At 34.3% G+C, this 72,089-nt stretch overlaps 2 protein-coding genes across 12 annotated transcripts; both read left to right on the plus strand.

Moving 5' to 3' along the window:
- Window positions 1–15,440: 15,440 nt before the first annotated feature.
- Window positions 15,441–23,119, plus strand: LOC25480548 (COP9 signalosome complex subunit 4). Its single transcript, XM_039833613.1, has 15 exons — window positions 15,441–15,601; window positions 15,779–15,910; window positions 16,289–16,440; window positions 17,756–17,859; window positions 17,971–18,031; window positions 18,272–18,364; window positions 18,470–18,570; window positions 20,928–21,036; window positions 21,121–21,165; window positions 21,261–21,329; window positions 21,406–21,497; window positions 21,607–21,649; window positions 22,019–22,078; window positions 22,229–22,288; window positions 22,753–23,119. The coding sequence occupies exons 2-15, from the start codon at window positions 15,781–15,783 to the stop codon at window positions 22,825–22,827; spliced, it is 1,194 nt and encodes a 397-aa protein (XP_039689547.1). The 5' UTR covers window positions 15,441–15,601; window positions 15,779–15,780; the 3' UTR covers window positions 22,828–23,119.
- A 6,292-nt stretch (window positions 23,120–29,411) lies between these two features.
- LOC112418186 (COP9 signalosome complex subunit 4) lies at window positions 29,412–58,485 on the plus strand. 11 transcript variants are annotated; one of them, XR_005645813.1, is made up of 17 exons: window positions 29,412–29,537; window positions 29,714–29,845; window positions 30,255–30,406; window positions 31,718–31,821; window positions 31,933–31,993; window positions 32,234–32,326; window positions 32,428–32,528; window positions 33,116–33,227; window positions 33,307–33,395; window positions 50,686–50,797; window positions 50,876–50,964; window positions 53,136–53,247; window positions 53,326–53,414; window positions 55,586–55,697; window positions 55,776–55,864; window positions 58,046–58,157; window positions 58,237–58,485. XR_005645813.1 is itself a non-coding variant. In XM_039833358.1 (9 exons), the coding sequence occupies exons 2-8, from the start codon at window positions 29,716–29,718 to the stop codon at window positions 33,210–33,212; spliced, it is 738 nt and encodes a 245-aa protein (XP_039689292.1). In that variant the 5' UTR covers window positions 29,412–29,537; window positions 29,714–29,715; the 3' UTR covers window positions 33,213–33,227; window positions 33,307–33,555. The 11 variants fall into 11 exon arrangements, 1 of the variants encoding a protein (XP_039689292.1); XR_005645812.1 differs by lacking the exons at window positions 53,136–53,247; window positions 53,326–53,414; window positions 55,586–55,697; ... (1 more) ...; window positions 58,046–58,157; window positions 58,237–58,485 and adding exons at window positions 33,940–34,088; window positions 36,918–37,029; window positions 37,109–37,197; window positions 37,739–37,887 and having other exon boundaries at window positions 50,876–51,103; XR_005645815.1 differs by lacking the exons at window positions 50,686–50,797; window positions 50,876–50,964; window positions 53,136–53,247; ... (3 more) ...; window positions 58,046–58,157; window positions 58,237–58,485 and adding exons at window positions 32,629–32,967; window positions 33,940–34,088; window positions 36,918–37,029; window positions 37,109–37,197; window positions 37,739–37,818.
- The last annotated feature ends 13,604 nt before the right edge of the window (window positions 58,486–72,089 follow it).

The raw sequence follows: 72,089 nt of genomic DNA on the forward strand, positions 1-72,089 counted from the left end.
CGCCCACTTTCGTTTAATCGTTTATTTAATCGAGTTTAGGTGATTATATTATAATTATATAATATATGCATGATTTTGGTATGTTTTGATGATTTGATTGATGACGTGATAAGTTATGAGTTTTGGAGGATTTGATTATGATATGAGATTTATTTTATTGATAAATAGAATAAAGATTTGAAAATAATATAAAATATTTAGTTGAGGGCTGTTTTGATATTTTAGATAGTTTTGGGGGAGAAAGTGAGATAAGATAAGTTATTAGAAAGAGGTATAAATAGGAGAAGACCTAATATTTTAGAAACTCATTGTACGTGAAAACTTTTGGAAAAGGGAGAAAAAGCTTAGAAGGGAGAAGAGCATAGAGAGTGCTGCGATTTTCTTCATACAAGGTAAGGGTGAGACTAATAATTCAATAATGTTATTTACTGTAATTATGATGATTAGTTGACAAAGTTAGGATTGATTTAGAGAAGTTTTGGAATTAGGTCAAAACCCTAAAAATTGATGATCAAACGGTAAAACTTGTTTAGATTGATGTAGAAACCGTCCTTTAACCTTAGAACATGTTTAGGATGGATTATGGAATCAAAATTAGGCTTTGAACCATGTTGTGTGATGGATTTTTGAGAAAAACCCTAGTCTGCCCGTGCTTCTGTTCATCGCTCGCCACGGCGAGGGATGATCCTCGCCTCGCGAGTGATGAACTTCATCGCTCGCAACGCGAGCCCCTTCCCTTCGCCTCGCGAGTTGTTTGGTGCAACTCGCCATGGCGAGCAACCTTTCCTCGCCTCGCGAGCTTAGGCAGAGTGCATGTCATATTTCGTGTTTCGACCTTTTTAGTTGAATCTTGTATGCCTTTGAGTACCTGAACATACCTAGTATTGATTAGGAATGAATGTAGGATCAGAGGGAACCCAGAACAACCTTAGTTTGGGAGTTGAGTGGTACTCGCCATGGCGAGTAAGTACTCTCGCCTCGCGAGTACAACCAGGATGAACTTGTTTATGTGTTTATGCGATCTGTGTCGCACTTGTTGATCAAGAGTGAACCCCTAACTGGTAATGAGACCTAGTGATGTCGTTTAATGCAGACTGTAGAGTTGTTTAAGTTATATTAATATTAATTGAATATGAACTATTGTATTGTATATTCATGCAAGATAAGAAGATGTGATAATGATACAAATTATGTGCTTTGATATAATGATATCATCTTGTTATGTGACCTGTTTATGCTGCTTCCGTTATTTAACTAAGTGCATAATTATATGATGAAGTTTAGCTCCAAATTATTGGATGCATGTTGATAAGTTGATTACGATGTTTTGTTCATATGTGTCCATGCATAGCATATCATTGAGCTTAGTCCTCACCACGAATATTAGGAGCTTTGTCCTCCGCACGTTTTATAGGAGCTTTGTCCTCCGCACGATTAAAGTATATTAATACTTATGATGACGATTGGTACCACATGCATATAAGGAGTCTAGGAGCATTGTCACATTGTCATGATTAAGATGCCTTGTTGATAATGAATGAATATGTGATTATGTGATAAGTGTTTATTGATTATGTTACGTTGTTCATAATGAATTGGATATATGATTACGTGATAACTGTTTAGCATTTATGCAAAGTTAATAATGGAATGATTATGATGTTAATTTATGATTCGCAATTACATTGATTAATGTTATTTTATTATGAAATCTCACCCCTTCTGCTTGAAAATGTTGCCCTTCGTATGGGTAACTTGTAGGTGATCGTGCTTAGTGTGCAGTTGCCGTCGTGAGTGGCCTTGCCTTCATTGTGTCGTCTAGGTCGCTCTGATACGTAACGGGATGGGGTTTTATGGTATAACATGCTTCATTCTCTTACGTGAACTGCCATGAATATTTACTGTTTTGATTAACTCTTTTGAGATACTTGTTGGGCCTGCGTGCCAAAACGTTTCATGACTTATGGTTAAGATTTTCCGCTGCAAATGTTTAAGATATTGGTTAAATCATTATTTAACTGTTGGATTACGTTATATGTGATATCCCGTTGTTTGATGTTTACTCTGATAAATGTTATGTTTTTAAAGAAATTTTAAATATTGGGAAAACGGGGTGTTACAGAAAGACCTAGGTTTTTAGAAACACTTTGTACGTACGACTGTTTTTGGAGAAAAGAGAGAAAAAGCCAAGAGAAGAGCAAGAGAGACCTAGGGCTGCGATTTTCTACAAACAAGGTAAGGGTGAGACTAACTCTCCAATTTTATTAATCATGTAATCCATCTGGTTGTATTTGTAACACCCGTTTTCCCAACATAAAAATTTCAAACATATAATCAGAGTAATCATCAAATAACGGGATATCACATTCTTAAAAATCTTAAAAACATAGATAAATAATAATTTATCCTTCATCGACAAAACTGCAGCGGAATTAAATTCAAATCATCATAAAGTCTTGGCACGCAGGCCTCTTTAAAACATCTCATAAAATTTCAGTTAATCTTCAATAAATGAACACGTAAAAGAATGGAGCATGCAAAACATAAACATCATCCCGTTACGTATCAGAGCACCTAAGACACTTGAGCCACCACTCTTACTAATCTTTAATACCTACAAGTTTCTCATACGAAGAGCAACATTTCCAAGTAGAAGGGGTGAGATTTCACAAAACAATAATATCAAGCATATAATTCAATAATTATATTTAACAACATAAATAACTTCATCCATTAGTAATAATAATTCTTCATGTAATAATTCTTAATAGCTCAACCAACTTCTAATTATCATTTACTTCATATTCTTCACATTATAAACATCATCATATAACACATAATAACCAAATCATAACCAACATAGATCATCACATCATAATCATAGTTCATATACAACATAGCCATATCTTAATTCTAATTCATATACAACATAACAACATCATTATTTCTAATCCATATACAACATAACAACATCATTAATTCTAATTCATGTACAACATAACAACATCATTAATTCTAATCCATATACAACATAACAACATCATTAATTCATAATAATGATTATTCATCAAACATCTCATTATCAATTCTTGAATAAAAGACAACTTATCAACTTAACATAATCATCATCAAGTACATTTAACAACTCATAGATAACATCATGTAATCATCATCACTAATAACTTAAACAACACAATATAATCATCACTTAATAATAATAATCATATATAATACAACATAATCATCACTTAATAATAATAATTATATACATCACAATATAAACATCATCTTATAAAAACATATTCATCATCTTATAATAATATAACAACATATTCATCATCTTATAATAATATAAACAACACATAATAACATTATAATCAACATCACAAACAACATCATAATCAACATCATAATTATCATCATAAACAACATCATAATCAATATCATAAACAACATAATAACATCATAATCAATATCATAAATCTTCAACATAAACATCTCATATCATCATAGCATCATAACATCATTGATAATAAAATATCAAGTAATCACTTCATTCAATCATCATAATTAACATAACCTCTTTCATCAATTGACTCGACAATGCGACTATGCAACCAAAACCTCTTATATGCATGTGATACCAATTCAGGACATGAGCCCCCAACATCATAGTATTAATATACTTTTAAGGCATCGTGGTGAGGACTAAGATCAATCGTGGTGAGGACAAAGCTCTAGGGCATGAGCCCCCAACATCATAGTATTAATATACTTTTAAGGCATCGTGGTGAGGACAAAGCTCAATCGTGGTAAGGACAAAGCTCCAGGGCATGAGCCCCCAGCAAATGTATGCTAATGCATGGACTCTATCATCTAAAACATCTTAATCATCATCTCATATACATCCAATAATTTGGAGTTCAACATCATCTTAATCATTTTGTATAGACTCATGCAACTTAGTTAAATAACAATAACAGCATAATCATATCACATCAACAGTATAACTTCATAATATCAATTCATTTTCAAACAACAACTTGATCATTCAATAATATTTCAAGTAATGCATTTAATCATTAATTCACAGTATATAATATTCTCTCATTAATCATATCATCATCATCCACAATATATAATATTCTCTCATTAATCATCAAAGTAAATCATATTCATCACAACAACAAAACAGCATCATTCAATAATAATAATCATCATATATAACAATTACAAATGTACGTCATCAACATCTCAATCATCACACATAATTCATGCAATATATATCTAATTATATAACATTATAAATATCACCAAATCATCATATAATAACTTCACAGATCATCATTAATATCATATATATTCCTCATTACTATCCCAAGGTTCAACTCATAACAACTCGTGCGACAAAGATCGCATTTATCCTAAACAAGGCATTCTGTAATACTACTGCTCGCGAGGCGAGAGCCTCTGCTCGCCATGGTGAGTTCGGTCAGATTCTCCAAAGTTTCATTCTAAGTCTTTCCAGGTTCAATCTCATCCTACATTCTTTCCTAATCAATATTAGACATGTTCAGGCACTCAAAGGCATCTAAGGTTCAACTCAAAAGTTAAAATCACGAAATCTTGCATGCTCTCTGGTCAAGCTCGCGAGGCGAGTTCAACTGCTCGCTATGGCGAGCTGCAACGTGCAACTCGCGAGGCGAGGAAAGGTTGCTCGCGTGGCGAGCAATGAAGTTCATCACTCGCTGTGGCGAGGATCATAGCTCGGGAGGCGAGCGATGAATGTTGCTACGGGCAGAATGCAGTTTTCACCTAAAAAATCATCAACTCTCATGGTTTTAAGCCTAATCTCGATTCCAGAATTCATCATAATCATTATCTAAGGTCTAAGGACAGTTTCTACATCTTTTTAACAAGTTTTCACCGTTTAATCATCAATTCTCTCAATTTGACCTAATTTCCGATTCTTCTTAAACTCGTCCTAATTCATGTTAAATTTAACCGTTGATTCATAGACCTAATAAAATTGCAAAGTTAGTCTCGCCCTTACCTTAAAGAATGAAAATCACAGCCTCTAGGTCTTCTCCCTCTTCTCTTGGCTTTTTCTCCATTTTCTCCAAAAACAGTCGTACGTTATGTTTTTCTAAACTAGGTCTTTCCTATTTATAAAAATTCTTAACCTACTTATTTTTCTCTTATATCCCAATCTTAATATTCTATTCTAATATATTTCTATAACAAATAACAAATATATCTCTAAAACAAATCATATATATTTATACAACAAATCATGTGTATTTCTACAACAAATAACATATATTTCTACAACAAATCATGTGCATTTCTACAACAAATCATGTGTATTTCTACAACAAATAACATATATTTCTACAACAAATCATGTGTATTTCTACAACAAATTATATATTTCTAAATCAAATAACATATATATTTCTAAATCAAATAACATATATATATATATATATATATATATATTTCTAAATCAAATAACATATATATATTTCTAAATCAAATAACATATCTATATTTCTAAATCAAATACCATATATATTTCTAAATCAAATAACATATATATATTTCTAAATCAAATAGCATATATATTATACTAATAAATACCAACATATAACATAACAAAATATCACTCATCAAAATAAATCATATAAATCACACAAATCATATAAGTATATTCTAAACTCATTAAAATAATCAAATAATTAAAGAGGGCGTTACAATATTTAGCAAGAAATAGGATTGAATTGGAGAAGTCGAGAACTGGGTCAAATTGTTAGAATTGATGATTAAATGGTGAAAATTGGTTAGGTTGATGTAGAAACTGTCCTTTGACCTTAGAATATGATTAGGATGAATTCTGGAAATGAAATTAGGCTTAAAACCATGTGAGATGATGGATTTTCGTAAAAACTGCACTTCTGCCCGAGCCTATATTCATCGCTCGCCCTCGCGAACGATGATCCTCGCCTCGCGAGTGATGAAGTTCATCGCTCGCCACGCGAGCCAATTACCCTCGCCTCGCGAGTTGCACGTCGCAGCTCGCCACAACGAACAATGTTACTCGCCATAGCGAGCATGACCAGAGAGCATGTAGAATTCCGTACTTTTGACTTTTGAGTTGAACCTTAAGATGTTTTTGAGTGCCTAAAGATGTTTATTAACGATTAAATGATAACTTAGAATGAGATTGAACCTGGTTTAGCTTAGAACAACATTAGTTGGGAATCTGGCCTGTACTCGCCATGGCGAGCAGATGCTCTCGCCTCGCGAGCACTTCAGAACTGAGTGCAAGTGAGGATGTTGCGATCTGTGTCGCATAATTTGATTAGAGATGGACCCTTGGGTAGTAACGTGACCTATTTAAGAAGTTAACTGCAATTTGTGAAGCTGTTATGAAATGTTAATGTTGATTATAATGTGATTTAATGATTAATTGCATTACTTGAATTATGAATGAATGATTGAGATGTTGCTGCTTTTATTGATATCGTTATGTGATGTCATACTGTTGTTGCAATCTGCCTATGCTGCTATTGTTATTTAACTATGTTGCATGAATTGATATAAGATGATCAAGACGATGTTGAACCTCCAAATTATTGGATACATAAGAGATGATGATTAAGATGTTTTAAGAGATCGAGTCCATGCATTAGCATACATATGTTGGGGGCTCATGCTCTGGAGCTTAGTACTCAACACGATGGAGCATTAGCTCAAACTAACGATGGGGGCTTATGCCCTGGAAGTATATTAATACTCAAATAACGATGGGAGTTACATCACGTGTACACATATCGCAGGACCGCTCCTGGTATGGCACTATGATCGTACTCCGTCCTATCTTACGTTTCACTCAAGCCCGGGTGTAGGACTTATCTCACCACTCACGTAACAACGTATGTAAGCAAATATTTGCAAAGCATAAACAAATAGTACAGCACAAAATAAATAAAGTAAGGTGGGTTTAACCCGCATAGAATTTAAATCCCCAGTGAAGTCGCCATTTCTGTGCTCGTGATTTTCGGATATCAAACCATTAATTGATTTGAATCGTCAATCTTTGAACTCTCGATTTTTATTCGTGGGAAGGGAAAAAATGAGTAAAAACCCTTATCGAGACTTTGGATTCGGGGGTTGGTTACGCGAAGGGAAGGTGCTAGCACCCTAAGCGTCTATGGTATTCCATAGGAACCTCTTACCTAATTTATCTTGTGCTAAATTCATTGCTTATTTGAAAATTATTACCTAAAAACTCTAAGGGAAAGAATGGAGGGAGAAGAAGTATGTTTTTGGTTATTTTTATTTGATTTGGAAGGATAAAAATCCTATGCCTACATACCCTTAAAGAAAAGGGATCAAAACCAATGTAGTTCACCTAAAAAGTTTCTTTCTTTTTGGTGGGTTGGTTGATTTTAAATTTTAGAAAATGGTTTTAAGAAGAGATAAGAGGCCTCAAGGCATGAGAGAAAATAAAGTGAGGTTGGTCAAATTTTAATTACAAGAAAATCAAGTCTATTATGAATATTAATTCAATTAAGCATTTGATTAAGAAAATAAAAGGAAAAACACTTGGGTTACAAACCAAGGTTTATTAAGAAAATATTTTTTGAAGTTTTGCATATTTGATTTTTTTTGATGAGATTTTTCTAAGTTAAGCGTCATCTAAAAATAAATTAAACGCAATGATGTACTATAACAAAATGCGGAAAATGAAATGCATGTGTTACATTCAATCCCTATTATACACACTAAGCAATTTAATGATAATAAAATAATTGACAAGAATTAAAGGATGCATGAGATAATATTAGTAATGATGCAAAAAAACATAAGATAATACCACATACTAAAAATAAACTACCGAATAAGAAAATGCACAAAATAAAAATTTTAAATCACTCAACAAAACTAAAAAAAAAAGAATAATACGACAATTAAAGCATTAAAAATACATGAAATATAGTTAACAATAAGATGTATGAGTTTTAAAAGAGTTACTAAAATATATACAGGGAGGGTGCAGTAGCATGAACAGGGATATAACAGCTAGTAAGAAAATCAGTTCAGCAAATAGACATACGGGTCAAAGTAGGACAGATTGGGGTTGGATACGGATCAGTAAACCGGTTTAGGGAGGAAGAGTTGGATCGGTTCGGAAACCGGTTCGGTTCAACCGAACTGATCCAACAGAGAGCATATAAAAGAGTATATTTCCATTTTTAAGTCATTTTGCTCATGACCTTCTCTCTCTATCAAACCGGTTACTCTCTTCTCTCTCTACTCTCTAAAATCAGAACCCTCACTTCTCTCTCTACTCAAAAACAACACCGCCCCCAAACTCCTTCTCCGACGAGATTTCAAATCCCGGCACGGTGGCCGGTGGTGTACCACCGTGCCGGAGTTTTCAAAACACTCCTTTTTCAAAAAAAACAATTACATATTATTATATCCTTTTTCGTATAGATGATAGATCCGGACTTAGATTTCAAAGAAAAGCAACAACACGTTCTAGATCTACAATCAAACAACACGAAAATAAAATACTACCTTCTTTACCTCGGATTCCGATATGCTCTAAGAAGGAGGAGCCAATTCGGTTTGTGCTTCAGCGTTGTAAGGCCGGTTCGGTTTCTTCTTCTTCTTTCACGCTCCGATCCGATTTATTGTTGGTGAGTTTAATCTCGTCGTCGGAAACGTGTTGGATTAGTAGAGAGGAAACAAGTTATTGTTGTGGTTTGTTGAGATTTATGATTGATTCTAAAAGGAAGGTGAAAAGAGATCACGATGGACATTCATAGGTTGTTCATGACTTTTGATGATTTTTGTTTGTTTTGATTCCAGAAAGGAAGAAAATTAGGGTTTGTTGATTTAATTGGTGCGGCTGCCAATGATTGGTGTGTCCGTGTGTGAACAGTGCAGCCTCTTTTTTCTTTTTCTCTTTTTTTTTTTTTTTGCAGGTTTTATTTTATAGCATTAGGGTTGAAGGGAAAAAGGAAACAACATACTGGATTTGGAAACAAAAGTTTGACAATCTGCCTGAATATGAGGCGTGTGAAAAAATATTTTTTGGACCCCTGCTGGAATTTTTCGGACTCATTGACATTATAGCACAAAAACAGAAAATAAACTATTAAATATATAAAAAGAGTAACTAATTTTAAAATCAAAATTAAAATTAAAACTAATAAAAGACGGAAATTAAATACTAAAATAAAAAGAAAATAAAGAGAGAAGAGGGCCCGACTCGGAATCAAAAATGAGGTATTTCAAAGTAACCTTTCTGCCGAAATTTCGTCTGAAACGACGAAAATTCCCAGCTTTAAAAATACGAATAAAATGGGTAAGAATAGAGAAAGCTGGTCAAAATTTGGGGTATGACAGGGGCTCATGCCCTGAATTGGTACCACATGCATATAAGAGGTCTAAGTTGCATAGTCGCATAGTCGAGTCAATGATGAATGATATTAAGATGCTATGAGATTTATGATGCTTTAATGAAGTGATTACATGATATGTTATTACCTATGATGTTATGATGTTTAAGTTGTTTATGTCGAAGATTTATGTTGTTAATTACGATTGTTGAATTATATTGATTAATATTATTGTTTTGTGAAATCTCACCCCTTCTGCTTGGAAATGTTGCTCTTCGTATGAGTAACTTGCAGGTGATCGAGCTTAGAGTGGCGTGTTGCTGTCGTGAGTGATGAGTTCCTCACTGAGTCGTTTAGGTTGCTCTGATACGTAACGGGATAGGGTTTTTGAATGCATGCTTCATTTCCTTTACGTATTTGACTATGATATTTATGCTTAAGTTGTTTAACCGAGATATTATGATGAGGCCTGCGTGCCAAAGTTATTTATGGTTGATGACATAATTCCGCTGCTATTTTGTTGAAAGTTAAATTGTTATTTGACTATTTATGATTATGTGAAATGTGATATCCCGTTTATGACGTTTACTCTGATATTTATTAAGAAATTGTTATGTTGGGAAAAACGGGGTGTTACACAGCACATTCCTCAACAAGTCAGAATAATTAATCCAACAATCCCAGAAAACTCACAAATGATCATAATCATATTCATACATCAAGTTCATTCATCATTATTTCAATTAAAGAACAAGTAGCTTCAGAACTGGGCAACTCGCCTCGCGAGTACATCTACTCGCTATGGTGAGCACAAGAAAACGGGTTGCTCGCCGTGGCGAACTCAAGGCGAAAGAAAATATAGTGCTCTCGGGAGTTTTGACATTTTTCTCACTAAATCTTCATTTTTAAGTTCCCTATTCATCTTTTTAATCTAAAAATTGTCCCAGACCTCTCTAAAATCATCTAAGCACTCAAAACTATCCATCTTACACCTTATAAGAACAATTCAAAAATCATGATTTTCTCACAGGTACTCGCGAGGCGGGAAAGTCCACTCGCCTAGGCGAGCGATGAATGTCAGCACGACCAGAATGCAGGTTTTTACCCAAAATCCCAATTTTCCTCAAATTCACTCCCCAAATTAGTTTACAGATGCAAAACTAAGTGTTGTATGCAACTAGAACCTAATTCTAACATCATAACAACAATCTCCACACCCAAAACCCAATAATTCATCCTAAACCTAAATCCCCAATTCCTACTAAGACTTGTTAAACCCAAAATCAGAATTAAATATCTACACTACTGAAGTAAACATCACCCTTACCTTAATTCAGAAGGACAAATGCACAACGATCGGATTCTCTTGGCTCTTCTCCCTTGCTCTTGGTTTTTCTCCCAAAACTGACTATTGTACGTAAAAACGTTTCTGACCCTTTCTTTTTCCTAACTCCCCAAAATATAACTCCCATTATTTCATTTACTCCCCCTTAATTCTATTAAATCTTAATTAACTCCCCAACCTCCAAAATAATATTAATTCACACATTATTCTAATTATATTAAAATAATCTATATAATAAAATAATGCACGCCACGTAATCAACAAATATTATTTAAAATCACATAAAAGATTCTAAATAAATCAAAATAATTAAAATAACGACTAGGGCGTTACATAACACACCAGTTGGCAGGTCCATGACATCATGAATGAAAAAGAAAGAAACGAAGGTATATGGTTTCGTGAAAGAAAAAGAAAGAAACTCCAAGTGAAAGAGAGATATGTCTACTGGTGACTCTTTAGATATGACACCACAAGATGAATCATCAATCACGACAAATGATGCAACTGTCAAAGATATGGAGGGATCAGTTGTTGCTTATGTTGCTGACCTTCTTAAAGTTCCTGCAATTTTTGTAAAAGTTGTGACTGATTTTATTGACGGTGACAAACAAACTGTTGAAGAATTCCGGCAAAATTTGACTGGTGTAACCTCTGCACTTGATCTGGTTGTCGAACAGGTCATTAATTTTATCAACGGGAAGTGCATATCTGTACTTTGGCTACCTAATTCCATCTTTTCCCATTGTTTTTGTATGCAACGCTCTAAAATTGTACACTACCAGTTGATTGGAAATATGTGAGATTTAAGCAAAAACAAAAGCTTGTAAAAAAAAAAACCTGGATAAGGTGGGGTTATTTGGGTTTCTTAAGGATGCATAAGAGGTAACATACGTTGATTAGAGGGATGAGATAAACTACAATATGAAATTCAATTTTTTAGATTTGAATTTTAATTTGAGCGGTGTAACACCCTAATTCTATTAAAGCAATTAAACATGCGAATAATTCATATATTCAAGAAATGGATGCTACTTCACCAAATCAAAGAAAAACAAAATCGAATCAACGGTTGACATGCATGTATATAAAACCTCATCAGTCGCAGCGGATACAAAATCATATACATCAAGCATACATGTCACATGATCTCAAAAATGCATAAGCATGAAATCTCCAAGTCCGACACATGGACAAAATCTCAAAATATAAAAATAATCCAAAAAGATCTAGAGCTAACAACAAAACCCTATATCAGAGTCAACTCTACTCTAAGACCTGATAGCGGAGAAAGCTCCCACTATCCACCAATATCAGGAACTCACCAAGCTACTAGTCCTGCACAACGTCTACTCACCCATACAGACAAGTAGGCGGTTAAAACCACTGGGGTGAGTATTACATCAACATAATCAATAATACAGATAAGCAGGAATAACATAATCCAATATCATGTAATGAATCAAAATAGATAAATTCCATACATACATTATCACCGCAATCCAAGTTTCACCGACATATATTCAACGAACACATCATCATCAATAATCATCATTCACAATTCCACCAATTCCATGAGTTCATCAATTCACATGATTAATCATAACATGACATAACAATCCATTAAATACGAACATCACCATCAATCACGTACAACCACAAGTACATCAAGTAATTCACAACTAGGACTCATGTCACCTCATGATATGATCATAGACACAACACCTATATACATGCGGTATCGGTCATCACCAATATTTTAGGTCGTCGTCCATCATCACCAAAATCATCACCAATTGGATATATATATATATATATATAAACATATCCGTCATCACCAAATATGCATGCATGAACATATGACTCGATAATAATGCATATGTCCACACAACAACTCACCAAATCATCACCAATATTTATTTGCATTTATGCAATCACACCAATAATTCATCACCAATACATAATCAATACCATATCATCTCATCATTACAATATTTCTCATATATCAAGTAACAGAACATACAACACCTCATGTTATTATCATATCTAACATATCATAATTCATCCATACATCTCCATTTTCAAAGTATAACCAAGTAAAGTTCAAAGGAACTAATCTCATCCATTCCCGGAAATTCAATAATCATTAAACAACATTAATCTCATTCCATTTCTTAAGAAAAATCACATTCCGGAAAAATCGGCATTCTAAGTAATTTTCCAAATTAAGTCCCAATTTCACAAACCAAGTTTCAAATACTCTAAAACCCTTAATTGAACTTATAATAAACATACTTTGAAGTTTGGAAGCCATCCATAAGGTTTGGGTTGACTTAGAAACAATTGTGCGGAATTTTCGTAAAGTTTTATCAAAACCTCCTTAGAGTATTTTCTTCATAACTCAAAAACAACACATTATTTTCAAGTCAAACCAAGGCCTATGGAATGCCAACTCAATTGTCTAAAACTTTCATGTTAAAGTCAAAAGCCAAAACAAAACGGAAACGAGTGAAAACGACGCAAAACGCGAAAACATGGGATGCTGGAACTGGGCAATTTCGCCTGGCGGAAAGATTGCTCGCCATGGCGAGTGAAGGCAGTAGCTGCTCGCCACTAGCTCGCCTGGCGGAAGTGCACAGTTCAGAAAAATTCAGTTTTACGGGAAAAATTCATTTTCACCCTAAAATCCCAATTTTCGACTTCCCATTACCCAAATTCGATTCCAAAGTGTATCCAAACGTTTCTCAACATGAAAAGACACTCAATTACATATAACTACTTGAATCAAACATCATTTTAAACAAAATCACCATTTGACCCATTTTTGCAAAACAACCAACAACATCTTATTTCTTACCAACAATCATGATATATGAACACCCAAGCCATAATCATAAACAACAACATGTCTCAGCAACAACAACATCAATTAAAACTTGATTCTCACCTCAATTCCACAACAACATGTCATAATTCATCAATTAAGCATAATTTCACAACTACCCATTTTCATACATTATGAACATGTTATTTCATCACCAACAATTCATTTATCAATCAATTAACATACTCAAACTTATCACCAAAACAAGAGCACGAAATTCAAAGATTGGGTTCATATAAATTCTCACTCAATTAAGCACTTTTTCATACAAACCAAGAAAATTGCAAACAAAACAATCATGATTATGATGAAGACTAACCCCCTTACCTTAGGTAATGATTAATCCAAACTTGGGCTTCATTTTAGCTCCTAATTCTTCAATCTTCAAGTTTCCCCCTTTCTCTAACCCTTGTTCTTCCTTTCTCCCACTTTCTCTCTCTAACTTTGTGAAATGAAATGAATGAATGAATTTCTCTCCAAGTTTTAGGTCTAGGTATGCTCTATCTCAATTGGGCTCAAATCTAGACCCTAATGGGCTTAACCCATTCTAACATAATTCTAAAAAGTTTCTATACACTCAACGATAATTACTAACAACGGTAAAATATAACCAACGGTCACTAAACGGTAAAAACTAATCACTACACTAGTAACTTAGTAAAATAATGGTTCTCACTAAACATTAAAAATAATTCTCACCAAAATGACCATTTTACCCTTACCCGCAAAATGGCCAAGATACCCTTCTAATACGTTAATCCATGAAAATGCACCCAATGCCAATTAAATACACACAAGCACAAATAATCACATAATAATTAATTAAAAATAAATCTAGCGAAAAATCGGGCTGTTACAAGCGGATCTGAAGATGGAGTTTTGGTATTTGGGTGGAAGCATAAGAGAGATAAGCGAACCTGGAGATGAACGAATCTGAGGATGCATAAGAAATATGTGGTATTTGATGTTTTTTTGGGTATGAGTTTTATTATATAGGTTGAAGATAAAAACAATGAAGAATCTTAAAAAAAAAAAACTAAAGGAAGAAGATGAATATTTTTGGGTTATTGGTTTTGTTTTTGTTTTAATTTATGAAATATTTTAATTATTTTCTAATTAATAAAATTTGATTTGATGATATGTTAATGTCATTTTCCATGGTAGAAATGCCACCTAAGTGTAGAAATGCCACCTAAGTGCTTTTTTGGCCACATCATTAAAAACATGACACATCAGCGTTTTTGAAGGCTAATTTGGGGGTTAGGACTAAAATTACAAAAAATGTGATAATATAGAAACTGCTTTGCTCGATTTGAAAAGGCAGGACCAGTTTCGCGAGTTGGTCAAAATGCGAGGACTAAAAGTGCTATTAAACCAACATATTATAACATGATATATGATGACTAAATATAGCAAGTGCACCAAACCGTATTCATCAAGTATATTTCTAACATTTATTTCCAACAATTTACTTCGAGAGGGCAACCATTGCGCATATTTCTTGGTCATGCTTGGACGCTCTTTAAGATCAGGTGTGACTTTTTGGCAGACCCCGCATCAGAGTTGAAGTCAGTGTTGAGTTGAGGCTTGATGCCCCATGCTGAGCCCGATTTTTATGGTTTTTTCTTTTCTACTTTTTCTTTTGTCATGCTAAAAAAAATTATTTTCAAGTAATGAAGTGATAAGTAAGATCGGAGACAAAACAAGAAATTTGAGAGGCCATAATAGCACATGCTTCAAAACTTTGGGCTTAATTTATTCGACAAACCAAACCCAATAAAAAATCAAGTATCGAGAAACATTGGCAAAAACACGGTGGTGGTGAAAAATAAGAAGAGGGTTCATTCGAATTCTAATTTCTATAGTAGAAGCGATTCTATTTCACGCAACGGAGGAGTGAGAAATCACAATCTCCACCAACGCAAACGAAAACACTCCAAAACCCTTCAACTCCGTTAGGTAAACTTCTCCGTCAAATTTCACTCTATTCGTTGATTTTTCTTCTCTTTAGTGCTTAGTTCTTATGAATTTTGTGGAAATTTTGAAGAAATTGTAATTTTCGTTGCTTATTTTTGAAATTTAGGGTTTATTAACCGATTTTGTTGCGTTTTTTTGTTGAATGTTGATGTGAAACAGTGATGGAGGGTGCTTTTGCAAGCGCTTCAGCGATTACAGACCAAAGACAGAAGATAGAGCAGTATAAACAAATTCTCTCTGCTGTCATTTCATCAAATGACATTCTTCATGCTAGGAAATTCATCGATCACAGTTAATAATTCTCTTTTTCCTCAACCTAGGGTTTTTTCATTTATTTTTTAATTTTAATATTTTTTTAGTCTTTTAGTAGGTTTTAAATATAATTTTAGTCCTTGCAATTGTAATGTTTTTTTGGTTTTGGTCCCTGACGTCTTATTGGGTCACATACCGTGACTTTATTGCGTCATGTTTGACGTCATAGACTAAGAACAACAAATTTTGAATTTGCAAGGACTAAACCTGACATCAACTTATTGGCCACGTGGCATGATTACCGGTTATGGCGTGACTTTATTCGGAAAAGACTAATCATATTTAAACCTATTTTCCTTAGGTTTTTTTTTTATATTAATATATGAGGTTGTTGAAAGTTTGAATTTTGTGTTTCAGTGTTATCGGATGATGTTCCTTTAGTAGTGTCGCGTCAGCTTCTACAGAGTTTTGCTGAAGAGTTGGGAAGGTTGGCACCTGAGACACAGAAAGAGATTGCTCATTACATACTTGCTCAGATTCAGCCTCGAGTTGTGTCGTTTGAAGAACAGGTTTAAATTTTGTCTATTCTGTTTTGCGGCTAAATGATTGTAATGTTTTGTTTTGGTAAATAGGAGAAGTTAACTTGAATGCTGCTTTCTTAACCATGGTAGGAAATATATAACAACGAGAGAGAAAAAAAAAAACTAAGATGAAACACAATTCAACATTAGGCGTAGATATCATATGATATAGACATAGGGATATAGCAGAATTTGAAAACTATGGGCCATGCGGTATGACACAGCCATAACTATAATACGACAAATAAATTAGATATAATATTAAAACTTACATCTTAAGAAAGCATGAAATTTTGTGAACGTGATAAACCGTTCCCATTTATTTTGTAGTTAAAATGGAAGTGACAAAATTGTAAAAGCCACTAACTGTTCTAAGTGTCAGAAGTTTGTTAAAAGAATGCATGTCCGGCTCTGATTTGGGTTATTGGTTAGCATGCACATGGATGCAATTTTGAAGCGCGTGTGCTTTCTTACATCTCAGTTTGATAATAGTTAATTGAGCAATTATTTTAACTTCATAGGTATTTATTACTTATTTGGGGGATTAAATTCTCCTATACAAATAATATGCTGGCTTTTTAGTCGATAGCTGCCTCTATAGCAGTGTTGCACATCAGCTCTCAGGCGACATGTGAAACTCTGTTGCATTGCATTTGAGTAGTGGCTGTAGCGTCCGCTACTACAATTAAGCTCACGTGAAAACCCGAATATCACCTTAACTTATTGCTGTCTGTTCAGTTTTATTTTTTAGAATTTTTGGTCATTTCACCCGAAAAGTTATTCTCTTTTGGATTTGAATATTGGTAACGATAAACTTTGATTATTAGTTATGACTTATGAATATACATTTAATTTTGCGTGTACTATTTATGAGCTTTTATATGTGTATGATACTGTGTTATAAATTTCTTGTACTGCATCTCTAAAGTCTAAGCTTTGACGTCAGTGTTATACCTTTACCCACCATATAACGGTAGCGTTGTTGGTGTCGGCTGCAATCCGCCATTGAATACATAGTATTTCCGACACTATTATCATGGTATTTGATAGGACGGTATAAATTGTGGAAAGGTGGAAGTGTGAAAGAAAATACAATTGCAAATTTTGTTGTATTCCGAGACTTCATCTAAAAAGTATTTTTGTTACTATGTCAAGCATTAGGGTTTTCTATGCGTAGAGATGTTGATTGAAAAAGTATTCAGATCTCTCATCACATTATGTATCTTCGTTTAAATCAATAATGGAATTCTTGTCTAAGTATGCATTTTTCCATGCTGATTGTCACTTGTTGTTTTGTTATAAGGTTTTGGTTATTAGAGAGAAATTGGCTGAGCTTTATGAATCTGAGGAGCAATGGTCAAAAGCTGCCCAGATGCTCAGTGGTATTGACCTAGATTCAGGAATGAGGTCTCAGAGTTTCCAACCATATTTACCTGTTTGCCTAAATTATTATAAATCTGCCAAAATTTGAAAATGTCTCTTTCTTATTATTAATTTTATTTTGATTTTTTTTATCAGGGTAATTGATGATACATTCAGGTTATCAAAGTGTGTTCAAATTGCTTGTTTATACCTTGAGGTATTTACTTTATTTTGTGCAAGGAAATCCATATTTGATTGATGTCGGTTCTTAGACCATATTGGGAGATATAACTTGCCACAATGTCTAAATTGAATCACGTATACTGGTTCCACATCTTTAATATGAATATAATTTTATATCTGAAATGGTAACTTTTCACATGTCACGTACAAAATTATTGGTTTTAATTTCAGAATCATAAAGGTTATTTGAAATAATATTTTTCGTATTTGCCAGGATGACGATGCTGTAAATGCTGAAGCTTTCATTAATAAAGCATCATTCTTGGTTAGCAATAGCCAGCATGAAGTATTGAATTTGAAGTACAAGGTTTGAAAATGACAGCTTCTGAAGGGTGACTGAAGTTAAATATGCATAAATGAACCTTATCTTGCCTGTTTATCCTTGTATTCTATTTTTTTTTTTTTCTTTCAGGTTTGCTATGCTAGGATCTTAGATCTGAAGAGGAAGTTCTTGGAAGCTGCCTTGCGATATTATGACATATCTCAAATTGAGAAAAGGCAAATAGGGGATGAGTATGTATCCTCCTGCATATTACTTTTTCCCTCTTTAAGTTTCATGACCATTTTAGAACATCTACTCTGTAAGATCATATCTCTGTTTTTTCCCTGTAGTGACAAGAGTCTCTTTGGTTTGCCAATATAATTCCTCGACCCAAATTTTATTTTGAAGTAGAAATTGTTTTAGATTCTAGAATTGAGCTGGATCCTATCATTGAATTCCGAATCCTTGCTGTTTTTAAGAAGACAAGATGTCAAATTACAAACTGTTAGAACAAAGCACATTAAGAACAGAATTTATAGGATAGTTATTAATTCCTCTTCAGAATTATCTTAAAACACAGGATGCAACTTTATATAGCAATCACACACCAGTAACCAATTAATAGTTTCCTCCCACAGCTTTTCCCTTGTCTCTTCCTTTTTATTTCTAACATAAACACACCATTACTGACAATAATATAATGCAACTGCTACAGTTATTTCTTATCCTCTCCTCTTGTATTTTATCTGATACGATGTCTTAACAGAAACACTAAATGACGCTTGATAGACTGCTAAGTGTAACTGATATTGATATTAGAATCAGTGTTACCGAATATCGGCCATCACGGGTATCTCCGCAATGATATATATTGGCCGATGTTGCGGGTTTATCCACCATAATCAAATATGACAGCGTCACGAAGCAGATTATGTAATGGTTTGGGCGAGAGGGATGAGGCTTCGGCCTCTTGAATAAAAAGTTGATAAATTTTAAGATTTTTGTACTCATTTTTTAGTTTCATTTGCCTTATATACTGCCCTGGCCAAAATAACTAAAATGCCATCCCTTTTTCTAGTTATTACAAAATGGCCACTAGTAGAGAATTTGACTTCTATCCTTCCTCTTACTTGAATTGACCAACATATTCTCTCTTAATTATTTTTTTGGTCTTGAATTAAGATGATTCTCATTAATTATCTCTTTCCGTTAATAGTTATAATCGGGTTGTTACATTTTACCCCCTTAAAAGAATTTCATCCTCAAAATTCATACTTCACTTGATAACACTGGTTAGAATTCACGAACATTTTAATATTGTAAACGTTAGAGCTTGTGTTTTCAATATGTAGTTTTGGTCAACTTCAACTCATTTGTTTATTTTGTGCATTAGATATAAGAATTTTGTTGTTTTTTTTCAGCCTTGGTAATTAATTAGTCACTAGATTTCTCATGATAATAGTCTCATGCTGCTTTGGATTTATTACGTTGAATCTAATTCCAAAACTAAAGAATTAATTTGGTCCGAGTCCAAGCCAGTAATTTTATTATTTATTCGATGTCCATTGGATTTGGATCCTCATGTTGAAATTCAATATGAGTGGGTTATTATGGTGATCTCTCCATTAAAATTTATTGGACCCCGCAACTTCAAATAATATACAAGGGAATTTTTATGGCAAGATCGCCAACATAACCCTCTTGTGTTGAATTCCAAAATGATAGGATACAAATCCCTATCCACTGTGAGGCAATACCTACATATTGTGATTCACAATCTATGTTTCAAATGTGGTATCTCAACTTTTAGAGTAGCATAAAATGTGAGTGAGGCCATAATGACTGTAATATTTATGCATGCAATGAACTCATATCATTTATTCACAAGAGTTGTGCATCTGTTGAAGGCAGTATATGCATAGAATGACAATTTTAAGTTACAATGATTATTTTAGTATATGAAAAATCTAAAATAGATATAGCAAATGATAAGCTATGGCATGCACACAATATAAGCTCGTAATTGTCGCATTAGACTTCATTGAAAGCATCTAACATCCCAACTTGTACCTATCTGCTAAGGAGGTCAACAATGTTGTGTTGAGTCTCAACCTCATTGCCAAAATGACTAAGTTTGTAAAAATACCTAGTTCTGCTAAGCTAAATCCAGCTCCAATGAAAGGAATCTCATATCCCCCTCTGTAGTAATATTGAACCTTGTGATTTACCAATCTGTACATCGACTTCTACCATGTTATGCTCTTTTTGTGGGCTGAGATGTGAACTTCTTGACTTTATTGTTTGTTAGTTTGTCCATAGATTATGAATTGTGAAGGTGCACTTTTATAATCTGGTCTAGCCGAGTTACTTATAAAATATCTAATTTTTCTTTTGAATTGAAAAGGGCTGAAGCCCATAAAATATCTAAAATTTGAACTCATACATTAAATTGTGTTTAGGTACTATGCTAGATGTTTTTTAACATATGTTTATATTGACTAAACTCTTATGAATCGTGAGTTGTATAGACTCCTGAATTTGACAACCTTGATTATATTTGAACTCGTGAGTTGTTAGTCAGTTATCACATATGCACTTTATATTACAGGGAAATTAATGAGGAAGCGCTTGGGCAAGCTTTATCTGCTGCCGTTACCTGCACAATATTGGCAGGTGCTGGGCCTCAACGTTCCCGTGTTCTTGCCACACTGTACAAGGTAAAGATTCAATCATCAAATAATTTACAAATGTGAAATCATCAAATCTTGTCGCATTAATTTTTGTGGACTTGGTTGGATTAGGATGAGCGTTGTTCAAAGTTGAAGATCTATCCCATACTGCAGAAGGTTTTTCTCCCCACCTTTCCTTTTCGTCCCTCCCTCTTTGTCTGCCTCATTTGACTTTCCACACTTGTCATATAATGTGATTCCTTATATATCAGGTGTATTTGGAAAGAATTCTTCGAAAGCCTGAAATTGATGCTTTTGCAGAAGAATTGAAACCACATCAGGTTATTAAAGTTTGTGTTGTATCTTCATATTTTTGGTTGCCATGATGGGTATGTCTCAGCTTTTTCTTTTCCACAGAAAGCCCTTCTTCCAGACAATTTCACTGTGCTGGACCGAGCTATGATTGAGCATAATCTTCTGAGTGCAAGCAAGCTTTATACTAATATCAGGTATTTGAAATTGAATTATCAGTTTATTGTTTCCGAACGGTTGATTATTTAATATTTACACTGTTTGGTTATTTTATGCTCCTAATCTGTGTGTTTGCCTCTCTTGTAGCTTTGATGAGTTAGGCACACTGTTGGGAATCCCACCTCCCAAGGTAACATAATTTCATGTCCAAAGTCATACTTATTTTTCAGTGAAGAGAAGTACATCTTATAGAAAGAACAACTGTTAATTGAATTCAGCTTTCGTATTTCTAATATATATTCCTTATTTGTTTTTGAGGGAATATTCCCTGTTTTTTGTGTAGCTTTATTTAAATCTGATTTATTTAAATCATCAGATTTAAATAAGAAAAAATAATTGAAAGGTGATAATAGCTTTTATGTAAATTACTAAACAAGAATGTTCTGGAGTAGGGAAACCCTGCTGGCAGTGATTTTTCTTACGTTCATTCAATGGCCGTCGTACAGGTTGTAAGATTTGATTTGTTTTGATTTTTCTCCCACAATTATTATACTTTCAGGCTGAGAAGATAGCATCAAGAATGATTTATGAGGATAGGATGAAGGGATCTATCGATCAGGTATAAATGTTAAATAACCATTACAACCTCTTAGTTCATGAAAGTACTCTGATGAGACTGCTGTTGGGGACTAGGAAGTGATGATCAAATTTTTAGGGCTGTAGTTAATCACATTTAAGAGATGGTCAAATTTTTAATGATTTATTACAGGTTGAAGCTATCATACATTTTGATGATGACACTGAAGAGTTGCAAAGATGGGACCAGCAGGTAATTTTTCCATATACATCCGATATCTCTGAATGCTCCACTCTTAAGTGGGTTAATTAAATAAACTGGGTTTCGATGTCTGTTAAAATTTGTTATTTAAAATCAGTTTTTATTTAAAAGTTTTATAATATGACATACAACTATATACTTTTAAAAGGTAAAACTTTAAAATCGTGCAGTGCAAATTCTTTTGGATTGAATGTTTTCTTGATCAATGAATATCTCAAAAATGGAGTTTTTTTTTTTTGTTTGAATTTATGTTTCTGATATAATCAATTCATATGGGAGCGTTAAAAAACTAAACATGTTAAAATTATTGCACAAGTGTTATGTTACATTATGTGACCCTTGTTTATGGGCACCTGTGCATGCAAGGATCATATCGTCTTTGATCATGAGTATTGTGTTAGTTCTAAATCCATCTTCAATCTCATCGAAAACTTAATGATGGTTTGCTCTTGCAGATTGTTGGTCTATGTCAAGCTCTAAATGATGTTTTGGATAGCATGGGCAAGAAGGGCATTCCTGTTCCTGTTTGACTTGGATTATTGCCAATTTCTTTGTCTATACATTCTTCCTGAATCATCAATGTTATACATATAACATTGATTTTGTCATATATTATTAGATTCTAGGTTCGATTTATCCAATGGTTGCACTTTGTTTAATTCTGAAGTTCATCGCGATTGTGGATATAAGTTCCATTATGTTTTACCTGTGGACAAATAACCGGCAAATGAAAGAATATGAAGGATATGTAAATGAAATAGCTCATATTATTTCTTAACCTTGCGAGAAATATTGCATAAAACTTGGTTAGCTTGTGGTTAAGTTTTGTTTGTTTCTTTTTATCAGAAAACAGTGTCAATGCATGTATTTGAGGAAACATTGCTTCCTTATGTTGTGTTAAGTGTATTGAAGATTTAATACCTTACGCATGAAGATCATGCATCTCAGATTTTTTTTTTTGTTGTTTGTTTGAAACATCATGTGAACTCATAATAGAGTTAGAAAGCAGTGTCATTGTTACCAATTGACCAAAACAAACTCGATCTAATGAAGCCAAACTCGTATAAGTAACATTATTTGTCCTATCATCTATAAAATAAGTTGATATCCATGCATTTTTAAAAGATTTGCTTCCTAAAAAATAGCAATGATATATTAATATTACAAAAGTCTGAAAATAATAGAGAAGTCTAAATTAAGTTAGCTTTTGGTTATGTTCAAGTCAATATCGTCACTAGAGCTGTCAAAACGGGCGGCCCGGCCCTAGCGGGCTTCGGGCTTTAGCGGACCGGGCCAAAAAGCCCGGTTGACAAAACGGACTTGAAATATACTACCCGAGTCCGGCCCTACATGGGCCGGCCCGTATTAAAAATTATATATTTTTTTTATTTTAAAAAATACTATAAAACACTACTATAATTTTTTATAAATAATATTTTTAATATGTTTAATTAATGTCTAGCACAAAAGTAAATTGTAAACATTTTCGTACAAACGTCGTAAACTAAAACGACGAGAAAAATGATTTTAAATAAATTAGATATGTTATGGTTATAGATATTTATATCTTTAAAACTATAAATAACGAAATGAATAAATATAATTTTATATTACATTTATATTTGTGTTAATTCATTGAATTTTCACTTTTGTTTTATACTTTGATAATCAACTAAGTAAATAATTATTTGAAAAATATATATAATTTATAGAATTTTTTTTTGTTATGCGGGCTAACGGGCTACCCGCGGCCCATTCGGGCTAGCCCTAACGGGTACTGGGCTTTTAAGGGCCGGGCTAAAAAGCCCTATTAAAATTCGGGCTCAATATTTTAGGCCCAAGCCCTATATTTATTCGGGCTAAATGGGTCGTCCCATACGTGCCGGCCCGTTTTGACAGCTCTAATCGTCACTCATCATCTTGCAATTTGTTAATCAGTGTCATAGTTTACTCTTGCATGCATTGCTCACGTAGCACACGTAGCGTGTTCTAGAGCGTTTGGATTTAGACGAGTCAAACCTTTGGATATTACGGCTCTGTTTGGTAAAAATAACGGATAGCTGATAAGCTAGCTTATAGCTTTTAAGTGATAAACTAGCTTATAGATTTTAGTTGATAAGCTAATTGAAGTGTTTGGTAAAAATAACGGTTCAACTAGCTAATAAATGTAAAATGACATTTTTTTGAAGGACATAAAAGGATAATCTTAATTCATAATAAAAATTATATCAATTAATATTTAGTCATTTCGTCTATCTAAAAAAAAAAGGATAATTTTATAAAAAATTTAATTTAATTTAAAATCAACACAGATGACAAATGATGAGCGATGATTGATATTTTATTTTTATTTTGTATTGTTTCTCTACAATCACTTTAATACAAAATTATTTTTTAAAATATTTTAACATACTTCCTTCACCTTTATTCAAAAAAACATACTTCCATCACCTAAATAAGTAAATTAAGTTGATAAATATTTAACAAAAATGTCAAATTGAATGAAATGTCATTTCCTTTACCAAGATTTTTTCATCAAAAATAATCTTTTTACTATTTTTATTTAAGAATATAAATTTTATATTTTTACAAATTAATCATGTGAAACTCACTATTTTTTTGTCTTAAATGCACTTTTGGCCCCTTATGTTTGCCATCGTAGCAATTTTGACCCCTAACAAAACAAAATGCAATTTTGACCCCCTATTTTTGCCATGTTTAGGTAAATATGTTTTTTTTGCCCCTTATCTTTGCAAAAAAAGTTGCAATTATGGCCCATTTTTTGGGACATGTGGCAGCTTCTTAGCATAGTTGGAAAAATTAGGGTGTCAAAACTGCATTGTTTTTGTTAGGAGGTCAAAATTACTACGACGTAAAACATAAGGGACCAAAAATGCATTTAAGCCCCGCACCATTTTTATAATGAGTAATTGACCCTATTTCTATAAAATTGAGGTCCTAATTTTTGTAGACATTTTCATAGAGTAATTGACCCTATTTCTCCTTTTAATCTTCTTATATATTAAAGTTAACACAAAAGCATATTTTAGCCCTAATTTTAACCTAAACCTATTGCATAAATTTACTACTTTAACCCTAATACTAAATTCCTTTGTTTAACCTTATTGAATTTTCCCCCTTCTCAATTTCTCGATACATCTTCTTATATATTAAAGTTAACGCATAAGCATATTTTAGCCCTAATTTTAACCTAAACCTATTGCATAAATTTACTATTTTAACCCTAATGCTCACACCTAATCTCCTATTTTCATGAACAACCCTAATGCTCACACCTAATCTCCTATTTTCATGAACAAAGCAAATCGGCATCGCTTTATTTCCCCTATTTCTTCAAAACAAATCGCCCTATTTCTTCAACAAAACAAATCGCCATATTGGAATAAAAGGGTTTTGAAAGATTATAGCAACATTTTTTTTTGTTAATATTACAAACAGGTGGAAGAAACATTTCAACAAACAGTTAAAGGGTATCATTTACGGTAAATGTCAAATATTCGATAAAAGGAAAATTATTTAAATAAAACATTTTACATGTTGAGGTTAAGAATGAGTTATTTTTAGGTACATAATATAACATTAACATATAATTTTTACAAAATAATGAAGTAACATTTTGTCAAAAAAAAAAAAAAAGATGAAGTAACATACCAATAATATAACATTGACATATAATTTTAACAAAAGAATAAAGTAAGACACGATTGATAAAAATTAATATTTTTAAGGTGAATAAGTGTGGTGTCTGAGGTTCGAATTCCAACATCTGCATATATTTGGGACAACATGTTTTATTCTCTTTGATATGCATTGAGATTTGTTTTTGTCTACTACATCTACAATGTATATGACCCGTGCGGCAGCACGGGTGGAAAGTCTAGTCTTCTTATATATTAAAGTTAAGACAGAAGCATATTTTAGCCTTAATTTTAACTTAAACCTATTGCATAAATTTACTATTTTAACCTTGATGCTAAATTCCTTTGTTTAACCTTATTGAATTTTCCCCCTCTCAATTTCTCGATACATCTTCTTATATATTAAAGTTAACACAGAAACATATTTTAGCCCTAATTTTAACCTAAACCTATTGCATAAATTTACTATTTTAACCCTGATGCTAAATTCCTTTGTTTAACCTTATTGAATTAAGCATATTTTAGCCCTAATTTTAACCTAAACCTATTAAATAAATTTACTATTTTAACCCTGATGCTAAATTCCTTTGTTTAACCTTATTGAATTTTCCCCCTTCTTAATTTCTCGATACATCTTCTTATATATTAAAGTTAACACATAAGCATATTTTAGCCCTAATTTTAACCTAAACCTACTGCATAAATTTACTATTTTAACCCTGATGCTAAATTCCTTTGTTTAACCTTATTGAATTTTCCCCCTTCTCAATTTCTCGATACATCTTCTTATATATCTTCTTATATATGATAGTTAACACAGAAGCATATTTTAGCCCTAATTTTAACCTAAACCTATTGCATAAATTTACTATTTTAACCCTGATGCTAAATTCCTTGCATATTTTAGTCCGAATTTTAACCTAAACCTATTGCATAAATTTACTATTTTAACCCTGATGCTAAATTCATTTGTTTAACGTTATTGAATTTTCCTCCTTCTCAATTTCTCGATACATCTTCTTATATATTAAAGTTAACACATAAGCATATTTTAGCCCTAATTTTAACCTAAACCTATTGCATAAATTTACTATTTTAACCCTGATGCTAAATTCCTTTGTTTAACCTTATTGAATTTTTCCCCTTCTCAATTTCTCGATACATCTTCTCTTCTTATATATTAAAGTTAACACAGAAGCATATTTTAGCCCTAATTTTAACCTAAACCTATTGCATAAATTTACTACTTTAACCCTGATGATAAATTCCTTTGTATAACCTTATTGAATTTTCCCCCTTCTCAATTTCTCGATACATCTTCTTATATATTAAAGTTAACACAGAAGCATATTTTAGCCCTAATTTTAACCTAAACCTATTGCATAAATTTACTATTTAAACCCTAATGCTCACACCTAATATCCTATTTTCATGAACAACCCTAATGCTCACACCTAATCTCCTATTTTCATGAACAAAGCAAATCGGCATCGCTTTATTTCCCCTATTTCTTCTAAACAAATCGTCCTATTTCTTCAACAAAACAAATCGCCATATTGGAATAAAAGGGTTTTGAAAGATTATAGCAACATTTTTTTTGTTAATATTACAAACAGGTGGAAGAAACATTTCAACAAACAGTTAAAGGGTATCATTTACGGTAAATGTCAAATATTCGATAAAAGGAAAATTATTTAAATAAAACATTTTACATGTTGAGGTTAAGAATGAGCTATTTTTAGGTACATAATATAACATTAACATATAATTTTTACAAAATCATGAAGTAACATTTTGTCAAAAAAAAGAAAAATGAAGTAACATACCAATAATATAACATTGACATATAATTTTAACAAAAGAATGAAGTAAGACACGATTGATAAAAATTAATATTTTTAAGGTGAATAAGTGTGGTGTCTGAGGTTCGAATTCCAACATCTGCATATATTTGGGACCACATGTTTTATTATCTTTGATATGCATTGAGATTTGTTTTTGTCTACTACATCTACAATGTATAGGACCCGTACGGCAGCACGGGTGGAAAGTCTAGTTTAAGTGAATAAAAAAAAGTTAAAAATAACATGGGCAAACACCGCTTAGCTCCCTAATTAACCAACTCTTCTGTTTTCTAACGTTCTCTTCTCTTCTCTCTCTCTCACTCTCTCTCTCTCTCTCTCTCTCTTCATTTTCCATTTCACATTCACAAATTCTCTTTCTTCTGTGAATTTCAGCTAACTCTTTTTTTTTTTTTTTTTCCGGTTTTGATTCCGATTCTTGTTTTTGATGAAAAGAATTACGGTTTTGTGTTACGACGTCGTTTTCGGAAGGTCGAAGTCGGAGAAGAACGAAGCGACACCGACGCCGTCACTAGCACATGTAATTGGTGGCGGTGGAGAAGGAGTATGCGCTGTCACAGGCGAGGTTTTGTGTCCAGGAGAAGACGACAGTGCGAATGAGATTGCGTGTTTTGCCGGAGAGTTTTTTCGTGGTGGTGTAAGCGGAGTGGTTCAAAAACGAATCGGATGAGATAGCGTGAGGTGGAGGAAGGGATGAAGAAGCAGAGAGTTTCCCTGGTGGTGGTGGAAGCGGAGGGTTTCATAGATGAATTCGGTGGTGCCAGCGAAAACCGTATGAAGTGCGACCAAATAAAAGCGGAGGGTTTTCCGTATGAAGCAGAGACTAAAAGTTTGACCAAATAACTTTTAATATACATGTATATTGATGTTATATTTTTGGATCTTTGAAACTATTAATGAAAAATTAGATTAAGGCAACATCTCTAAAAAAAGTATAACAGTTTTTTTTTTCCTTCTAAATTTAGAATGTGATATCAACCGAGCAATTTTCACAAAATGATATTCAAAGAAATTCATAAACTACACATGAAATGAAATAAGGATATTCACAGAAATTAATAAACTACGCATATGCAATCATCAAAATGTCAATTCATTCATATCAGCAAACTATCAAAGTTTACAAAAAAAAAAAAAAAAACTTACACAAACTAACATTATGATTATAAATGATTAATATTATTTACTTGTGTTTTTGTGGAGATGATTCACTTGAATTTCGTCAAAATGGAATTGGAGGAATTTGAGAGAAATTGGAGAAGTTTTGAGAACACTTGAAACTAATATGTTTCTGGTGCTTCTGTTCCTATATAAATAATGCATCGGCAGTTAACTGCCGATTAAACCGACGGCAATTAACTGTCGAGGAAAATTTCGGTAGTTAACTATCGATGTATAATCCGGAAGTTAACTACCGAATGGAATATTTGTGTATTTTACCGATGTTTTTCAACCTTACTGAAGTGTCAACAACAACAATTTTCAAAATTAGTTGACTGAACATAACTTTGGGCTTAAATTAGTTGGCCCAATAACTAAAACAAACCCAATCAAAATTGAGTATCGAGGAACACTGAAAAATACAAGAAGGTGAAAAAATAAGAAGAGGGTGTTCATTCGAATTCTAATTTCAAAAGTAGAAGCGATTCTATTTCACGCAACGGACACAATCTCCACCAACGCAAACGAAAACACTCCAAAACCCTTCAACTCCGTTAGGTAAACTTCTCCGTCAAATTTCACTCTCTTCGTTGATTTTTCTTCTCTTTAGTGCTTAGTTCTTATGAATTTTGTGGGAATTTTGAAGAAATTGTAATTTTCGTTGCTTATTTTTGAAATTTAGGGTTTATTAACCGATTTTGTTGCGTTTTTTGTTGAATGTTGATGTGAAACAGTGATGGAGGGTGCTTTTGCAAGCGCTTCAGCGATTACAGACCAAAGACAGAAGATAGAGCAGTATAAACAAATTCTCTCTGCTGTCATTTCATCAAATGACATTCTTCATGCTAGGAAATTCATCGATCACAGTTAATAATTCTCTTTTTCCTCAACCCAGGGTTTATTCATTTATTTTTTAATTTTAATATTTTTTTAGTTTTTTAGTAGGTTTTAAATATAATTTTAGTCCTTGCAATTGTAATGTTTTTTTGGTTTTAGTCTCTGTAAATTAAAAAATCGGTTGCTTTTAGTCCCTGACGTCTTATTGAGTCACATATCGTGACTTTATTGCGTCATGTTTGACGTCATAGACTAAGAACAACAATTTTTGAATTTGCAAGGACTAAACCTGACATTAACTTATTGGCCACGTGGCATGATTACCGGTTATGGCGTGACTTTATTCGGAAAAGACTAATCATATTTAAACCTATTTTCCTTAGTTTTTTTTTTATATTAATATATGAGGTTGTTGAAAGTTTGAATTTTGTGTTTCAGTGTTATCGGATGATGTTCCTTTAGTAGTGTCGCGTCAGCTTCTACAGAGTTTTGCTGAAGAGTTGGGAAGGTTGGCACCTGAGACACAGAAAGAGATTGCTCATTACATACTTGCTCAGATTCAGCCTCGAGTTGTGTCGTTTGAAGAACAGGTTTAAATTTTGTCTATTCTGTTTTGCGGCTAAATGATTGTAATGTTTTGTTTTGGTAAATAGGAGAAGTTAACTTGAATGCTGCTTTCTTAACCATGGTAGGAAATATATAACAACGAGAGAGAGAAAAAAAACTAAGATGAAACACAATTCAACATTAGGCGTAGATATCATATGATATAGACATAGGGATATAGCAGAATTTGAAAACTATGGGCCATGCGGTATGACACAGCCATAACTATAATACGACAAATAAATTAGATATAATATTAAAACTTACATCTTAAGAAAGCATGAAATTTTGTGAACGTGATAAACCGTTCCCATTTATTTTGTAGTTAAAATGGAAGTGACAAAATTGTAAAAGCCACTAACTGTTCTAAGTGTCAGAAGTTTGTTAAAAGAATGCATGTCCGGCTCTGATTTGGGTTATTGGTTAGCATGCACATGGATGCAATTTTGAAGCGCGTGTGCTTTCTTACATCTCAGTTTGATAATAGTTAATTGAGCAATTTTTTTAACTTCATAGGTATTTATTACTTATTTGGGGGATTAAATTCTCCTATACAAATAATATGCTGGCTTTTTAGTCGATAGCTGCCTCTATAGCAGTGTTGCACATCAGCTCTCAGGCGACATGTGAAACTCTGTTGCATTGCATTTGAGTAGTGGCTATGGCGTCCGCTACTACAATTAAGCTCACGTGAAAACCCGAATATCACCTTAACTTATTGCTGTCTGTTCAGTTTTTTTTTTAGAATTTTTGGACATTTCACCCAAAAAGTTATTCTCTTTTGGATTTGAAAATTGGTAACGATAAACTTTGATTATTAGTTATGACTTATGAATATACATTTAATTTTGCGTGTACTATTTATGAGCTTTTATATGTGTATGATACTGTATTATAAATTTCTTGTACTGCATCTCTAAAGTCTAAGCTTTGACGTCAGTGTTATACCTTTACCCACCATATAACGGTAGCGTTGTTGGTGTCGGCTGCAATCCGCCATTGAATACATAGTATTTCCGACACTATTATCATGGTATTTGATAGGACCGTATAAATTGTAGAAAGGTGGAAGTGTGAAAGAATTCACAATTGCAAATTTTGTTGTATTCCGAGACTTCATCTAAAAAGTATTGTTGTTACTATGTCAAGCATTAGGGTTTTCATGCGTAGAGATGTTGATTGAAAAAGTATTCAGATCTCTCATCACATTATGTATCTTTGTTTAAATCAATCATGGAATTCTTGTCTATGTATGCATTTTTCCATGCTGATTGTCACTTGTTGTTTTGTTATAGGTTTTGGTTATTAGAGAGAAATTGGCCGAGCTTTATGAATCTGAGGAGCAATGGTCAAAAGCTGCCCAGATGCTCAGTGGTATTGACCTAGATTCAGGAATGAGGTCTCAGAGTTTCCAACCATATTTACCTGTTTGCCTAAATTATTATAAATCTGCCAAAATTTGAAAATGTCTCTTTCTTATTCTTAAATTTATTTTGATTTTTTTTATCAGGGTAATTGATGATACATTCAGGTTATCAAAGTGTGTTCAAATTGCTTGTTTATACCTTGAGGTATTTACTTTATTTTGTGCAAGGAAATCCATATTTGATTGATGTCGGTTCTTAGACCATATTGGGAGATATAACTTGCCACAATGTCTAAATTGAATCACGTATGCTGGTTCCACATCTTTAATATGAATATAATTTTGTATCTGAAATGGTAACTTTTCAAATGTCACGTACAAAATTATTGGTTTTAATTTCAGAATCATAAAGGTTATTTGAAATAATATTTTTCGTATTTGCCAGGATGACGATGCTGTCAATGATGAAGCTTTCATTAATAAAGCATCATTCTTGGTTAGCAATAGCCAGCATGAAGTATTGAATTTGAAGTACAAGGTTTGAAAATGACAGCTTCTGAAGGGTGACTGAAGTTAAATATGCATAAATGAACCTTATCTTGCCTGTTTATCCTTGTATTCTATTTTTTTTTTTTTCAGGTTTGCTATGCTAGGATCTTAGATCTGAAGAGGAAGTTCTTGGAAGCTGCCTTGCGATATTATGACATATCTCAAATTGAGAAAAGGCAAATAGGGGATGAGTATGTATCCTCCTGCATGTTACTTTTTCCCTCTTTAAGTTTTCATGACCATTTTAGAACATCTACTCTGTAAGATCATATCTCTGTTTTTTCCCTGTAGTGACAAGAGTCTCTTTGGTTTGCCAATATAATTCCTCGACCCAAATTTTATTTTGAAGTAGAAATTGTTTTAGATTCTAGAATTGAGCTGGATCGTATCATTGAATTCCGAATCCTTGCTGTTTTTAAGAAGACAAGATGTCAAATTACTCTTGACGCGAAAATGACATTTTGGCCTAGATGCTTAGAAGTTTGATATGTGAACCTATTTGGTTTTGTATTTGGTAATATAAGAGTACTAGAATGACCCTTGTCGTGAAAATTCGATTTTAGTCTATATGGTTACAAGTTGGATAAATATGAAGACTTAATTTGCTACAATCATTGCTGCCATTTTTAGGTAAGAAGACTTAATTTGCTTCTCTTCCCATTTGCACCTTTACCCTTTTTTCTTTTTGACTGCGTAATAGAGAACTTTTGTTCTTTTCATTCTTTACCTACTTTGGTTTTCAACTTCTTGTATCTAAAACTTTCTTCACATACGACAGCAGACATGGTGTTCCAATTAAAACAACTGTATCCGTGACTGTTTTGGAAGAGGCACTCAATGGTTCAGTTACAATTCGCCAACTTCCATTGGGATAGTTTGTATCTAAAAGGGTACGTACTTTTTTCCATTTATTAATCTCTTTATGGTCATAATTTTGTTTATTTATGCTTTGGTGCTTTCATGTTATAGGTTGAGAAGCAATGTGCACTTTCCTGTTTAGCTACAACCACGGTTACAATCGCAGAAGCGGAAGCAAGAGCTACAAAAGTAAATTCAAGGTTCAATTTTAATTTTCTGCCATTTATATTAATAAAAAGGTTGGATGCTAGTTATGTTCAACTTGCTATTGTCAAGATTTTTGTTTTGCTCTATGTAGAATGACTTTTTAGAAATTATTTTTGAAATATATGGTCTAACTGAATCCAAATTTTAAAAGTACTTTGAATTTAGTAGAGTTTCAGTCATGTTATTTATCTACTTTTTGTGAGACCAATATTTCATGATAATACCTCTCAGGCGTTAAACAATTTCACATGTATAGAATTCGTTTGAAACTTTGAATAAGTAGAAGACATGTCCTGCAATTATAAATATGTCAGATTTATAATTGATATTTTTTAATGGTGTTGAATAATCATCTTTCCACAGTTATTACATTTCGACCACGAAGTAAATGTATTTTTCTTTCTCCTAAGGAAATATGTATAATGTAATGTGTAGTCCTTGAATGTTAGTGACTCTCTTGTTATTATTTAATACATACATTATTTTTGCCTTTTTTGAATTCTGAACATTATATGTCGTTATTAATTACTGATGTAGTAAGGAAGTGTAAATAATGGGAAGGATGCCTTCGCTGCAAAATGTTTGTCGTCTGGATCAAACAATGTAGCAAGACAATGGAAAAAATGGGCAGAAATATAAAGCTTCTTGATTGATGGATCAATCATTCAATATGCAGTCTTCTCAAGGTTAGTCGTGTAACTCTTGTAAATTTAATTTCTATATTCACCGCAACATCTCTTTTTATTCGTTTTTTACCATTTGTTTTTTGGTTTTTGAGTTATCAAGTTTTTTCATCAAAATATAATCCTTTAAATCACTGTTTCATGTCTTTTTATTTTTTTATCGGCTGTCTTTCGGGTTTATAACTTTTTGAGTTATCTTTTTATTTTATTGAGTTACGTCTTCTATTTGGCGCGAAATTGAGGTTTTAGTTTATATGGTTGCAAGTTTGATAAAAAGGAAAATTGAACTTGTCCCTCGATGTCCCTTAATGCGAAACATGATAAAATGTGAAGCTATATGGTTTTGTATTCGGTAAAATGAAAGTATTGGAATTTGGAATGACCCTTGTCGCGAATATGAGATTTTAGCCTATATGGTTACAAGTTTAATAAGTATGAAGGTTGAACTTGTCCCTCGATGTCTCTTGATGCGAAACATAATATTTGAAGCTATTTGGTTTTAAATTCGGAAAATTTTAAGTAGTGAAAGAACCATGGTCGCAAAAATGAGATTTTGTCATATATGCTTACAAGTTGGATAAATGGGAAGTTTGACTCGATGTCCCTTGATGCGAAACATGATATGTGAACCTCTTTGGTTTTGTATTCGGTAAAATGAAAGTATTGGATTAACCCTTGTCGTGAAAATGAGATTTTAGTGTATATGGTTACAAGTTTGGTAAGTGTGATGGTTGAACTTGTCCCTTGATTAAACATGTCATGTGAACCTATTTTGTTTTAAATTCGGTAAAATGAAAGTCTTGGAAGGACTCTTGACGCGAAAATGTGATTTTAGCCTATATGGTTACAAGTTTAATAAGTATGAAGGTTGAACTTGTCCCTCGATGTCCCTTGATGCGAAACATGATATTTGAAGCTATTTGGTTTTAAATTTGGAAAAATTTAAGTAGTGAAAGAACCCTGGTCACAAAAATGAGATTTTGTCCTATATGCTTGCAAGTTGAATAAATGGGAAGTTTGAACTTGTCCCTCGATGTCCCTTGATGCGAAACATGATATGTGAACCTCTTTGGTTTTGTATTCGGTAAGATTAAAGTATTGGAATGACCCTTGTCGCGAAAATGAGATTTTAGCCAACATGGTTACAAGTTTGAGAAATATGAAGGTTGAACTTGTCCCTCGATGTCCCTTGATGCGAAACATGATATGTGAACCTATTTGGTTTTGTATTCGGTAAAATGAAAGTTTTGGATTAACCCTTGTCGCGAAAATGAGATTTTAGTGTATATGGTTACAAGTTTGGTAAATGGGCTGGTTGAACTTGTCCCTTGATTAAACATGTCATGTGAATCTAATTTGTTTTAAACTCGGTAAAATGAAAGTCTTGGAATGACTCTTGACGCGAAAATGACATTTTGACCTAGATGCTTAGAAGTTTGATAAATGGGAAGTTTGAACTTCTGCCTCGATGTCCTTTGATGCGAAACATGATATGTGAACCTATTTGGCTTGATATTCGGTAAAATGAATGTATTGAAAATGACCCTTGTCGCGAAAACGAGATTTTGGGGTATATGCTTACAAGTTTGATAAATGGGAAGGTTGAACTTGTCCATTGATTTAAAAAATGATATGTGAACCTATTTGGTTTTGAATTTGGTAATATAAGAGTATTAGAATGACCCTTGTCGTGAAAATTCGATTTTAGTCTATATGGTTACAAGTTGGATAAATATGAAGGTTGAACTTGTCCCTTGATGCGAAACATGATATTTGAACCTATGTGGTTGTAAATACGGTAAAATGAAAGTATTGAAATGGCCCTTGTCGCGAAAACGAGATTTTGGCCTGTATGCTTACAGGTTTGATAAATGGGAAGGTTGAACTTGTCCCTTAATTTAAAACATGGTTTGTGAACCTATTTGGTTTTGTATTCGGTAAAATGAAAGTATTGGAATGACCCATGTCGCAAAAATGAGATTTTGGCATATATAGTTACAAATATGAAAAATGGGAAGGCTGAACTTGTACCTCGATGTCCCTTGATGCGAAACGTGATTTTTAAGCCGCGTTTGTTTGGATTTCGGTAAACTGGTAGTATGAGAATGTGTCTCAATGGTTCTCAACTTGAAAATGATTTGAATCGAGTTTATTATAAATTTGACAAATTGAAAAGTTAATATTTTTTTCGATGACACTTGATGCGAAAATGTGATATTTGCGCATATATGGTTTTAAATTCTATAAATTGGAAGTATGCGTTTTGTCTTCTGTTATAATGTTTTTTGATGACCCTTGACACGAAAATTGGATTTTAGCGAAGTTTGATAAATGGGAAGATTGAACTTATGCCTCGACGTCAGTTGATGTGAAACTTGATTTTTAAGCATAGTTAAATCTAAATTCATTAAATTGGAAGTATGGGAATGTGCCTTAATGACCCTTGTTTTGAAGTTTGATAATGATGGTTGAACTTGTCAGTTGATGCGAAACTTGATAGTTAAGACTATTTTAAATTCGGTAAATTGAAAGTATAAAATTGTGCCTTAATGACCCTTGTTTCAAAAATGGATCGTTAGTGGTTAAATAAATCACGCTTGCCCGTAGACCGTTGAATTTGATAGTCAAGAGTTTGAGTTGAATCTTTCAAGTTTGGGTGCTACAATCATTGCTGCCATTTTTAGGTAAGATGACTTAATTTGCCTCCCTTCCCATTTGCACCTTTACCCTTTTTTCTTTTTGACTGCGTAATAGAGAACTTTTGTTCTTTTCATTCTTTACCTACTTTGGTTTTCAACTTCTTGTATCTAAAACTTTCTTCACATACGACAGCAGACATGGTGTTCCAATTAAAACAACTGTATCCGTGACTGGTTTGGAAGAGGCACTCAATGGTTCAGTTACAATTCGCCAACTTCCATTGGGATAGTTTGTATCTAAAAGGGTACGTACTTTTTTCCATTTATTAATCTCTTTATGGTCATAATTTTGTTTATTTATGCTTTGGTGCTTTCATGTTATAGGTTGAGAAGCAATGTGCACTTTCCTGTTTAGCTACAACCACGGTTACAATCGCAGAAGCGGAAGCAAGAACTACAAAAGTAAATTCAAGGTTCAATTTTAATTTTCTGCCATTTATATTAATAAAAAGGTTGGATGCCAGTTATGTTCAACTTGCTATTGTCAAGATTTTTGTTTTGCACTATGTAGAATGACTTTTTAGAAATTTATTTTGAAATATATGGTCTAACTGAATCCAAATTTTAAAAGTACTTTGAATTTAGTAGAGTTTCAATCATGTTATTTATCTACTTTGTGAGATCAATATTTCATGATAATACCTCTCAGGCGTTAAACAATTTCACATGTATAGAATTCTTTGAAACTTTGAATAAGTAGAAGACATGTCCTGCAATTATAAATATGTCAGATTTATAATTGATATTTTTTAATGGTGTTGAATAATCATCTTTCCACAGTTATTACATTTCGACCATGAAGTAAATGTATTTTTCTTTCTCCTAAGGAAATATGTCTAATGTAACGTGTAGTCCTTGAATGTTAGTGACTCTCTTGTTATTATTTAATAGATACATTATTTTTGCCTTTTTTGAATTCTGAACATTATATGTCGTTATTAATTACTGATGTAGTAAGGAAGTGTAAATAATGGGAAGGATGCCTTCGCTGCAAAATGTTTGTCGTCTGGATCAAACAATGTAGGAAGACAATGTAAAAAATGGGCAGAAATATAAAGCTTCTTGATTGATGGATCAATCATTCAATATGCATTTTTCTCAAGGTTAGTCGTGTAACTCTTGTAAATTTAATTTCTATATTCACCGCAACATCTCTTTTTATTCGTTTTTTACCATTTGTTTTTTGGTTTTTGAGTTATCAAGTTTTTTCATCAAAATATAATCTTTTAAATCACTGTTTCATGTCTTTTTATTTTTTTATCGGCTGTCTTTCGGGTTTATAACTTTTTGAGTTATCTTTTTATTTTATTGAGTTACGTCTGTTGACCAAGTGACTTCAAACACACAAGAGGGGGGGTGAATTGTGTTCTTTAGAAAACGAATTAAAATAAGCACTTAAAAAATATTTTAACCAAAAGAAATAAAGTGCATATAAAAGTTTATAATAAAGATGAAAAACTAGAAAAATTGTGCTAAAATAAATAACAAGTAAATTAAAAGAGATAAAGGGATGAGAGAAAAAAACACAAGAAGTTTATCCTAGTTCGGCCTAAAACACCAAGGCCTACGTCTAGTCCCCAAGGAAAAGCCCCTTGAGATTTTCACTAACCTAGCTTTTAAACGGGATAAGCTAGTAACCTTTACAAGATAGCGAGCACTCTCCAAACAAAACAATCCTTTGTAGAAGAGCCTCTAAACCCAAGAGATATCACCTCTCTTGAAACCTTGGGATCACACCCAATACAAATAAGAATTACAATAATAAAGTAATACACCAAATGTGTAGATATAACAAATTGAAGCACAAGAACTACAAGATAAACTATGTAGTATAAAATAGCTCTCAAGATAATAAATTAGCAAGTCTAAAAATAATGAGAGTGATGTAAAAGTATTTTTGACAATGTTTAGTGCAAATATTAGTTGTTGAAAATGAGCTACCACAATGCATCTATTTATATGCAAAAATGAAAGTGAAATTCATATGAGAAAATAAGTAGCCGTAGCATGATAAAATCAAGTTGCCGTTGGACATACAAAATTAGCCGTTGAATACATAGACCAATTAGGCAATATGTAATCTTTTTAAGAATCAAATCCATTCAATTGCATGGTATTAAAAACTTGATTTCATTCCAACGATTATATGTTTAATTGCCAACGGATAGAAAAGTTTAACTCACCATAATCAATTGTGTATAAACATAACTGATTATGTTGTAATGAAAAAGATACTAGGAGAAATTCTATACCAGCCAATTAACCGAATAAATATAATAGAATATGGCTTGAGAAATGAAACCATAATATGAATGAAAAATATTTTTAATGTAAATAAATATTTATGCAATTTTCCAAAATCAATTATGGCTTTTTCATGCAAAAATATTTTAATGCAAAATCACATTTGTTTGAAGAATATTGTGAGTGTGTGATTTATTTTCTTGAGAGATTTTTAACCACTTACAATAAATTCGTAATATAAAAATAAAATCCAAGACTAGAATGCTTGAATATTCTTTTCCGCATTTTGCATCTTTGTTCTTCTAGAACTTCTTTTGTCAATCATCAAAACCATTGTAATCCTGTCAAGGCATATATTCACAACGTCTTCTATTTGACGCGAAATTGAGGTTTTAGCTTATATGGTTGCAAGTTTGATAAAAATGACAGTTGAACTTGTCCCTCGATGTCCCTTAATGCGAAACATGATGATATGTGAAGCTATATGGTTTTGTATTCGGTAAAATGAAAGTATTGGAATTTGGAATGACCCTTGTCGCGAATATGAGATTTTAGCCTATATGGTTACAAGTTTAATAAGTATGAAGGTTGAACTTGTCCCTCGATGTCCCTTGATGCGAAACATAATATTTGAAGCTATTTGGTTTTAATTTCGGAAAAATTTAAGTAGTGAAAGAACCCTAGTCGCAAAAATGAGATTTTGTCATATATGCTTACAAGTTGGATAAATGGGAAGTTTGACTCGATGTCCCTTGATGCGAAACATGATATGTGAACCTTTTTGGTTTTGTATTCGGTAAGATTAAAGTATTGGAATGACCCTTGTCGCGAAAATGAGATTTTAGCCTACATGGTTACAAGTTTGATAAATATGAAGGTTGAACTTGTCCCTCGATGTCCCTTGATGCGAAACATGATATGTGAACCTCTTTGGTTTTGTATTCGGTAAGATTAAAGTATTGGAATGACCCTTGTCGTGAAAATGAGATTTACTGTTGTTTTACTCTGAACCTTTACTTTGTTTCATCTGCACCTTTTACTGTCTCTGTCTCAAAGTATTTTCAATTGTGATTTTATCTGTGATTTTCTTGCATAAAACCATCCAAAGTGTCTTTTCTTGTGTTACAAGGCATTAAAAAAAGGGTCTCTCTGAATTATTGCTTTGTTTTCTTGCATTTTAATTCAAATATATGTGTATTTTCTTGATTGTTTTTCTTCTTTTCTAGTGGAATTTTGTGCAATTTCTTGCCACTTTTTGTTCATAATATATTGATCCATGGTATGAGTGTTTAATATGCAATCTTGTGATGAATATGCTACTGATCATATGCTTGTGTTACTGTTTTTAATATGTTTTGTTAGTTTCTTGTGTTTCAAGTAATGTGTTTCCTTTTATATTTTGGTTATTGTCGTCATTTTGCCGTTTTATCTCATTCAATTGCTTACTTTTTTCTTACCATTTTATGCCTTATACTACTAACCATTTTATTTCATTTTTCATCCATTTCTTGAGCATTTTACCATTTCATCCCCATCTCTCATAGTTTAGCCACTTTACCTTTTAATTTCTATGTCAAATGGACATGTAATTTTAGGTAGTTTAATTTCCTTTTAATTCCTTACAAGACCATGGCATGTAAACTAGGGCAATGTAAAGGACAATGGACTCTCTATAGTGATGTACACCGACATAAGCACCAACACACATATGTTGTATGTTTACCGTTTTAGATGTATGTTTAGGAGACGCGATACTTAGAAAATATTTATTTTTCAAAGCAAATTAATTCCATCACTCAATGTTGAAGAGAAGCTAGTGTATTGGGTTATGCGATCAATCTCCGATATGGTGGTTTGCTTACTATTCTCCGGACCAATGTTGAAGAGAAGCTAGTGCACACTCTAGTGCAATTCTATGACTCGAGTTTCCATTGCATCACTTTCCCGGATTTCCAGTTAGTCCCTACTCTTGAGGCTTATTCCTACTTGTTAGATTCACCTATAGCTGAGAAGACGCCTTTCACCGGTCGCGGGACTTCTCTTACTCCTTTGGTTATTGCTAAAGACCTCTATCTCAAGACTTTCGATGTCTCCAATCATCTTACTACCAAGTCTCACATCCGAGGGTTCACTTCAAAGTATCTACTTGAGCGGGCTAATCTCAAAACCACTTGTCAAGACACACTCGAGGCTATTCTTGCATTACTTATCTATGGGCCCATTCTCTTTCCGAATCTCGACAACTTTGTGGATATGAATGCTATTGAGATCTTCCATTCCAAGAATCCGGTTCCTACTTTGCTAGCTGACACATACCATGCTATCCATGACCGAACTCTCAAAGGTCGTGGGTACATCCTTTGCTGCGTACCTCTCCTATATAGGTGGTTTATTTCTCACCTTCCGAGTTCTTTCCATGACAACTCGGAGAATTGGTCTTACTCACAGCGGATTATGGCCCTCACTCCTAATGAGGTGGTCTGGCTCGCTCCCGCCGCTCAGGTTAAGGAAATCATTACCAGTTGTGGGGATTTTCTCAATGTACCTCTTCTTGGTACCCGTGGGGGAATCAACTACAATCCTGAACTTGCTATGAGACAGTTTGGGTTCCTAATGAAGGCAAAGCCCATTAATCTTGCTACATCTCCAGAATTCTTCTACTATTCGAATGCCCCCACCGGACAAAGGGAGGCTTTCATAGACGCTTGGTCCAAAGTTCGTAGGAAAAATGTGAAACATTTGGGTGTGAGATCCGGTATTGCTCATGAGGCCTATACTCAGTGGGTAATAGATCGAGCTGAAGAGATTGGTATGCCCTACCCTGCTATGAGATATGTGTCTGCATCTGCTCCATCTATACCTTTACCTCTACCTCTCACAACTCAGGGGATGTATCAGGAGCATCTAGCCATGGAGAGTCGTGAGAAGCAGATGTTGAAAGCCCGATACAATGAAGCTGAGAATCTAATCATGACTTTGGATGGTAAGGATGAGCAAAAAACTCATGAAAACCTGATGTTGAAGAAGGAGTTGGCTAAGGTCCGGAGGGAACTTGAAGAAAAAGATGAGTTGCTTATGCGGGACTCCAAGAGAGCTAGAGGACGACATGATTTCTACGCTAGATACTGCGGTTCAGATTCAGAGTCCGAGGACCATCCCACCTCTTTCTATGCTTGAGGATTTCATTTGTCTGTTCTGTTAAAATTTCAAAGTTGGCTTAGTACTTCAAAGGGATTCACCTTATAAAAATTCCGTTTAGTTTTGATTGTTTACAAAGTTCCTAATTTGTCTAAAAACCCTTCGGTGACAAAAAGCTTTTTTTTTGCATCTGCATTTGTACATATCATGCATCATATGCATCATTCATCAGTCACAAAAGGTTTCCAAGCGCTCATTGCCTCTTGGTTCTTCTGCCACAGTTTGAAAGGTGGCTCGTGCTCGAAAAGTCTACAAACCTGACAGAATCCATCAGACTAGATCTTACAGAAAGAAGAATAAGGTAGCTATGGAAGAGGAAAATGCTCAGCTCCGTGCCGAATTAGCCTCTCTGAAGGAAGATTTGGCTAAGGCCCACGACACCATGACTGCTCTGTTGGCTGCCCAGGAACAATCAGCCACAGTTATCCCTGTAACTACAAGTGTGATCCCAACTGCATCTACTGATGCTCGCTTCGCTCTGCCAACTGGGTTTCCTTATGGACTTCCACCGTTTTTCACTCCTAATACTGCAGCAGGCACTTATGGTACTGCTAACGGTGGCCCGATTCCTGGGGCGAACTTGGCCTCTATCGGTACTACTTTGACTCAAGCAACGACAACTGTCACTGAGCCTATTATGAATACTGTACCTCAGGGCACCCACGCCGGTGCACACCGCGGGAGCACTCCCATAACTGGAACCATGGAAGAAAGGATGGAGGAACTTGCTAAAGAACTCCGTCGTGAAATCAAAGCTAACCGAGGGAACGGGGACCCTGTGAAGACTCATGATCTCTGCTTGGTACCAAAGGTGGACATCCCCAAGAACCACATTATCAAGTATGTCCGAAAGATGGGTAACTACTCAGACAATGATTCGCTCATGATTCACTCCTTCGAAGATAGCTTAATGGAAGACGCTGCAGAATGGTACACCAGCTTGAGCAAAGATGACGTTCATACCTTTGATGAATTGACTGCTGCTTTTAAAAACCACTATGGGTTTAATACCAGGTTGAAACCAAACAGGGAATTTCTCAGATCCCTCTCCCAAAAGAAAGATGAAAGCTTCCGCGAGTATGCACAGAGATGGAGGGGGCAGCTGCCCGCATCACTCCCGCTCTTGACGAAGAGGAGACTCAGACATTTCTGAAAACTCTGAAAAAAGATTATGTCGAAAGAATGATCATTGCTGCTCCAAATAACTTCTCTGAGATGGTCACCATGGGTACTCGCCTAGAAGAAGCTGTCAGAGAAGGCATTATTGTATTCGAGAAAGTTGAATCCTCCGCAAATGCATCAAAAAGGTACGGTAACCGTTACCTTTTTAGGGTTATTGATAATGTGGTTCTTATGATGACCGTTACCGTACCTTTTTGATGCATTTGCGGAGGATTCAACTTTCTCGAATACAATAATGCCTTCTCTGACAGCTTCTTCTAGGCGAGTCCCCATGATGACCAACTCAGAGAAGTTATTTGGAGCAGCAATGATCATTCTTTCGACATAATCCTTTTTCAGAGTTTTCAGGAATATCTGAGTCATCTCCTCTTCGTCAAGAGCGGGAGTGATGCGGGCAGCTGCCCCCCTCCATCTCTGTGCATACTCGCGGAAGCTTTCATGTTTCTTTTGGGAGAGGGATCTGAGAAATTCCCTGTTTGGTTTCAACCTGGTATTAAACCCATAGTGGTTTTTAAAAGCAGCAGCCAATTCATCAAAGGTATGAACGTCATCTTTGCTCAAGCTGGTGTACCATTCTGCAGCGTCTTCCATTAAGCTCTTAGAAGGAGTGAATCATGAGCGAATCATTGTCTGAGTAGTTACCCATCTTTCGGACATACTTGATAATGTGGTTCTTGGGGATGTCCACCTTTGGTACCAAGCAGAGATCATGAGTCTTAACAGGGTCCCCGTTCCCTCGGTTAGCTTTGATTTCACGACGGAGTTCTTTAGCAAGTTCCTCCATCCTTTCTTCCATGGTTCCAATTATGGGAGTGCTCCCGCGGTGTGCACCGGCGTGGGTGCCCTGAGGTACAATATTCATAATGGGCTCAGTGACAGTTGTCGTTGCTTGAGTCAAAGTAGTACCGATAGAGGCCAAGTTCGCCCCAGGAATCGGGCCACCGTTAGCAGTACCATAAGTGCCTGCTGCAGTATTAGGAGTGAAAAACGGTGGAAGTCCATAAGGAAACCCAGTTGGCAGAGCGAAGCGAGCATCAGTAGATGCAGTTGGGATCACACTTGTAGTTACATGGATAACTGTGGCTGGTTGTTCCTGGGCAGCCAACAGAGCTGTCGTGGGCCTTAGCCAAATCTTCCTTCAGAGAGGCTAATTCGGCACGGAGCTGAGCATTTTCCTCTTCCATAGCTACCTTATTCTTCTTTCTGTAAGATCTAGTCTGATGGATTCTGTCAGGTTCGTAGACTTTTCGAGCACGAGCCACCTTTCAAACTGTGGCAGAAGAACCAAGAGGCAATGAGCGCTTGGAAACCTTTTGTGACTGATGAATGATGCATATGATGCATGATATGTACAAATGCAGATGCAAAAAAAAAGCTTTTTGTCACCGAAGGGTTTTTAGACAAATTAGGAACTTTGTAAACAATCAAAACTAAACGGAATTTTTATAAGGTGAATCCCTTTGAAGTACTAAGCCAACTTTGAAATTTTAACAGAACAGACAAATGAAATCCTCAAGCATAGAAAGAGGTGGGATGGTCCTCGGACTCTGAATCTGAACCGCAGTATCTAGCGTAGAAATCATGTCGTCCTCTAGCTCTCTTGGAGTCCCGCATAAGCAACTCATCTTTTTCTTCAAGTTCCCTCCGGACCTTAGCCAACTCCTTCTTCAACATCAGGTTTTCATGAGTTTTTTGCTCATCCTTACCATCCAAAGTCATGATTAGATTCTCAGCTTCATTGTATCGGGCTTTCAACATCTGCTTCTCACGACTCTCCATGGCTAGATGCTCCTGATACATCCCCTGAGTTGTGAGAGGTAGAGGTAAAGGTATAGATGGAGCAGATGCAGACACATATCTCATAGCAGGGTAGGGCATACCAATCTCTTCAGCTCGATCTATTACCCACTGAGTATAGGCCTCATGAGCAATACCGGATCTCACACCCAAATGTTTCACATTCTTCCTACGAACTTTGGACCAAGCGTCTATGAAAGCCTCCCTTTGTCCGGTGGGGGCATTCGAATAGTAGAAGAATTCTGGAGATGTAGCAAGATTAATGGGCTTTGCCTTCATTGGGAACCCAAACTGTCTCATAGCAAGTTCAGGATTGTAGTTGATTCCCCCACGGGTACCAAGAAGAGGTACATTGAGAAAATCCCCACAACTGGTAATGATTTCCTTAACCTGAGCGGCGGGAGCGAGCCAGACCACCTCATTAGGAGTGAGGGCCATAATCCGCTGTGAGTAAGACCAATTCTCCGAGTTGTCATGGGAAGAACTCGGAAGGTGAGCAAAGGATATACCCACGACCTTTGAGAGTCCGGTCATGGATAGCATGGTATGTGTCAGCTAGCAAAGTAGGAACCGGATTCTTGGAATGGAAGATCTCAATAGCATTCATATCCACAAAGTTGTCGAGATTCGAAAAGAAAATGGGCCCATAGATAAGTAATGCAAGAATAGCCTCGAGTGTGTCTTGACAAGTGGTTTTGAGATTAGCCCGCTCAAGTAGATACTTTGAAGTGAACCCTCGGATGTGAGACTTGGTAGTAAGATGATTGGAGACATCGGACGTCTTGAGATAGAGGTCTTTAGCAATAACCAAAGGAGTAAGAGAAGTCCCGCGACCGGTGAAAGGCGTCTTCTCAGCTATAGGTGAATCTAACAAGTAGGAATAAGCCTCAAGAGTAGGGACTAACTGGAAATCCGGGAAAGTGATGCAATGGAAACTCGGGTCATAGAATTGCACTAGAGTGTGCACTAGCTTCTCTTCAACATTGGTCCGGAGAATAGTAAGCAAACCACCATATCGGAGATTGATCGCATAACCCAATACACGAGGCAACCCTCAGATCGAATTGTCGATTATATCTCTACCTATTCATAAGTTCACTCAGCCCGGGTATAGGACTTTGATATTCTCACCCCACATGTTAAATGAAAACAAACAAATATTCACATGTATAAACAATAAGGTAAAGCGTAAACATAAAACGGAAAAACTAGGTGTGACCCGCCACAAATATTATCCCCAGTGAAAGTCGCCATTTCGTTTATCCCGATTTTGGGGTATCAAGTCATTAATTAGGCTTGAACCTTTCAATCTTTGATATTCTCTATTTTTTTTTGGGAAGGGTAAAATTGAGAAAACCCTTCGTAACGACTATAATATTCTATAGGAACCGCTTTCCTAGCTTTATGTCTACGCTTTACTTTTATGCTTATTTATTGAAAAAGAGAGTTTATTTAGGTTAAGGATTTGGAAAGAAAGTGTATGAGATTTCATTTTATTGGACTTGGAGAGGTTTTGACCTCTTGCCTACATACCCTTTTAAGGGATCAAAATTAATTCCATGTAGTTCTCTTCCAAAAGTATTTTTGGTGTGTTTCAATTGATTTTAGTTTTTGAAAATGGTTTTGAAGAAGAGAAAGAGGCCGTAAAGGCATGAGAGGAAAAGATAGTGAATTGTTGGTTCAATTATTAACGAAAAAAGTGTCTAAGTAGAAATTAAGATTCATTTGAATTTGATTAAGAAAATAAAGGAAAATACAATGGAGTTTTGACTCCAAGGTTTATTAGGAAATATTTGAGTGATGAAATTAATTTGCTTTGAAAAATGAATATTTTCTAAGTATCGCGTCTCCTAAACATACATCTAAAACGGTAAACATACAACGTGTGTGCGTGTCGGTGCTTGTGTCGGTGTACATCACTATATAGAGTCCATTGTCCTTTACATTGCCCTAGTTTACATGCTATGGTCTTGTAAGGAATTAAAAGGAAATTAAACTACCTAAAATTACATGTCCATTTGACATAGAAATTAAAAGGTAAAGTGGCTAAACTATGAGAGATGGGGATGAAATGGTAAAATGTTCAAGAAATGGATGAAAAATGAAAGGCTTGAATCTTTGTAGATCTACATTCTTTGTTACGGTTTTGAAAATTATTTTTTTTAGGTTTTCAAATTCTTTGAAAGAAACTGTTTGAAACCTTGAGGATCTACATGGATTCGTCCTTATTGATGCTTTTTAAGAAAGAACGGTGGAGTTGTATGTTTACCTGTGATTTAATCGGAGATTTCGAACAAGATTTTTTAGAAATCTTCGATTTGATTCTGTTTGTTGATTTTTGACTTGAAACCGAAAATAAATCGGTGTTTCTTGCTGGTTTGATTCCTTCTTCTTCTTCACCGGATCATATTCTTCATCTTCTTTCTTTCTTCTTCTTCAAAAACTCTGTGATCGTGCTTGAGTTTGTCACCACTTGGTGATGAATTCGCACTTGAATTGCAGAGGAAAACGATTCAATGATGAAGATTCACCATGGATCACTGAGAATCGATGAAAATTTGATGAATTCGCACTTGAATCTGGTTCTTGATGGTTTCTGAATTTTGATCTAACTGAATGGAGAGAGAAATTGGAGTTCTAGTTGTGATGTGGCGTGGATTGAATTGCTTTTTCTGACACTGTGCACTATTTATAAGCTGCCAAGCGTGCCTTTGGACCAGTGAAATGGTGACACCTGTACTTGGACTTGAAATGGCTCGGCCTTGTACAATTTGTGACTTGGGACCTTTCTGCAAAATAAGAAACTTGAAGGACTAATCTGCAATTAAAAAAAACCTAAAAATGCAATAAAAATAAAATTGGACTAGAAATTGGTAAATTGGACAAAACGTAAAGTGAAATCTAAAATAAAATCAACAAAAGGACTAAAATGAACCAATTACAAAAATGAGGTATTTTAATGGGAAAAGATCAAAATGCCCGTAGGGACTAAACTGACTCAAACTGACTCAGATGCAATTTTTGAAATGATTTTTTAACAAAGACTCAACAATAATTTGTAAAACAAGTTGAAAAGTGTTAGAGACAAACAAAGGGACTAAAATGGGTTCCACTGCAGGAAACGACCAAAATACCCTTCTTGTACGATTTTTGCAAATATTTGAATTAAATTAAAATGCAAGAAAACAAAGCAATGATTCAGAGAGACCCTTTTTTTAATGACTTGTAACCCAAGAAAAAACACTTTGGATGGTTTTTTATGCAAGAAAATCACAGACAAAATCACAATTGAAAATACTTTGCGACAGAGACAGTAAAAGGTGCAGATGAAACAAAGTAAAGGTTCAGAGTAAAACAACAGTAAATTGACAATTATCAGTAGTAGAAAATAAATTTGAATGAGTATTTTTAGGTCCAAAATCAGGGTATAACAACCACAACATCTCTTTTTATTCGTTTTTTACCATTTGTTTTTTGGTTTTTGAGTTATCAAGTTTTTTCATCAAAATATAATCTTTTAAATCACTGTTTCATGTCTTCTTATTTTTTTATCGGTTGTCTTTCGGATTTATAACTTTTTGAGTTATCTTTTTATTTTATTGAGTTAGGTCTTCTATTTGGCGCGAAATTGAGGTTTTAATGATGTTGAATAATCATCTTTCCACAGTTATTACATTTCGACCATGAAGTAAATGTATTTTTCTTTCTCCTAAGGAAATATGTCTAATGTAACGTGTAGTCTTTCGGGTTTATAACTTTTTGAGTTATCTTTTTATTTTATTGAGTTAGGTCTTCTATTTGGCGCGAAATTGAGGTTTTAGCTTACATGGTTGCAAGTTTGATAAAAATGAAAGTTGAACTTGTCCCTCGATGTCCCTTAATGCGAAACATGATGATATGTGAAGCTATATGGTTTTGTATTCGGTAAAATGAAAATATTGGAATTTGGAATGACCCTTGTCGCGAATATGAGATTTTAGCCTATATGGTTACAAGTTTAATAAGTATGAAGGTTGAACTTGTCCCTCGATGTCCCTTGATGCGAAACATAATATTTAAAGCTATTTGGTTTTAAATTCGGAAAAATTGAAGTAGTGAAAGAACCCTGGTCGCAAAAATGAGATTTTGTCATATATGCTTACAAGTTGGATAAATGGGAAGTTTGACTTGATGTCCCTTGATGCGAAACATGATATGTGAACCTCTTTGGTTTTGTATTTGGTAAGATTAAAGTATTGGAATGACTCGATGTCCCGTGATGCGAAACATGATATGTGAACCTATTTGATTTTGTATTCGGTAAAATGAAAGTATTGGATTAACCCTCGTCGCGAAAATGAGATTTTAGCCTATATGGTTACAAGTTTAATAAGTATGAAGGTTGAACTTGTCCCTTGATGTCCCTTGATGCGAAACATGATATTTGAACCTATGTGGTTGTAAATACGGTAAAATGAAAGTACTGAAATGACCCTTGTCGCGAAAACGAGATTTTGGCCTATATGCTTACAAGTTTGATAAATGGGAAGGTTGAAATTGTCCCTTAATTTAAAACATGATTTGTGAACTATTTGGTTTTGTATTCGGTAAAATGAAAGTATTGGAATGACCCATGTCGGGAAAATGAGATTTTAGCATATATAGTTACAAATATGATAAATGGAAAGGCTGAACTTGTACCTCGATGTCCCTTGATGCGAAACATGATTTTTAAGCCGCGTTTGTTTGAAGTTCGGTAAACTGGTAGTATGAGAATGTGTCTCAATGGTCCTCAACTCAAAAATGATTTGAATCGAGTTTATTATAAATTTGACAAATTGAAAAGTTAATATGTTTTTCGATGACACTTGATGCGAAAATGTGATATTTGCGCATAGATGGTTTTAAATTCTATAAATTGGAAGTATGCGTTTTGTCTTCTGTTATAATGTTTTTTGATGACCCTTGACACGAAAATTGGATTTTAGCGAAGTTTGATAAATGGGAAGATTGAACTTGTGCCTCGACGTCAGTTGATGTGAAACTTGATTTTTAAGCATAGTTAAATCTAAATTCATTAAATTGGAAGTATAGGAATGTGCCTTAATGACCCTTGTTTTGAAGTTTGATAATGATGGTTGAACTTGTCAGTTGATGCGAAACTTGATAGTTAAGACTAGTTTAAATTCGGTAAATTGAAAGTATAAAATTGTGCCTTAATGACCCTTGTTTCAAAAATGGATCGTTAGTGGTTAAATAAATCACGCTTGCCCGTAGACCGTTGAATTTGATAGTAAGAGTTTGAGTTGAATCTTTCAAGTTTGGGTGCTACAATCATTGCTGCCATTTTTAGGTAAGAAGACTTAATTTGCCTCTCTTCCCATTTGCACCTTTACCCTTTTTTCTTTTTGACTGCGTAATAGAGAACTTTTGTTCTTTTCATTCTTTACCTACTTTGGTTTTCAACTTCTTGTATCTAAAACTTTCTTCACATACGACAGCAGACATGGTGTTCCAATTAAAACAACTGTATCTGTGACTGTTTTGGAAGAGGCACTCAATGGTTCAGTTACAATTCGCCAACTTCCATTGGGATAGTTTGTATCTAAAAGGGTACGTACTTTTTCCATTTATTAATCTCTTTATGGTCATAATTTTGTTTATTTATGCTTTGGTGCTTTCATGTTATAGGTTGAAAAGCAATGTGCACTTTCCTGTTTAGCTACAACCACGGTTACAATCGCAGAAGCGGAAGCAAGAGCTACAAAAGTAAATTCAAGGTTCAATTTTAATTTTCTGCCATTTATATTAATAAAAAGGTTGGATGCTAGTTATGTTCAACTTGCTATTGTCAAGATATTTGTTTTGCTCTATGTAGAATGACTTTTTAGAAATTATTTTTGAAATATATGGTCTAACTGAATCCAAATTTTAAAAGTACTTTGAATTTAGTAGAGTTTCAGTCATGTTATTTATCTACTTTGTGAGATCAATATTTCATGATAATACCTCTCAGGCGTTAAACAATTTCACATGTATAGAATTCGTTTGAAACTTTGAATAAGTAGAAGACATGTCCTGCAATTATAAATATGTCAGATTTATAATTGATATTTTTTAATGGTGTTGAATAATCATCTTTCCACAGTTATTACATTTCGACCATGAAGTAAATGTATTTTTCTTTCTCCTAAGGAAATATGTCTAATGTAACGTGTAGTCTTTCGGGTTTATAACTTTTTGAGTTATCTTTTTATTTTATTGAGTTAGGTCTTCTATTTGGCGCGAAATTGAGGTTTTAGCTTACATGGTTGCAAGTTTGATAAAAATGAAAGTTGAACTTGTCCCTCGATGTCCCTTAATGCGAAACATGATGATATGTGAAGCTATATGGTTTTGTATTCGGTAAAATGAAAATATTGGAATTTGGAATGACCCTTGTCGCGAATATGAGATTTTAGCCTATATGGTTACAAGTTTAATAAGTATGAAGGTTGAACTTGTCCCTCGATGTCCCTTGATGCGAAACATAATATTTAAAGCTATTTGGTTTTAAATTCGGAAAAATTGAAGTAGTGAAAGAACCCTGGTCGCAAAAATGAGATTTTGTCATATATGCTTACAAGTTGGATAAATGGGAAGTTTGACTTGATGTCCCTTGATGCGAAACATGATATGTGAACCTCTTTGGTTTTGTATTTGGTAAGATTAAAGTATTGGAATGACTCGATGTCCCGTGATGCGAAACATGATATGTGAACCTATTTGATTTTGTATTCGGTAAAATGAAAGTATTGGATTAACCCTCGTCGCGAAAATGAGATTTTAGCCTATATGGTTACAAGTTTAATAAGTATGAAGGTTGAACTTGTCCCTTGATGCGAAACATGATATTCGAACCTATGTGGTTGTAAATACGGTAAAATGAAAGTACTGAAATGACCCTTGTCGCGAAAACGAGATTTTGGCCTATATGCTTACAAGTTTGATAAATGGGAAGGTTGAAATTGTCCCTTAATTTAAAACATGATTTGTGAACTATTTGGTTTTGTATTCGGTAAAATGAAAGTATTGGAATGACCCATGTCGGGAAAATGAGATTTTAGCATATATAGTTACAAATATGATAAATGGAAAGGCTGAACTTGTACCTCGATGTCCCTTGATGCGAAACATGATTTTTAAGCCGCGTTTGTTTGGAGTTCGGTAAACTGGTAGTATGAGAATGTGTCTCAATGGTCCTCAACTCGAAAATGATTTGAATCGAGTTTATTATAAATTTGACAAATTGAAAAGTTAATATGTTTTTCGATGACACTTGATGCGAAAATGTGATATTTGCGCATAGATGGTTTTAAATTCTATAAATTGGAAGTATGCGTTTTGTCTTCTGTTATAATGTTTTTTGATGACCCTTGACACGAAAATTGGATTTTAGCGAAGTTTGATAAATGGGAAGATTGAACTTGTGCCTCGACGTCAGTTGATGTGAAACTTGATTTTTAAGCATAGTTAAATCTAAATTCATTAAATTGGAAGTATGGAAATGTGCCTTAATGACCCTTGTTTTGAAGTTTGATAATGATGGTTGAACTTGTCAGTTGATGCGAAACTTGATAGTTAAGACTAGTTTAAATTCGGTAAATTGAAAGTATAAAATTGTGCCTTAATGACCCTTGTTTCAAAAATGGATCGTTAGTGGTTAAATAAATCACGCTTGCCCGTAGACCGTTGAATTTGATAGTAAGAGTTTGAGTTGAATCTTTCAAGTTTGGGTGCTACAATCATTGCTGCCATTTTTAGGTAAGAAGACTTAATTTGCCTCTCTTCCCATTTGCACCTTTACCCTTTTTTCTTTTTGACTGCGTAATAGAGAACTTTTGTTCTTTTCATTCTTTACCTACTTTGGTTTTCAACTTCTTGTATCTAAAACTTTCTTCACATACGACAGCAGACATGGTGTTCCAATTAAAACAACTGTATCTGTGACTGTTTTGGAAGAGGCACTCAATGGTTCAGTTACAATTCGCCAACTTCCATTGGGATAGTTTGTATCTAAAAGGGTACGTACTTTTTCCATTTATTAATCTCTTTATGGTCATAATTTTGTTTATTTATGCTTTGGTGCTTTCATGTTATAGGTTGACAAGCAATGTGCACTTTCCTGTTTAGCTACAACCACGGTTACAATCGCAGAAGCGGAAGCAAGAGCTACAAAAGTAAATTCAAGGTTCAATTTTAATTTTCTGCCATTTATATTAATAAAAAGGTTGGATGCTAGTTATGTTCAACTTGCTATTGTCAAGATTTTTGTTTTGCTCTATGTAGAATGACTTTTTAGAAATTATTTTTGAAATATATGGTCTAACTGAATCCAAATTTTAAAAGTACTTTGAATTTAGTAGAGTTTCAGTCATGTTATTTATCTACTTTGTGAGATCAATATTTCATGATAATACCTCTCAGGCGTTAAACAATTTCACATGTATAGAATTCGTTTGAAACTTTGAATAAGTAGAAGACATGTCCTGCAATTATAAATATGTCAGATTTATAATTGATATTTTTTAATGGTGTTGAATAATCATCTTTCCACAGTTATTACATTTCGACCATGAAGTAAATGTATTTTTCTTTCTCCTAAGGAAATATGTCTAATGTAACGTGTAGTCTTTCGGGTTTATAACTTTTTGAGTTATCTTTTTATTTTATTGAGTTAGGTCTTCTATTTGGCGCGAAATTGAGGTTTTAGCTTATATGGTTGCAAGTTTGATAAAAATGAAAGTTGAACTTGTCCCTCGATGTCCCTTAATGCGAAACATGATGATATGTGAAGCTATATGGTTTTGTATTCGGTAAAATGAAAATATTGGAATTTGGAATGACCCTTGTCGCGAATATGAGATTTTAGCCTATATGGTTACAAGTTTAATAAGTATGAAGGTTGAACTTGTCCCTCGATGTCCCTTGATGCGAAACATAATATTTAAAGCTATTTGGTTTTAAATTCGGAAAAATTGAAGTAGTGAAAGAACCCTGGTCGCAAAAATGAGATTTTGTCATATATGCTTACAAGTTGGATAAATGGGAAGTTTGACTTGATGTCCCTTGATGCGAAACATGATATGTGAACCTCTTTGGTTTTGTATTTGGTAAGATTAAAGTATTGGAATGACTCGATGTCCCGTGATGCGAAACATGATATGTGAACCTATTTGATTTTGTATTCGGTAAAATGAAAGTATTGGATTAACCCTCGTCGCGAAAATGAGATTTTAGCCTATATGGTTACAAGTTTAATAAGTATGAAGGTTGAACTTGTCCCTTGATGCGAAACATGATATTCGAACCTATGTGGTTGTAAATACGGTAAAATGAAAGTACTGAAATGACCCTTGTCGCGAAAACGAGATTTTGGCCTATATGCTTACAAGTTTGATAAATGGGAAGGTTGAAATTGTCCCTTAATTTAAAACATGATTTGTGAACTATTTGGTTTTGTATTCGGTAAAATGAAAGTATTGGAATGACCCATGTCGGGAAAATGAGATTTTAGCATATATAGTTACAAATATGATAAATGGAAAGGCTGAACTTGTACCTCGATGTCCCTTGATGCGAAACATGATTTTTAAGCCGCGTTTGTTTGGAGTTCGGTAAACTGGTAGTATGAGAATGTGTCTCAATGGTCCTCAACTCGAAAATGATTTGAATCGAGTTTATTATAAATTTGACAAATTGAAAAGTTAATATGTTTTTCGATGACACTTGATGCGAAAATGTGATATTTGCGCATAGATGGTTTTAAATTCTATAAATTGGAAGTATGCGTTTTGTCTTCTGTTATAATGTTTTTTGATGACCCTTGACACGAAAATTGGATTTTAGCGAAGTTTGATAAATGGGAAGATTGAACTTGTGCCTCGACGTCAGTTGATGTGAAACTTGATTTTTAAGCATAGTTAAATCTAAATTCATTAAATTGGAAGTATGGAAATGTGCCTTAATGACCCTTGTTTTGAAGTTTGATAATGATGGTTGAACTTGTCAGTTGATGCGAAACTTGATAGTTAAGACTAGTTTAAATTCGGTAAATTGAAAGTATAAAATTGTGCCTTAATGACCCTTGTTTCAAAAATGGATCGTTAGTGGTTAAATAAATCACGCTTGCCCGTAGACCGTTGAATTTGATAGTAAGAGTTTGAGTTGAATCTTTCAAGTTTGGGTGCTACAATCATTGCTGCCATTTTTAGGTAAGAAGACTTAATTTGCCTCTCTTCCCATTTGCACCTTTACCCTTTTTTCTTTTTGACTGCGTAATAGAGAACTTTTGTTCTTTTCATTCTTTACCTACTTTGGTTTTCAACTTCTTGTATCTAAAACTTTCTTCACATACGACAGCAGACATGGTGTTCCAATTAAAACAACTGTATCTGTGACTGTTTTGGAAGAGGCACTCAATGGTTCAGTTACAATTCGCCAACTTCCATTGGGATAGTTTGTATCTAAAAGGGTACGTACTTTTTCCATTTATTAATCTCTTTATGGTCATAATTTTGTTTATTTATGCTTTGGTGCTTTCATGTTATAGGTTGAAAAGCAATGTGCACTTTCCTGTTTAGCTACAACCACGGTTACAATCGCAGAAGCGGAAGCAAGAGCTACAAAAGTAAATTCAAGGTTCAATTTTAATTTTCTGCCATTTATATTAATAAAAAGGTTGGATGCTAGTTATGTTCAACTTGCTATTGTCAAGATTTTTGTTTTGCTCTATGTAGAATGACTTTTTAGAAATTATTTTTGAAATATATGGTCTAACTGAATCCAAATTTTAAAAGTACTTTGAATTTAGTAGAGTTTCAGTCATGTTATTTATCTACTTTGTGAGATCAATATTTCATGATAATACCTCTCAGGCGTTAAACAATTTCACATGTATAGAATTCGTTTGAAACTTTGAATAAGTAGAAGACATGTCCTGCAATTATAAATATGTCAGATTTATAATTGATATTTTTTAATGGTGTTGAATAATCATCTTTCCACAGTTATTACATTTCGACCATGAAGTAAATGTATTTTTCTTTCTCCTAAGGAAATATGTCTAATGTAACGTGTAGTCTTTCGGGTTTATAACTTTTTGAGTTATCTTTTTATTTTATTGAGTTAGGTCTTCTATTTGGCGCGAAATTGAGGTTTTAGCTTATATGGTTGCAAGTTTCATAAAAATGAAAGTTGAACTTGTCCCTCGATGTCCCTTAATGCGAAACATGATGATATGTGAAGCTATATGGTTTTGTATTCGGTAAAATGAAAATATTGGAATTTGGAATGACCCTTGTCGCGAATATGAGATTTTAGCCTATATGGTTACAAGTTTAATAAGTATGAAGGTTGAACTTGTCCCTCGATGTCCCTTGATGCGAAACATAACATTTAAAGCTATTTGGTTTTAAATTCGGAAAAATTGAAGTAGTGAAAGAACCCTGGTCGCAAAAATGAGATTTTGTCATATATGCTTACAAGTTGGATAAATGGGAAGTTTGACTTGATGTCCCTTGATGCGAAACATGATATGTGAACCTCTTTGGTTTTGTATTTGGTAAGATTAAAGTATTGGAATGACTCGATGTCCCGTGATGCGAAACATGATATGTGAACCTATTTGATTTTGTATTCGGTAAAATGAAAGTATTGGATTAACCCTCGTCGCGAAAATGAGATTTTAGCCTATATGGTTACAAGTTTAATAAGTATGAAGGTTGAACTTGTCCCTTGATGTCCCTTGATGCGAAACATGATATTCGAACCTATGTGGTTGTAAATACGGTAAAATGAAAGTACTGAAATGACCCTTGTCGCGAAAACGAGATTTTGGCCTATATGCTTACAAGTTTGATAAATGGGAAGGTTGAAATTGTCCCTTAATTTAAAACATGATTTGTGAACTATTTGGTTTTGTATTCGGTAAAATGAAAGTATTGGAATGACCCATGTCGCGAAAATGAGATTTTAGCATATATAGTTACAAATATGATAAATGGAAAGGCTGAACTTGTACCTCGATGTCCCTTGATGCGAAACATGATTTTTAAGCCGCGTTTGTTTGGAGTTCGGTAAACTGGTAGTATGAGAATGTGCCTCAATGGTCCTCAACTCGAAAATGATTTGAATCGAGTTTATTATAAATTTGACAAATTGAAAAGTTAATATGTTTTTCGATGACACTTGATGCGAAAATGTGATATTTGCGCATAGATGGTTTTAAATTCTATAAATTGGAATTATGCGTTTTGTCTTCTGTTATAATGTTTTTTGATGACCCTTGACACGAAAATTGGATTTTAGCGAAGTTTGATAAATGGGAAGATTGAACTTGTGCCTCGACGTCAGTTGATGTGAAACTTGATTTTTAAGCATAGTTAAATCTAAATTCATTAAATTGGAAGTATGGGATTGTGCCTTAATGACCCTTGTTTTGAAGTTTGATAATGATGGTTGAACTTGTCAGTTGATGCGAAACTTGATAGTTAAGACTAGTTTAAATTCGGTAAATTGAAAGTATAAAATTGTGCCTTAATGACCCTTGTTTCAAAAATGGATCGTTAGTGGTTAAATAAATCACGCTTGCCCGTAGACCGTTGAATTTGATAGTAAGAGTTTGAGTTGAATCTTTCAAGATTGGGTGCTACAATCATTGCTGCCATTTTTAGGTAAGAAGACTTAATTTGCCTCTCTTCCCATTTGCACCTTTACCCTTTTTTCTTTTTGACTGCGTAATAGAGAACTTTTGTTCTTTTCATTCTTTACCTACTTTGGTTTTCAACTTCTTGTATCTAAAACTTTGTTCACATACGACAGCAGACATGGTGTTCCAATTAAAACAACTGTATCCGTGACTGTTTTGGAAGAGGCACTCAATGGTTCAGTTACAATTCGCCAACTTACATTGGGATAGTTTGTATCTAAAAGGGTACGTACTTTTTTCCATTTATTAATCTCTTTATGGTCATAATTTTGTTTATTTATGCTTTGGTGCTTTCATGTTATAGGTTGAGAAGCAATGTGCACTTTCCTGTTTAGCTACAACCACGGTTACAATCGCAGAAGCGGAAGCAAGAGCTACAAAAGTAAATTCAAGGTTCAATTTTAATTTTCTGCCATTTATATTAATAAAAAGGTTGGATGCTAGTTATGTTCAACTTGCTATTGTCAAGATTTTTGTTTTGCTCTATGTAGAATGACTTTTTAGAAATTATTTTTGAAATATATGGTCTAACTGAATCCAAATTTTAAAAGTACTTTGAATTTAGTAGAGTTTCAGTCATGTTATTTATCTACTTTGTGAGATCAATATTTCATGATAACACCTCTCAGGCGTTAAACAATTTCACATTTATAGAATTCGTTTGAAACTTTGAATAAGTAGAAGACATGTCCTGCAATTATAAATATGTCAGATTTATAATTGATATTTTTTAATGGTGTTGAATAATCATCTTTCCACAGTTATTACATTTCGACCATGAAGTAAATGTATTTTTCTTTCTCCTAAGGAAATATGTCTAATGTAACGTGTAGTCTTTCGGGTTTATAACTTTTTGAGTTATCTTTTTATTTTATTGAGTTAGGTCTTCTATTTGGCGCGAAATTGAGGTTTTAGCTTATATGGTTGCAAGTTTGATAAAAATGAAAGTTGAACTTGTCCCTCGATGTCCCTTAATGCGAAACATGATGATATGTGAAGCTATATGGTTTTGTATTCGGTAAAATGAAAATATTGGAATTTGGAATGACCCTTGTCGCGAATATGAGATTTTAGCCTATATGGTTACAAGTTTAATAAGTATGAATGTTGAACTTGTCCCTCGATGTCCCTTGATGCGAAACATAATATTTAAAGCTATTTGGTTTTAAATTCGGAAAAATTGAAGTAGTGAAAGAACCCTGGTCGCAAAAATGAGATTTTGTCATATATGCTTACAAGTTGGATAAATGGGAAGTTTGACTTGATGTCCCTTGATGCGAAACATGATATGTGAACCTCTTTGGTTTTGTATTTGGTAAGATTAAAGTATTGGAATGACTCGATGTCCCGTGATGCGAAACATGATATGTGAACCTATTTGATTTTGTATTCGGTAAAATGAAAGTATTGGATTAACCCTCGTCGCGAAAATGAGATTTTAGCCTATATGGTTACAAGTTTAATAAGTATGAAGGTTTATGGAGTTTGTTACCTCTTCAGCGGTATGTTTGAGGGGCCGTTACCCCTTTAGCGGTATGATTAGTGGGCAGTTGCCCCTTCAGTGGTTGAATCAAGTTTTGTTATCTCTTCAGTGGTATGGTTATAAGGCTTGACTTCGCTGTTGGTTTTGATTAGTGGGCAATTACCCCTTCAGTGGTTGAGTAAATGGTTTGTTACCTTTGTTACCTCTTCGACGATATGATTGGTGGGCCATTACCCCTTTGGCGGTATGATTAGTGGGCAGTTACCCCTTCAGTGGTTGAATTAACGTTTTGTTACCTCTTGAGTGGTATGGTTATAAGGCGTGACCCCGCCGTTGGTTTTGATTATGGAGTTGTTACCCCTCCAGTGTTTGTTTCTTTGGGCCTTACCCCATCAGTTTAGTTTGAATATGGGTTTTTACCCCGTAAGTTGGTTTGGATATGGGTCATATCCCATCAGTAGTTTGAATGTGGATTTTATCCCATCAATTGTGTGATTATTGGGTCGTATCCCCATCACTTGTTTGATTATTGGGTCGTATCCCCATCACTGGTATGATTATCGAGTTTTTCCCCATGAGTGGTGTGATGGTGGACTTTACCCCGTCAGTATTTGACTCACCTCCTGTATTGGTATCCCTGTTGAAGATTCTCGAGTGTTTGTGCTGCGATGCCGGGCTACTTCCTTTTAGGACCTGTCCAAATCTTGTCTCAACAGTTTTTCGTTGTACTGTCATATGTGTCTCGTACATGTTCATTCATTCATGCATACATACATAGCATGCACACAAATGTCATCCATGCATGGTTGCATTATTACCGGGTGTCTTGTTTCAGTGTATCCCGTAAAAAGTGTCATCCCCAATGTGTCTGATTCAGGTATGTTACCAATCAAATTTATTTCAAGGGGCAGGTCCCACCAAATCTACCTTTGTACCAATTCAGTTCAGTTCCCCAGTAACTTGTGAAAGCTATCCTCGTACTGGTAGCAAATGACTTTTATCTTGTTGGTCGTTACCTCTGAGAAGGTAATTGACGGTATTTCCTTTTCGTTTGTTGGTCGTTATCCGAGTTGAGGTAACTGACGGTATTTCCTTCCATATATTGGTCTTTACCCCAGTAAAGGTAATTGACGGTATTTTCTTTTCATATGTTGGTCGTTATCCGTGTTGAGGTAACTGACGGTATTTCCTTTTCTTATCGTATGTTGGTCGTTACCCGAGTTGAGGTAACCGACGGTATTTCCTTTTCTTTTTCGTATGTTGGTCGTTATCCGAGTTGAGGTAACTGACAGTATTTTCTTTTCGTATGTTGGTCGTTATCCGTGTTGAGGTAACTGACGGTATTTCCTTTTCTTATCGTATGTTGGTCGTAACCCGAGTTGAGGTAACCGACGGTATTTCCTTTTCTTTTTCGTATGTTGGTCGTTATCCCAGTTGAGGTAACTGACAGTATTTCCTTTTCGTATGTTGGTCGTTACCCAAGTAAAGGTAATTGACGGTATTTCCTTTCGTATGTTGGTCTTTACCCCAGTAAAGGTAATTGACGGTATTTCCATTTCGTACGTTGGTCGTTACCCGAGTTGAGGTTACTGACGGTATTTCCTTTTCGTATGTTGGTCGTTACCCGAGTTGAGGTAACTGACGGTATTTACTTTTCTTATCGTATTTTGGTCGTTACTCGTGTTGAGGTAATTGACGGTATTTCCTTCCGTATGTTGGTCTTTACCCCAGTAAAGGTAATTGACAGTATTTCCCTTTCGTATGTTGGTCGTTACCCGTGTTGAGGTAACTGACGGTATTTCTTTCCGTATGTTGGTCTTTACCCTAGTAAAGGTAATTGACAGTATTTCCTTTCGTATGTTGGTCTTTACCCCAGTAAAGGTAATTGACAGTATTTCCCTTTCGTATGTTGGTCGTTACCCAGTAAAGGTAATTGACAGTATTTCGTTTGGTATGTTGGTCGTTACCCCTATAAAGGTAACTGACGGTATTTCGTTTGGTATGTTGGTCGTTACCCCTATAAAGGTAACTGACGGTATTTCCTTTCCTATGTTGCTCTTTTCCCCAGTAAAGGTAATAGACAGTATTTCATTTCGTATGTTCGTCTTTACCGCAGTAACGGTAATAAATAATATTTCCTCCCCAATAATACCTATCAGTTTGTTCCCTAGTCAGTGTATCTTTGTTGTCTTTGCATTCACAATTGCATCATAGGCATTCATACCATTATATTCATAACCATTGCATTCTCAGTATTTCAACTGGTCAAAATTGGTGTACTTAATATTTAAGTCTCTTCGACCCATTGATTTAAAGAATTTTCTTTTAAATCTCCGTGACGGAGAAACTTAAATAGGGGCATCTGTCATACCCCAAATTTTGACCACTTTTCTCTATTCTTACCCATTTTATTCGTATTTTTAAAGTCGGAAATTTTCGTCGTTTCAGACGAAATTTCGGTAGAGAGGTTACTTTGAAGTACCTCATTTTTTATTCCGAGTCAGTCCCTCTTCTCTCTTTGTTTTCTTTTTATTTCAGTATTTAATTTCCATCTTTTATTAGTTTTAATTTTAGTTTTGATTTTAAAATTAGTTACTCTTTCTATATATATTTAATAGTTTATTTTCTGTTTTTGTGCTATAATGTCAATGAGTCCGAAAAATCCCAGCAAGGGTCCAAAAAATATTTTTTCATACGCCTCATATAACTTTTGTTTCCAAATCCAGTAGATGTTGCTATTTCTGCAAGTTGTTTCCTTTTTCCCCTTCAACCCTAATGCTATAAAATAAAACCTGCAAAAAGAAAACAGGGGGCCGCACAAAACTTTCACAGAAAAATCAATCATTTGCAGCCGCAGCTCTCACACAAAAAACCCTAATTTCCTTTCTTCAATTTTTAGAGTGAAAACAAACAAAAATCATCAAAAATCATGAACAACCGATGAATGTTCATCGTGATCTCTTTTCACCTTCTTTTTTTGAATCAATCATAAACCACAACAAATCACAAATTCGGCCATAAGATTTCAACACCACACAAATTCGAAATCGAAATTCATCACCATACACTAACAGAAACAGAACCAAAGTCACATTCAAATCCAAGCTGGTTCGGAACTGAGCAGCAAGAAGGAACAGAGCTTGAACCGGATCGTGAAAGGAGAAGAAAGTGACAACAGAATCGAACCGGTTGAACCAGAATACATACCGAGCCAAACTGGATCTGAACCGTAGAGGAAGAGGTAAGCCGAACCGGTACGAAAAGTAACAAAGGGTAAGAGTTTTGTTCATCCTTTTTTCGAATTTTGTTTTGTAGATCTATGTAAATCCGTGTTTTGTTTTGAAAATTTGTTTTAAGAATTGAAACCAGCATGCAAAAGGATGTTCAAAACTACAAGAAATTTTTGAATCGGAGTAAGTTTGAACTCCGGCGCGGTGGTGCCACCACCGGCCACCGCGCCGGAAAACACTATCTCGCCGGAGAAGATGATATAAGGGGGCGTTTGTTTTTGAGTAGAGAGAGAAGTGAGGGTTTTGATTTTAGAGAGTAGAGAGAGAAGAGAGGAACCGGTTTGATAGAGAGAGAAGGTCATGAGCAAAATGACTTAAAAATGGAAATATACTCTTTTATATGCTCTCTGTTGGATCAGTTCGGTTGAACCGAACCGGTTTCCGAACCGATCCAACTCTTCCTCCCTAAACCGGTTTACTGATCCGTATCCAACCCCAATTTGTCCTACTTTGGCCCGTATGTCTATTTGCTGAACTGATTTTCTTACTAGCTGTTATATCCCTGTTCATGCTACTGCACCCCTCCCTGTATATATTTTAGTAACTCTTTTAAAACTCATGCATCTTATTGTTAACTATATTTCATGCATTTTTAATGCTTTAATTGTCGTATTATTCTTTTTTTTTTTTTAGTTTTGTTGAGTGATTTAAAATTTTTATTTTGTGCATTTTCTTATTCGGTAGTTTATTTTTAGTATGTGGTGTTATCTTATGTTTTTTTTGCATCATTACTAATATTATCTCATGCATCCTTTAATTCTTGTCAATTATTTTATTATCATTAAATTGCTTAGTGTGTATAATAGGGATTGAATGTAACACATGCATTTCATTTTCCGCATTTTGTTATAGTACGTCATTGTGTTTAATTTATTTTTAGATGACGTTTAACTTAGAAAAATCTCATCAACAAAATCAAATATGCAAAACTTCAAAAAATATTTTTTTAATAAACCTTGGTTTGTAACCCAAGTTGCTTTTTTTCCTTTTATTTTCTTAATCAAATGCTTAATTGAATTAATATTCATACTAGACTTGATTTCTTTGTAATTAAAATTTGACCAACCTCACTTTATTTTATCTCATGCCTTGAGGCTTCTTATCCCTTCTTAAAACCATTTTCTAAAATTTAAAATCAACCAACCCACCAAAAAGAAACTTTTTAGGTGAACTACATTGGTTTTGATCCCTTTTCTTTAAGGGTATGTAGGCATGGGATTTTTATCCTTCCAAATCAAATAAAAATAACCAAAAACATACTTCTTATCCCTCCATTCTTTCACTTAGACTTTTAGGTAATAATTTTTAAATAAGCAATGAATTTAGCACAAGATAAATTAGGTAAGAGGTTCCTACGGAATACTGTAGACGCTTAGGGTGCTAGCACCTTCCCTTCGCGTAACCAACCCCCGATTCCAAAGTCTTGATGAGGGTTTTTACTCATTTTTTCCCTTCCCACGAATAAAAATCGAGAGTGCAAAGATTAACGATTCAAATCAATTAATGGTTTGATATCCGAAAATCACGAGCACAATGTCCCTTGATGCGAAACATGATATTTGAAACTATTTGGTTTTAATTTCGGAACAATTTAAGTAGTGAAAGAACCGTAGTCGCAAAAATGATATTTTGTCCTATATGCTTGCAAGTTGAATAAATGGGAAGTTTGAACTTGTCCCTGGATGTCCCTTGATGCGAAACATGATATGTGAACCTCTTTGGTTTTATATTCGGTAAGATTAAAGTATTGGAATGACCCTTGTCGCGAAAATGATATTTTAGCCTACATGGTTACAAGTTTGATAAATATGAAGGTAGAACTTGTCCCTCGATGTCCCTTGATGCGAAACATGATATGTGAACCTATTTGGTTTTGTATTCGGTAAAATGAAAGTATTGGATTAACCCTTGTCGCGAAAATGAGATTTTAGTGTATATGGTTCCAAGTTTGGTAAATGGGATGGTTGAACTTGTCCCTTGATTGAACATGTCATGTGAACCTATTTTGTTTTACATTCGGTAAAATGAAAGTCTTGGAAGGACTCTTGACGCGAAAATGAGATTTTAGCCTATATGGTTACAAGTTTAATAAGTATGAAGGTTCAACTTGTCCCTTGATGTCCCTTGATGCGAAACATGATATTTGAAACTATTTGGTTTTAAATTCGGAAAAATTTAAGTAGTGAAAGAACCGTAGTCGCAAAAATGAGATTTTGTCCTATATGCTTGCAAGTTGAATAAATGGGAAGTTTGAACTTGTCCCTGGATGTCCCTTGATGCGAAACATGATATGTGAACCTCTTTGGTTTTGTATTCGGTAAGATTAAAGTATTGGAATGACCCTTGTCCCGAAAATGAGATTTTAGCCTACATGGTTACAAGTTTGATAAATATGAAGGTTGAACTTGTCCCTCGATGTCCCTAGATGCGAAACATGATATCTGAACCTATTTGATTTTGTATTCGGTAAAATGAAAGTATTGGATTAACCCTTGTCGTGAAAATGAGATTTTAGTGTATATGGTTACAAGTTTGGTAAATGGGATGGTTGAACTTGTCCCTTGATTAAACATGTCATGTGAACCTATTTTGTTTTACATTCGGTAAAATGAAAGTCTTGGAAGGACTCTTGATGTGAAAATGAGATTTTAGCTATATGGTTACAAGTTTAATAAGTATGAAGGTTCAACTTGTCCCTTGATGTCCCTTGATGCGAAACATGATATTTGAAACTATTTGGTTTTAAATTCGGAAAAATTTAAGTAGTGAAAGAACCGTAGTCGCAAAAATGAGATTTTGTCCTATATGCTTGCAAGTTGAATAAATGGGAAGTTTGAACTTGTCCCTGGATGTCCCTTGATGCGAAACATGATATGTGAACCTCTTTGGTTTTGTATTCGGTAAGATTAAAGTATTGGAATGACCCTTGTCCCGAAAATGAGATTTTAGCCTACATGGTTACAAGTTTGATAAATATGAAGGTTGAACTTGTCCCTCGATGTCCCTTGATGCGAAACATAATATTTAAAGCTATTTGGTTTTAAATTCGGAAAAATTGAAGTAGTGAAAGAACCCTGGTCGCAAAAATGAGATTTTGTCATATATGCTTACAAGTTGGATAAATGGGAAGTTTGACTCGATGTCCCTTGATGCAAAACATGATATGTGAACCTCTTTGGTTTTGTATTTGGTAAGATTAAAGTATTGGAATGACTCGATGTCCCTTGATGCGAAACATGATATGTGAATCTATTTGATTTTGTATTCGGTAAAATGAAAGTATTGGATTAACCCTTGTCGCGAAAATGAGATTTTAGTGTATATGGTTACAAGTTTGGTAAATGGGATGGTTGAACTTGTCTCTTGATTAAACATGTCATGTGAACCTATTTTGTTTTAAATTTGATAAAAATGAAAGTTGAACTTTCCCCTCGATGTCCCTTAATGCGAAACATGATGATATGTGAAGTTATATGGTTTTGTATTCGGTAAAATGAAAGTATTGGTTACAAATATGATAAATGGGAAGGCTGAACTTGTACCTCGATGTCCCTTGATGTGAAACATGATTTTTAAGCCGCGTTTGTTAGGATTTCAGTAAACTGGTAGTATGAGAATGTGTCTCCATGGTCCTCAACTTGAAAATGATTTGAATCGAGTTTATTATAAATTTGATAAATTGAAAAGTTAATATTTTTTTCGATGACACTTGACGCGAAAATGTGATATTTGCGCATAGATGGTTTTAAATTCTATAAATTGAAGGTATGTGTTTCTATTTTGTTATAATGTTTTTTGATGACCTGTGACACGAAAATTGGATGGATTTTAGCGAAGTTTGATAAATGAGAAGATTGAATTTGTGCCTCAACGTTAGTTGATGTGAAACTTGATTTTTAGGCATAGTTAAATCTAAATTCTTTAGTATTGAGCGTCAACAAATTCATCAATCTAAAGTGCCTATTCGCTCAATACTAAAAATTACCGATTCTATTCCCAATATATCAATCGGGGAGCAGCGGATTAGATATTGAGTATTTTGAATATTCAAGCTAGAAGCAGTAGCTTCGTCCTTGCATGAGACAATACCCTCATAATTCTTTATCATATCTCCATTTGCATTCACATCACCAAGAAAGCAAAGGATGTTCCTAAATAACAAGCAGTTGGTTCTGATGTGCCAACTATTGAAGATGAAGTTCAGGACTTAGAACCTGCTAAGATTCTGAACAAGAGGACAGGAAGTGGCAAGTCAGTTGGTTCTTCATAGTCTCAACCTCCTCAACCATCAATTCTTAAGAAGAAGAGGAAACATATTGTTAGGAAACTGAAGGAATCACACTATGTGATGGAAAATGATGATCAGGTAGAAGCTGCAACTGAGTTGGTCATTAGAGAAGTCAGAAGGAAGAGAGCTGCAGATGAAGCTGCACTGCAGAAGGCAAATGAGATTGCTCATGAAATTGGTGTTCCTGCTGAGCACTTGGTAAATGAATCAACAATTGAAGTTGCCCATAAGGTGATTGAGCTGACAGAGAATCTTCAACGGTTGGTGGTGGCTCGTGATTTGCTGGATGCTGTTGAAGAAGTTCCGAGGTAGGATGTTACGTGTTCAGAAGCTGAAGTCTAGAAGCAACAAGAGGTAATACTGATTTACATAACATCTTTAATGTAATAGAAATAGAATCTAGTTCAACCTCAGACTCTCACTCAACCTCTGTGTCAATCTCTTTAGACATAGACAATATTCCCTCGAATAAAGTCTATGCAAACTTACATAAATCCTTGTCTGCATCACCATCTACCAAGCATCAGAAAAAGCCTGTGCATTCTAATATTCAAGAAAGACTATCTGCTAATCATCCACTTCAATCTATTCCTGCTGATGCAGAAGTTGTAGGTGAACCAGTAGGGTCTGAGTCTGCCAATCATGAGGAATCATCATCATCTCATCCCAAACCAACTACCCAAACTTCTGATCCATCTGTTTTCGATGAACTGGATAATCACTATTCATATGAATTACCAGGATTTGAACCTAATCTAGAAAAAGCCTCTGAAGTAGATTCTGATGAAGTTACTTTAGAAAGCCCCCAACAACATGCACCAAACTTACAAATGGCCTCAAATACCTGCACTGATCTAGTCATTCACCCTGTCTATCAACCATTTCATCTTAATACAACACACTCCAATATATCTTTTGGTATTGCATTAAGAAATTTAGCCAACAAGAAATCTTCCTCTGACAAATCACCTGCTTCAGAGAATCTGTGTTCCTTCTCAGAAGAATCTATAACTGTTGTGCAACCTCTGAATGTAGCTCCACCTTCTTATGCTACATCTGTGTCTCAACCTCAGCATGTTCAACCTTCTAAACCATCTCACCAAATGGTTGTTACTGAGGCCACTGCCACAGACTTACCTTCATCTTCAACTCAAGCTCTTCAAACTTATACTCCTATCCAAACTACAAATATCTCTTCCCCACGTACCCAGTTTCTAGATTCTATTATATTAACAGATGTGTGTGAGAGTATTTTCAAGGAGCTGAGCAAGTTAGTGAAGGCCAGGTACAACTTAGTCCATGAAGAGGACCATGTCAAAGAATGGAAAAGACTGAGTGAAAGAGTAGACTTTGTTATGAATGAACTTTTGAAGTCATCTCTTGAAGCACATAACAATGCTCAAAACACTCTCAATGACTGGTTCAAGGGTGTTGTAAAGAGCATGCAGGAAGTGGAAATCAAGAGCACTCAAGAGAAGAGCAAGCTTTACATATCAGACACTCCCATGTTCTTCGATGCTTTTGGTATCATCTCTTCAAGTGTTCATTCTGAGAACCTGGATCTCAACTGGTTGACTAAGCTGAAGAGTGATTCTGAGTTAGAGAAGGAGAACAAGAAGCTGAAGAAAGAACTCCTAGAGCAAAGATTGCTACTAGTCGAGTACAAGAGGGAGACAGAAGCTCAAGTGGAAGAAGCAAGAATAAGTGAATAAAATCTTATCATAAGCAACGGTGAGTTTAGAGAAGAAACGAAGAAGCAATCAGAAACCACAAACAGCTTAATCAGAGATCTGATGGACATGGTCCAGAAACAAGCAAAGCCTTAGTTGCACACCCTTTAGCTTGTTTATTTTTTATGTTTGTGCTTCTAAATATTTTGTGCTTCTGACTATGTTCATGCTTCTGACCTTGCTTTCTGATAAGTGCCAGGAAGTAGTATTTTAGATGATTATTTACGGCACGTTTGTTACTTCTTTCACAAGTTATCTAGGGAAAAGCCGAGAGAAAAGTGAATTTTGACCTATTACGCTTTTGTCATCTTACTCTACCCATTTGAGTGCAGGAATTGAGAAAAAGTCAGCTCGTCATAGCGAGCCAAATGGCGAGCAACTCCAGAGAGTTCCAGGTTCCTTCGCCACAAAGATGGCCATCGCGAACTATCTCGCCTGGCGAAGCAATGATGAGCAGTTCCAGAGAGTTGGAAAAACATGACAAGAGCAATTCGCCATGGCGAGAAATATTCCTGCCAGGCGAAATAAGGCGGTTTCATCTGATTCTTGTGATGTGGCAGAAACCCACTAGCAAAGAAAGCTCAAGTCGCGAGACAAAATCCGCCAGGCGAAATTATGTTTTTTCAGCACATGTATAAAAGCTCATTTCCCTCATTTGAGACATTATCATATAACATTTTAGAGAGAGAATAGGGCGAAAATACACTGTTTATATTGGGCAATAGTGATTGAGTGTAGATTCATCAAGAATCTTGGAGAAATCAAGTTCCTTGCATGTATTCTCAACTTTCCTGCAAGTTTTGTAATGTTCTCATGACAATGATGAACTAAATCTCCTTAGTTGGGATTAGAGGTACTTGATTGAGCTTAGAATGTAATCTTTTAAATCTTGTAATATATGATTCTAGCAATTTACATGATATTGAAGTTATTCTTGCAATTCATTTCCATCTTTGATTTAATTGTTATTGAAAAGTACTTTTGAATCTGGGTTAGAATAATTTATCTATCAAAACAATAATTCTAGACATAGGATTGATGTTTTGATAATCACACAAGGCATCAGTACATAAAGCTTTCGGATCGTTGAATAGATTGAGAAATCGTCAATTAAACGATACGATCGACAATTGGATTGTTTAATAGTTTGAGAAATCAACTATTGAACAATACAATTGATCTCAAAATCATGTTGAGTGATACGTGATAATATCGGTAAAACGCTAGAATCCATATATGTGATTATTAGGTTATGTTTGACGCTTAATCAAAGAACTCTAATTCCAACGTTTTTACGCCTTATTACTCTCAACTTTTACTCTTGCAACTTTGTTACTAAAACAAACAACAAATTGTCTTTTAACTTATAATGATATTTGGTGTCGAACAGTCTGTGATATCGCACTAGTCCCTGAGGAGACGATATAAATACTTAATATTGTTTGATGCTAAAATACTACATCACTTTCTTTGCTTCTGAACTGCAATTAACTGTCTTATCAATAGAATATTTTATCACAATGTTTTTTTCTCTCTTCTTTTTGTCTATATTTTATCTTTTTGTTGATGACAAAAGGGGGAGTAGATGTATATTATTTATAGGCTCTGAGCCCCATTAATTTAAAATTAAATGTTAAATTAATTCACTTCTTCTCATCTCTTAGTCTATTTAATGTGAGATTATTCTGAGTGTTATTATGTTTTTAATGATGAATTTAATTAACATGGATAGAATTCAGGGAGAGCTTACAAACCTCACCTTAAAGTAATATTGGACTCAGGGGGAGCTTACAAACCTCATACTTTTAAAGTCAACTTGTTAATTAGATTAACAACAATTGAACATTTTAAATATTAATGTTTGTCATCATCAAAAATGAGGAGATTGTTGGAACAAAATGTGTTCCACATCTCATAATTCATTTTCTAGAGCTAAAGGCGTTTCCTTGAGTTTTATGGATGGAACTCAGTATGTATATGTCTCCAGTGTTCAAAAAGACAAATTTTGGAACTGTAGCATGTTTCATCTTGATTGTCATCGATGCAAATGCAGGATCATCATTTTCTGAACTCTTTGGGATTGTATCCAAATTCAAGAAAGGCCTTTCGAATTCTTGTAACATTGTTTGGTTGGATAATCAACATATGCATCATATGCGACCCTTGTTTATGGGCACCTGTGCATGCAAGGATCATATCGTCTTTGATCATGAGTATTGTGTTAGTTCTAAATCCATCTTCAATCTCATCGAAAACTTAATGATGGTTTGCTCTTGCAGATTGTTGGTCTATGTCAAGCTCTAAATGATGTTTTGGATAGCATGGGCAAGAAGGGCATTCCTGTTCCTGTTTGACTTGGATTATTGCCAATTTCTTTGTCTATACATTCTTCCTGAATCATCAATGTTATACATACATATAACATTGAATTTGACATATATTATTAGATTCTAGGTTCGATTTATCCAATGGTTGCACTTTGTTTAATTCTGAAGTTCATCGCGATTGTGGATATAAGTTCCATTATGTTTTACCCGTGGACAAATAACCGGCTAATGAAAGAATATGAAGGATATGTAAATGAAATAGCTCATATTATTTCTTAACCTTGCGAGAAATATTGCATAAAACTTGGTTAGCTTGTGGTTAAGTTTTGTTTGTTTCTTTTTATCAGAAAACAGGGTCAATGCATGTATTTGAGGGAACATTGCTTCCTTATGTTGTTTGTGTTAAGTGTATTGAAGATTTAGTACCTTACGCATAAAGATCATGCATCTCAGATATTTTTTTTGTTGTTTGTTTGAAACATCATGTGAACTCATAATAGAGTTAGAAAGCAGTGTCATTGTTACCAATTGACCAAAACAAACTCGATCTAATGAAGCCAAACTCGTATAAGTAACATTATTTGTCCTATCATCTATAAAATAAGTTGATATCCATGCATTTTAAAAAGATTTGCTTCCTAAAAAATAGCAATGATATATTAATATTACAAAAGCCTAACTTAGAAGATTATCATCCTAACCATCTAAATGAGAAAGCTCTTGTGAAATGTAAATCATCATTCATAATTCATTGATGCTAATATATTATGATGTAAATTACTCTTTTATTTTTCAATGGATTTAGTGCATTGGTTCTGATGTGAAACTAATTGGTAAGTTGCAAGATATCTCAACCCTTTCTTGCTCTAATAAAATATGAAAAAAGGATCAATGGTAATAAACCTTTACCCACAAGTGTACAAAACTTCTACTTGGAGAAGATGAAGAAAGATAAAGCTTTGTCCTATTTAATTAATGACACAAATACAACACAAAAGAGTGGCACAAACAATAATTGAAGGAAAGATAGAATACATCA

Source organism: Medicago truncatula, chromosome 4 (assembly GCF_003473485.1).
Source record: "Medicago truncatula cultivar Jemalong A17 chromosome 4, MtrunA17r5.0-ANR, whole genome shotgun sequence".
Classification (NCBI taxonomy): Eukaryota; Viridiplantae; Streptophyta; class Magnoliopsida; order Fabales; family Fabaceae; genus Medicago; species Medicago truncatula.

Bases quoted from the DNA above. Each gene is read 5' to 3' on its own strand.
- LOC25480548 (XM_039833613.1), top strand. From the start codon at position 15,781: ATGGAGGGTGCTTTTGCAAGCGCTTCAGCGATTACAGACCAAAGACAG. The intron at 21,330-21,405 runs GTTATTAAAGTT...TCTTTTCCACAG, and splicing joins AAGAATTGAAACCACATCAG to AAAGCCCTTCTTCCAGACAA. The intron at 22,079-22,228 runs GTATAAATGTTA...GATTTATTACAG, and splicing joins TGAAGGGATCTATCGATCAG to GTTGAAGCTATCATACATTT.
- LOC112418186 (XM_039833358.1), top strand. From the start codon at position 29,716: ATGGAGGGTGCTTTTGCAAGCGCTTCAGCGATTACAGACCAAAGACAG. The intron at 31,822-31,932 runs GTCTCAGAGTTT...TTTTTTTATCAG, and splicing joins GACCTAGATTCAGGAATGAG to GGTAATTGATGATACATTCA. The intron at 32,327-32,427 runs GTTTGAAAATGA...TTTTTTTTTCAG, and splicing joins TATTGAATTTGAAGTACAAG to GTTTGCTATGCTAGGATCTT.